We start from the raw sequence: 72,089 nt of genomic DNA, 5'->3' as shown, positions 1-72,089 counted from the left end.
AAGGCAATTGCACCAGTATTGTCACAAAAGATTTTCATTGGACCCGATGCACTAGGTATGACACCTAGATCAGATATGAACTCCTTCATCCAGACTCCTTCATTTGCTCCTTCACACGTAGATCCCGCCACGACGCTTTGTTTAGAACTGCACCAACTGACAGCTCCACCGTTCAATATAAACACGTATCCGGTTTGCGATTTAGAATCGTCCGGATCAGTGTCAAAGCTTGCATCGATGTAACCGTTTACGACAAGCTCTTTGTCACCTCCATAAACGAGAAACATATCCTTAGTCCTTTTCAGGTATTTCAGGATGTTCTTGACCGCTGTCCGGTGATCCACTCCTAGATTACTTTGGTACCTCCCTGCTAAACTAATAGCAAGGCACACATCAGGTCTGGTACACAGCATTGCATACATGATAGAGCCTATGGCTGAAGCATAGGGGACATTTTTCATTTTCTCTCTATCTTCTGCAGTGGTCGGGCATTGAGTCTGACTCAACTTCACACCTTGTAACACAGGCAAGAACCCTTTCTTTGCTTGATCCATTTTGAACTTTTTCAAAACTTTATCAAGGTATGTGCTTTGTGAAAGTCCAATTAAGCGTCTTGATCTATCTCTATAGATCTTGATACCCAATATGTAAGCAGCTTCACCGAGGTCTTTCGTTGAAAAACTCTTATTCAAGTATCCTTTTATGCTATCCAGAAATTCTATATCATTTCCAATCAACAATATGTCATCTAGCTACATACAGTATTAGAAATGCTACAGAGCTCCCACTCACTTTCTTGTAAATACAGGCTTCTCAAAAAGTCTGTATAAAACCATATGCTTTGATCACACTATCAAAACGTTTATTCCAACTCCGAGAGGCTTGCACCAGTCCATAAATGGATTGGTGGAGCTTGCATACTTTGTTAGCACCTTTCGGATCGACAAAACCTTCTGGTTGCATCATATACAACTCTTTTTCCAGAAATCCATTCAGGAATGCAGTTTTGACATGCATTTGCCAAATTTCATAATCATAAAATGCGGCAATTGCTAACATGATTCGGACAGACTTAAGCATCGCTACGGGTGAGAAAGTCTCATCGTAGTCAACCCCTTGAACTTGTCGAGAACCTTTCGCAACAAGTCGAGCTTTGTAGACAGTAACATTACCGTCAGCCTCAGTCTTGTTCTTGAAGATCCATTTATTCTCGATGGCTTGCCGATCATCGGGCAAGTCAACCAAAGTCCACACTTTGTTCTCATACATGGATCCCATCTCAGATTTCATGGCCTCAAGCCATTTTGCGGAATCTGGGCTCATCATCACTTCCTCATAGTTCGTAGGTTCGCCATGGTCAAGTAACATGACCTCCAGAATAGGATTACCGTACCACTCTCGCCTGGATCTTATTCTGGTTGACCTACGAGGTTCGGTTGTAACTTGATCTGAAGTTTCTTGATCAATATCATTAGCTTCCTCTCTAATTGGTGTAGGTGTCACAGAAACCGGTTTCTGTGATGAACTACTTTCCAATAAGGGACCAGGTACAGTTACCTCATCAAGTTCTACTTTCCTCCCACTCACTTCTTTTGAGAGAAATTCCTTCTCTAGAAAGGATCCATTTTTAGAAACAAATTTCTTGCCTTCGGATCTATGATAGAAGGTGTACCCAACAGTTTCCTTTGGGTATCCTATGAAGACACATTTCTCCGACTTGGGTTCGAGCTTATCAGGTTGAAGGTTTTTCACATAAGCATCGCAGCCCCAAACTTTAAGAAACGACAACTTTGGTTTCTTGCCAAACCACAGTTCATAAGGCGTCGTCTCAACGGATTTTGATGGTGCCCTATTTAACGTGAATGTAGCCGTCTCTAAAGCATAACCCCAAAACGATAGCGATAAATTATTAAGAGACATCATAGATCGCACCATATCTAGTAAAGTACGATTACGACGTTCGGACACACCATTACGCTGTGGTGTTCCGGGTGGCGTGAGTTGCGAAACTATTCCGCATTGTTTCAAATGTAGACCAAACTCGTAACTCAAATATTCTCCTCCACGATCAGATCTTAGAAACTTTATTTTGTTACGATGATTTTCCACTTCATTCTGAAATTCTTTGAACTTTTCAAATGTTTCAGACTTCTGTTTCATTAAGTAGATATACCCATATCTGCTCAAATCATCTGTGAAGGTGAGAAAATAACGATATCCGCCGCGAGCCTCAATATTCATTGGACCACACACATCAGTATGTATGATTTCCAACAAATCTGTTGCTCGCTCCATTGTTCCGGAGAACGGCGTTTTAGTCATCTTGCCCATGAGGCATGGTTCGCAAGTACCAAGTGATTCATAATCAAGTGATTCCATAAGTCCTTTAGTATGTAGTTTCTTCATGCGCTTTACACCAATATGACCCAAACGGCAGTGCCACAAATAAGTTGCACTATCATTATCAACTCTGCATCTTTTGGCTTCAACATTATGAATATGTGTATCACTACTACCGAGATTCAAGACAAATAGACCACTCTTTAAGGGTGCATGACCATAAAAGATATTACTCATATAAATAGAACAACCATTATTCTCAGATTTAAATGAATAACCGTCTCGCATCAAACAAGATCCAGATATAATGTTCATGCTTAACGTTGGCACCAAATAACAATTATTCGGGTCTAAAACTAATCCCGAAGGTAGATGTAGAGGTAGCGTGCCGACGGCGATCACATCGACTTTGGAACCATTTCCCACGCGCATCGTCACCTCGTCCTTAGCCAATCTTCGCTCAATCCGTAGTCCCTGTTTTGAGTTGCAAATATTAGCAACACAACCAGTATCAAATACCCAGGTGCTACTGCAAGCTCTAGTAAGGTACACATCAATAACATGTATATGACATATACCTTTGTTCACCTTGCCATCCTTCTTATCCGCCAAATACTTGGGGCAGTTCCGCTTCCAGTGGCCAGTCCCTTTGCAGTAGAAGCACTCAGTCTCAGGCTTAGGTCCAGACTTGGGTTTCTTCTCCTGAGCGGCAACTTGTTTGCCTTTCTTCTTGAAGTTCCCCTTCTTCTTCCCTTTACCCTTTTTCTTGAAACTGGTGGTCTTGTTGACCATCAACACTTGATGCTCCTTCTTGATTTCTACCTCCGCAGCCTTTAGCATCGGGAAGAGCTCGGGAATAGTCTTTTCCATCCCTTGCATATTATTGTTCATCACGAAGCTCTTGTAGCTTGGTGGCAGTGATTGAAGAATTCTATCGATGACACTATCATCAGGAAGATTAACTCCCAGTTGAATCAAGTGATTATTATACCCAGACATTTTGAGTATATGTTCACTGATAGAACTATTCTCCTCCATCTTGCAGCTATAGAACTTATTGGAGACTTCATATCTCTCAATCCGGGCATTTGCTTGAAATATTAACTTCAACTCCTGGAACATCTCATATGCTCCATGACGTTCAAAACATCGTTGAAGTCCCGGTTCTAAGCCGTAAAGCATGGCACACTGAACTATCGAGTAGTCATCAGCTTTGCTCAGCCAGACGTTCTTAACGTCGTCAGTTGCATCTGCAGCAGGCCTGGCACCCAGCGATGCTTCCAAGATGTAATTCTTCTGTGCAGCAATGAGGATAATCCTCAAATTACGTACCCAGTCCGTGTAATTGCTACCATCATCTTTCAACTTTGCTTTCTCAAGGAACGCATTAAAATTCAACGGAACAACAGCACGGGCCATCTATCTACAACAACATAGACAAGCAAAATACTATCAGGTACTAAGTTCATGATAAATTTAAGTTCAATTAATCATATTACTTAAGAACTCCCACTTAGATAGACATCCCTCTAATCATCTAAGTGATCACGTGATCCAAATCAACTAAACCAAAACCAATCATCACGTGAGATGGAGTAGTTTTCAATGGTGAACATCACTATGTTGATCATATCTACTATATGATTCACGTTCGACCTTTCGGTCTCAGTGTTCCGAGGCCATATCTGCATATGCTAGGCTCGTCAAGTTTAACCCGAGTATTTCTGTGTGTGCAAAACTGGCTTGCACCCGTTGTAGGTGAACGTTGAGCTTATCACACCCGATCATCACGTGGTGTCTCGGCACGATGAACTTTGGCAACGGTGCATACTCAGGGAGAACACTTATACCTTGAAATTTAGTGAGAGATCATCTTATAATGCTACCAATCAAAGCAGAATAAGATGCATAAAGCATAAACATCACATGCAATCAATATAAGTGATATGATATGGCCATCATCATCTTGTGACTTTGATCTCCATCTCCAAAGCTCCGTCATGATCACCGTCGTCACTGGCGCGACACCTTGATCTCCATCGTAGCATCGTTGTTGTCTCGCCAACTATTGTTTCTACGACTATCGCTACTGCTTAGTGATGAAGTAAAAACAATTACAGGGTGATTGCATTGCATACAATAAAGCGACAACCATATGGCTCCTACCAATTGCCGATAACTCTGTTACAAAACATGATCATCTCATACAATAAAATTTAGCATCATGTCTTGACCATATCACATCACAACATGCCCTGCAAAAACAAGTTAGACGTCCTCTACTTTGTTGTTGCATGTTTTACGTGGCTGCTACGGGCTGAGCAAGAACCGTTCTTACCTACGCATCAAAAACCACAACGATATTTCATCAAGTTAGTGATGTTTTAACCTTCAACAAGGACCGGGCGTAGTCACACTTGGTTCAACTAAAGTTGGAGAAACTGACACCCGCCAGCCACCTATGTGCAAAGCACGTCGGTAGAACCAGTCTCGCGTAAGCGTACGCGTAATGTCGGTCCGGGCCGCTTCATCCAACAATACCGCTGAACCAAAGTATGACATGCTGGTAAGCAGTATGACTTGTATCGCCCACAACTCACTTGTGTTCTACTCGTGCGTATAACTTCTACGCATAAGCCTGGCTCGGATGCCACTGTTGGGGAACGTAGTAATTTCAAAAAAATTCCTACGCACACGCAAGATCATGGTGATGCATAGCAACGAGAGGGGAGTGTCGTCCACGTACCCTCGTAGACCGTAAGCGGAAGCGTTATGAGAACGCGGTTGATGTAGTCGTACGTCTTCACAATCGACCGATCCAAGTACCGAACATACGGCACCTCCGCGATCTGCACACGTTCAGCTCGGTGACGTCCCACGAACTCACGATCCAGTAGAGCTTCGAGGGAGAGTTCCATCAGCACGACGGCATGATGACGGTGTTGATGAAGCTACCGATGCAGGGTTCGCCTAACCACCGCTACGATATGACCGAGGTGGATTATGGTAGAGGGGGGCACCGCACACGGCTAAAGAACAATGATCAACTTGTGTGTCTTGGGGTGCCCCCCGCCCCCGTATATAAAGGAGCTAGGGGGGAGGCGGCCGGCCAGGAGGAGGGCGCGCCAAGGGGGGAGTCCTACTCCCACTGGGAGTAGGACTCCTCCTTTCCTAGTAGGAGTAGGAGAAGGGGGAAGGAGGAGAGAGGGGGGAAGGAAAGGGGGGCGCCGCCCCCTCCTTGTCCAATTCGGACTAGAGGGGGAGGGGGCGTGCAGCCCTGCCTTGGCCGCCCCCACTAAGGCCCATAAGGCCCATTATACTCCCCGGGGGGTTCCGGTAACCCCCGGTACTCCGGTATATGCCCGAACTTGCCCGGAACACTTCCGAAGTCCAAATATAGTCATCCAATATATCGATCTTTATGTCTCGACCATTTCGAGACTCCTCGTCATGTCGTTGATCATATCCGGGACTCCAAACTACCTTCGGTACATCAAAACACATAAACTCATAATACCGAACTTCACCGAACGTTAAGCGTGCGGACCCTACGGGTTCGAGAACTATGTTGACATGACCGAGACACGTCTCCGGTCAATAACCAATAGCGGAACCTGGATGCTCATATTGGCTCCTACATATTCTACGAAGATCTTTATCGGTCACACCGCATAACAACATACGTTGTTCCCTTTGTCATCGGTATGTTACTTGCCCGAGATTCGATCTTCGGTATCTCAATACCTAGCTCAATCTCGTTACCGGCAAGTCTCTTTACTCGTTCCGTAATGCATCATCCCGCAACTAACTGATTAGTCACATTGCTTGCAAGGCTTATAGTGATGTGCATTACCGAGAAGGCCCAGAGATACCTCTCTGACAATCGGAGTGACAAATCCTAATCTTGATCTATGCCAACTCAGCAAGTACCATCGGAAACACCTGTAGAGCACCTTTATAATCACCTAGTTACGTTGTGACGTTTGGTAGCACACAAAGTGTTCCTCCGGTAATCGGGAGCTGCATAATCTCATAGTCATAGGAACATGTATAAGTTACGAAGAAAGCAATAGCAGTAAACTAAAACGATCAAGTGCTAAGCTAACGGAATGGGTCAAGTCAATCACATCATTCTCCTAATGATGTGATCCCGTTTATCAAATGACAACTCAGCTCTATGGTTAGGAAACCTTAACCATCTTTGATTAACGAGCTAGTCAAGTAGAGACATACTAGTGACACTATATTGTCTATGTATTCACACTTGTATTATGTTTCCGGTTAATACAATTCTAGCATGAATAATAAACATTTATCATGAAATAAGGAAATAAATAATAACTTTATTATTGCCTCTAGGGCATATTTCCTTCACGAGGGACGTCATCGAGCTGAACGTGTGCTAAACTCGGAGGTGCCGTACGTTTGGTACTTGGATGGGTTGGATTGTGAAGACGTTCGACTACATCAACCGCGTTAACTAACGCTTCCGCTTTCGGTCTCCGAGGGTACGTGGACACACTCTCCCCTTCTCGTTGATATGCATCTCCAAGATAGATCTTGCGTGATCGTAGGAATTTTTTTTGAAATTGCATGCTACGTTCCCCAACATGCTAATGTTGCCCTCAACTTCAATGCGTTCCTAGAGAAAACCAAGCTGAAAGACGATGGAAGCAACTATATGGACTGGGTCCGTAACTTGAGGATCATCCTTGTAGCTTCCAAGAAAGCAAATGTCTTTGAAGCACTGCGAGGTGACGCACCCATTTTCCCAGCAACTCAAGATGTTATCAACGCCTGGCAGTCCTGTAGTGATGATTACTCCCTAGTTCAGTGCGGCATGCTTTACAGCTTAGAATCGGGGCTCCAAAAGCGTTTTGAGCAACATGGAGCATATGAGATGTTCCAAGAGCTGAAAATGGTTTTCCATGCTCATGCCTGGGTCGAGAGATATGAAGTATCCGACAAGTTCTACAGTTGTAAGATGGAGGAAAACAGTTTTGTCAGCGAGCATATACTCAAAATGTCTGGGTTGCACAACCGCTTGTCTCAGGTGGGAGTTAATCTTCCAGATGACTCGGTCATTGACAGGATCCTCCAGTCGCTTCCACCTAGCTACAAGAGCTTTGTGATGAACTACAATATGCAAGGGATGGAGAAGTCCATTCCCGAGTTATATTCAATGCTGAAATCAGCGAAGGTGGAGATCAAAAGGAACATCAAGTGTTGATGGTGAATAAGACCACTAGTTTCAAGAAAGGCAAGGGTAAGAAGAACTTCAAGAAGGACGACAAGGGAGTTGCCGCGCCCTGTAAGTCAGTTGCCGGGAAGAAGCCAAAGAATGGACCCAAGATTGAGACTGAGTGCTTTTATTGCAAGGGAAATGGTCACTGGAAGCGGAATTGCCCCAAGTACTTAGCGGATAAGAAGGTCGGCAACGCCAAAGGTATATATGGTATACATGTTATTGATGTGTACCTTACCAGTGCTCGTAGTAGCTCCTGGGTATTTGATACCGGTACGGTTGCTCATATTTGTAACTCAAAACAGGAGCTGCAGAATAAGCGGAGACTGGCGAAGGACGTGGTGACAATGCGCGCCGGGAATGGTTCCAAGGTCAATGTGATCGCCGTCGGCACGCTACCTCTACATCTACCCTCGGGATTAGTTTTAAACCTCAATAATAGTTATTTAGTACCAGCTTTGAGCATGAACATTGTATCAGGATCTTGTTTGATGCAAGATGGCTACTCATTTAAATCCAAGAATAATGGTTGTTCTATTTATATGAGAGATATGTTTTATGGTCATGCCCCGCTGGTCAATGGTTTATTTTTATTGAATCTCGAACGTGATGTTACACATATTCATAGTGTGAATGCCAAGAGATGTAAAGTTGATAATGATAGTCCCACATATTTGTGGCACTGCCGTCTTGGTCATATTGGTGTCAAACGCATGAAGAAACTCCATGCGGATGGACTTTTGGAGTCTCTTGATTATGAATCATTTGACATGTGCGAACCATGCCTCATGGGCAAAATGACCAAGACTCCATTCTCCGGAACAATGGAGCGAGCAACCGACTTGTTGGAAATAATACATACTGATGTATGCGGTCCAATGATCGTTGAGGCTCGCGGTGGCTGTCGTTATGCTCTCACCCTCACTGATGACTTAAGTAGATATGGGTATGTCTAACTAATGAAACACAAGTCCTACCTTTGAAAAGTTCAAGGAATTTCAGAACGTGGTAGAGAATCAACGTGACAGGAAAATAAAGTTCTTACGATCAGATCGTGGAGGAGAATATTTGAGTCACGAGTTTGGCACACACTTAAGGAAATGTGTAATTGTTTCACAACTCACGCCGCCTGGAACACCACAGTGAAATGGTGTGTTCGAACGTCGTAATCGCACTCTATTGGATATGTTGTGATCTATGATGTCTCTTACCGATCTACCGCTATCATTTTCGGGTTTTGCTTTAGAGACTGCCACATTCACTTTAAATAGGGCACCGTCTAAATCCGTTGAGACAACACCGTATGAATTATGGTTTGGGAGGAAACCTAAGTTGTTGTTTCTGAAAGTTTGGGGATGCGATGCTTATGTCAAGAAACTTCAACCTGAAAAGCTCGAACCCAAATCGAAAAAGTGCATCTTCATATGATACCCTAAGGAAACTATTGGGTATACCTTCTACCTCAGATCCGAAGGCAAGATCTTTGTTTCCAAGAATGGATCCTTTCTGGAGAAAGAGTTTCTCTCGAAAGAAGTAAGTGGGAGGAAAGTAAAACTTGATGAGGTACCCCCTCTTGAGCCAGAGAGTAGCGCAGCACAGGAAAATGTTTTCGTGGTGCCTGCACCGACTGGAGAGGAAGTTAATGATGATGATCATGAAACTTTGGATCAAGTTGCTACTCAACTTCTTAGGTCCACGAGGACACGTTCCGCACCAGAGTGGTACGGCAACCCTATCCTGGAAATCATGTTGTTAGACAACGGTGAACCTTCGAACTATGAAGAAGCGATGGCGGGCCCAGTTTCCAATAAATGGCTTGAAGCCATGAAATCCGAGATATGATCCATGTATGAAAATAAAGTATGGATTTTGGAGGACTTGCCCGATGATCTGCAAGCCATAGAGAATAAGTGGATCTTTAAGAAGAAGACTAACGCAGATGGTAATGTGACCGCCTATAAGGCTCGGCTTGTCGCTAAGGGTTATCGACAAGTTCAAGGGGTTGACTACGATGAGACATTCTCACCCGTAGCGAAGCTGAAGTCCGTCCGAATCATGTTAGCAATTGCCGCATTCTATGATTATGAGATCTGGCAAATGGACGTCAAAACGGCATTCCTTATGGTTTTCTTAAGGAAGAATTGTATATGATGCAGTTGGAAGGTTTTGTCGATCCTAAGAATGCTGACAAGGTATGCAAGCTCCAGCGCTCCATCTATGGGCTGGTGCAAGCATCTTGGAGTTGGAACGTTCATTTTGATGAAATGATCAAAGCGTTTGGGTTTATACAGACTTATGGAGAAGCCTGTATTTACAAGAAAGTGAGTGGGAGCTCTGTAGCATTTCTCATATTATATGTGGATGACATACTATTGATGGGAAATGATATAGAACTTTTGGAAAGCATAAAGGCCTACTTGAATAAGTGTTTTTCAATGAAGGACCTTGGAGAAGCTGCTTATATATATATATTAGGCATCAAAACCTATAGAGATAGATCGAGACACCTCATTGGTCTTTCACAAAGCACATACCTTGACAAGATATTAAAGAAGTTCAATATGGATCAGTCCATGAAGGGGTTCTTGCCTGTATTGCAAGGTGTGAGTGCAGCGACCTGACCCAAATGGATCAAGTCTCTGTGCTTAAGTGTCATCCCTGGATCGGTATGCTGACACACACAGTACTCGAGGATTTATAAAAGAGTGCAATCACATGTAAAAAGTAACGTAAATACTATTACCTCAATCCATATAGCGTAAGTAACAACAAAGTTGTGGAGTCCCAACAACACCAACGACAAAGTTGAGTGTAGACATCGTAACCCTAACGTACCACTTACTCGTCGTATGATTCCTGCAACATGTGACGTTGCAGCCATGTAGGAATGTACTGGCAACTTCACACCATAGGATAATAATGAGAATATCTATCTCTATATGCATATTTGGCTGGTGGAGGCTCTCAGCTTAATTTTGCCTAAAGCTAATTTTTTCCTACAACAAAGGAATATATTTTATTTTTACTACCAAGTTTATGCCAATATTGAGAAGGTTCCTCCAACTCAATCCCAAAATTCCCAAATTAATAATAACCCAATACATTAATTAAATAGAGTGATGAGATCAACCAATAATCCACTTCTAGATACTCAAAGTTGTCCATAACCGGGGACACGGCTAATCATGATTAGTTTGTACACTTTGCAGAGATTTGCTCACTTTTCCCCACAAGACTCGACCTCCTCCGTTGAATTCCTCGCACTGCTTGCCGTTAGAGAAACGGATGATCGAGACATAGTCTTTGCGAAGAGGTCCCCTTAACCGATAGATAGACCGGTACACCTACAACCCCCTACATCTGCTAGTCTATCATGGAAAGGTTTCCCACAGCTTACTCAACTATGCCAGAGCCCATAATGGCTTGTGGCTGCACACGGAAGTTTCTAGGCATGAAATATCGTATGATCCCTTTGAGCCTGGGTGGCGGACCTAGGGTAATCACACGGGTACTCCGGGTTTCCATTGGGCAAGCACTGGTTTCTCCAGGTGCCCCAAACAATCCACCCAGATGTGTATTAAAGTTGCCACCTTAATTTTTCCCTTAGTTATTATTACTCTTGCAACTTTCATGAATCTCACATACCAATCCCCGTGTACGAGCATGGCTAAGCAATATATGACATACCGAGTAATCCTTGGGTGTTTCAAGGATCATAGGTTCCTACCTCATGAACTACATAGCAAAGCCCAATTCCCAATCCTACTCATGCAAATTTGTAAGGATGAACTAATGCATAGTAAAAACTGGGTATTGAAAAGTATGATCAAAGTGTGAAGTTGTCTTGTACTGTTGATGAAGATTCTTCGCACTCATAATTCTGGTAGTTCTACTCGTCACACTCCGATCAATCTATCGTAAGCAAGCAATTATTTTCACACATAAGCAATCACTCAAAGATCCAAAAGAACGAAGAAAAATACTTCGGAAAACTTCAAAACCATCAAATAAAGCTTCTAGACAGAAACATATTTTTAACAGTAGCAAAATTATGTGATTTTGATCTTAACAGAAAGCTTATGTCAAGAGCTTCGATTTGCAAAAAGAATCACTCAAATCGGAGTTACGAAACTCAAGTTACGATCAAAAGAAGTTCAAATTCAAATCTACTTGAAATAAAAAATTTAAAACTTTCAAAAAATATTTTTAAGTTGGTTCTCTGGACAGATGAGATCATGTTGAAGATTTTGGCGTTGGTTTCGTTGAATTTGGACAAACGGTTTAGAAACTGTGCTAGTTTGAAAAACAGGGACTGTTCTGCAAAGAAAATAAACTACAACTAAGTCCCTGGCCACGAGGCAGAAAACTATAGGACAAACGTTCGCTACAGAAGCTTAAGAAACAATAACGTTCGCTACAGAGGCTAAACTAGCAAACGTTCGCTAACTAAAGGAAAACGATTTGAGAAAAAACAAAAACCGATCTAATCCTAACCGTAGAAGTGAGATCGGACGGACGAGAGGCGGCCGTGGCTACGGCGGCGGCGGTCGACGTCGGCGGCGAGGAAGACGGCGGCAGCTGCTTCGGCTCGAACGGGGCAGTGTCTCCGGTGGTCGGCGGCAACGACGGAGTAGCTGGGGAGATGCGGCGCGTCGAGGCGGCGACGGTGGTGGCGGCGGCTGGCGGCGGTGTCTAGCGGCGGAGGATGCAACAATGTCGGCGGCGGCGGTGTAGATCGCGGCGGCGGCGGGCTGCGGCGGTTCCGGCACGGCGGCAGTGTTTGGGAGGAGAGGAGGGGGTCGGGGTCCTGCTTTTAAAGGCCAGGGGAGGGGGCGGCGGTGGCTTGGGTAAGGGGCAGCAAGGAGGAGGAGTCCTCCTCGGTCACGGCGGCAGCGGCGTACGTCGGCCAGACACCGGCTCGGTGTTGGGGCGAGGCGCGGGTGGGCTGCGCGGGTGGCCGCTGTTGGGCTGAGGCCTGGCTGGCGAGCTGGGTCGACCCAGTTCGGCGGGAAAAGATTTTTTTTAAAAGACAGACATGAAAACAAATGGGAAAAACAAAATAAACGAAAATTATATATAGTCATATTTTATATCAAAATGTTCAGAAAAAGAAATCCTAAAACATGAACTATTTCTCAGGTTCGAATAAAATCAACACAAATTCACCTAAAGCAAACAATGTTACTGTTGCAATAATACCCAATAAAAAATCATTTTTAAAATACCAAAATGATTTCAAATATATTTTTCTCCACTTTTCTTATGTAGGGAATCATGTTACCCTATTTTCCATATATTTTATTTTTGGAGAAAAATAATTTGAATAAAACACAAATAACTCCTAAGTGGTTTTGAATTTGAATTTCAAACCACTTCCATATCTTTTCTGTTTTTCCTCATTCAAATATATTTCAAATTTGCCCCTGGTTTGGAGTGTCATATTGCTCCTCTCTTTATTTTGAAACGGGTCAGAGGAATTTGAAACTATTCAAATGGGAAGGATTCCAAATGGAATTTCAAAAGTGGTTTAACTCCCCACTCTCTTTCATTTAAACTTTGGAGAAGTCATTTCATCTCCTCTCTTGAAAGTCCTTGAGTGGCATGAAGTTTGCATTACTTTCAAATGAAGTTTCAAATCATTTCAGATGGAAACACTTTTGGGAAAGTCCTTTTATCCCCTCTCATTCAACTTTCAGAAGTTTCAAATTGCACTCAATTTCACACAACAAATCACACGAGCAATCATTATTACTTAATTAATATAACATTCCAAAATTTAGAATTTTGGGATGTTACAAACCTACCACCCTTAAAATGAATCTCGCCCTCGAGATTTGGAGAGGTTAGCAAGAAATAGGTTAGGTTCGAGGGTCTCCTCAAAATCCATCGATTGTCCCGAAGGTTTTCTCTACCACCATTAGAAACATGGTTACGGTTCCATCAAAACTCATATACTCCATCCTTAGTGTTGACAGGGTCAGTCTTCTGAGATTCTCGGGAGAATTCCTACTCTGGGCTCTTCCGGTAGTGGCATAACCTTTTCCTCAATTCTTGAGTCCTTTCATCTAGGTAAGGTTCTTCCGAGACTGGGTCTTCTTAGCTGACAAGTCTGGCGCCAATACTAAACAACTATCGATATCTCATGCTGGACATCAATTTATGTTTTCTCCTACAGAAAATGGGTCTAGGCTTCATTCTCACCGTATGACCTACAGTTGGCAACAACTGCCTTGTATAAGGGAAAATGGTCATACCATTCTAAGGTTCAATCAAGGTTTAATATCGCTGTCTCTCTACTATAGGTAAGTCACTCAGATTGACCATCTCACATAGCAAGGCGAATAATAAGAGTAAGTCGGCATGGTGATCAATCCATTTCGCACCCAAATCATTACCTTGTATATGGTTTAGTGAATCTCGGATTCTAACACTCGGTCATCCTCACCAGCATTGCAGAATTTTTCTTGTCGACGAACTAAGTTAGGATAACTCCATTGATTCTGCAAGCCAAACAAACATCTATCGTTTCTTTCACAACTCTCAGGTTTTGCGTAACTCCTACAAGATTGTCTGTTGATAAAGTCATAACTTCTTCCAGGGTTTTTTCCTTCAGCAAGAATGTGCTTGCTTCTTGTCAGGTCCTGGAGCCTGTGGGTTATGTCCCATCTCATCACTTGTAAACCTTGAACTCATCATCGGGTTGCAACTGATCATTATTCCAACATCCAGCTTCCTAGCATTCTTAAATCCATCCAATTGTACTGTCTCCCTTCCTTCTATTGGTACCAAATTAAGACGTAATTACTCAGACTCATCATTGAGTGGTCCATTCCAATGTATGACGTAGCTAATTACTAGCTCTTTTATTTGAGTAATGGTGTTGGGTACTATCTCCCTTAAAACACTTGTTTCTTAAAAAAATCTTATTCCACGCACCATGATTTCACTCATTGCCTATATTGTAAAAACTCATAAAAGCCAAATCAATACCAATGATTCTAACTTTATTGATTCTCAATTATTACAATCTCCTATATTTCCATTACATGCCTCAACTCAACACCTCAATATACAAAGAAATGTTCTCACTACTATATTTCTTTTTATACTCAACTATTTAGCACAAGTCTCCTTCTCATTGGGACAATCTCTAGCAAAGTGCCCTGCTTCATTACAGCGGAAACATATTACTTCTAACAAGTCTCGAGGTTTCCTTGTGATTACATAGCCTCCTTGGGTCCTCGGCTTCCTTTTTGGGCAACCGCTAAAGTAGTGCCCTGGTTCTTTGCACCTGAAACATGTGACATGACTTAGGTCCTTCTTTGTAGAAATTGGGTTGTTTTGGGGATACATTCTGTTTCTCTTCCTGGACTGTTCCATACCAATTAGGGCTTCTATCTCTTGTGGGTCATACTCTACTTCCTCCGTCGGGAATTCTACTAGATCCTCCTTCGGACAATTCTGGGAGATGTGTCCTTCTTCTCGACATGAATTGCATGACTTGGTGCAGGTTTTAATTCGGTCTTCTTCAGGTGTGTCCTCAAAATCTTCCTTCATCGTGGGTTTGTCTAAAGTTTCCCTGATGGCTCCTTTCATTGCTTCTTTCTTCTGCTGGATAGTTCGTTGTACCACAGGGTAAATGTGATTCTTGTCCTCTACCAGCATCACATTCAACTTGCTGCTTTGTTCTGTGACTCCAGGACCAAACCCATTTGCGACAAAAATCAAGAAGAACCCTTCTTGGAAATTGATGTCAAAGGGGGAGAGAGAGATCACATCAAAGCTTAATCATTCTATAAGGGGAGAAAATACTCAGAGAGAGAGAGACCCCAGAAGCTTGGTGTTCAAGAGGAGAGAAGTCACATGTCTTTAAGAGGGGAAAGACATGTTCATATTTGATTGTTTTAACTCTGTTTCTTTGCTCTGATTTTCTGTCCCCTATCTTCTCCCAATATCCCATACCAGATTCAGGGGGAGCAAGACATCTAAGGGAAGGAAATCTTTGAATTCATTGCACATCTTTACCTTTGGGGACATGTCCATATCCAATGGAGTACTTAGTACTCACTCTCTACATGTCATCCAAGTCTTGGTACTCTTGTGGTTTCCTTTGTTTGCTCTGGCTAGTAGGTGTATCTGTGTTATCTAACCTTGTTTACGCAGGTTCATTCCTTCCTAAGCCAACTCAAGACCACAAGGTAAGTATATGCATCACAGTCATGTGTGTATGAGGATTTCTTGCTGATGTACATACTGTTTGCAAGAAGGGCTCATGAGCATGAAGGTACATTTCCCATATTCACATCATTTGCTCTGATGCATATAGCCAAGATACATGTAACACATTGCTTGCTCTGTCATGCTTATGCATTCACATGCTCCTATATTCAATATTTACCTGATTGCATACATGTAGGGGGAGCCTATGCATGTTACATGTGTTTCCAAAGCTTTACTTGTTATTCTCTATATCTTTATCTAAAGCTTGGATGTATGTTGTCATCAATTACCAAAAAGGGGGAGATTGAAAGCACAAGTGCTCCCTGGGTGATTTTGGTAATTTATGTCAACATATCTCTTGTTGGACTAATACTTTTACCTAGTATGTTTCAGGTAAGTTTAACAATGGAGTGGCATGGACTAGAGGATGTGGAACTCCTTCAAGATGCTAAGGACAAAGGATTGGCTCAAGCTCAAAGCATAAGACTCTACATTTTATATTTTAGTGATCCAAGATCACATTGAGTCTACAGGAAAAGCCAATACTATCAAGGAGGGATGAGGTGCTGCTTAATGGCTTGCTTGCTCAAAGTGCTTAGTGATATGCTCCAAAGCCCTCAACCACTTTCTGACATCCACATATGTCCCAAACCAAAAGTAAAACTCGGACCTACCGAATCTTTCCATCCGGCGCCACCGAGTTCAGATGTCATAGCCACTGCCACAAAACCCTAGTCTTTTCGGTCTCACCGATAGGGATCTCAGTCTCACCGAGATGGGGTTGCAATCTCTCTGTTTCCCTTCGTAACGTTTCGGTCACACCGAGATGAGCGATCGGTCCCACCGAGATTGCAATGCAAACTCCCTGTTTCCCCTTCGTAACATTTCGGTCTAACCGAGATGAGCGAATCGGTCCCACCGAGTTTGCCTGACCAACCCTCTGTGTCTCCATTACCAAAATCGGTCTCACCGAGTTTGTGTAATCGGTCCCACCAAGATTACGTTATGCCCTAACCCTAACCATATCGGTCCCACCGAGATGACATGTCGGTCCCACCAAAAATCCTAACGGTCACATTATTTCCTAAATCGGTCCGACCAAGTTTCATGATTCGGTCCCACTGAGTTTGGTAAGTTGTGTGTAACGGTTAGATTTTGTGTGGAGGCTATATATACCCCTCCACCCACTCTTCATTTGTGGAGAGAGCCATCAGAACGTACCTACACTTCCAGCATACATTTTCTGAGAGAGAACCACCTACACTTGTGTTGAGGTCAAGATCTTCCATTCCTACCACATAAATCTTGATCTCTAGCCTTCCCCAAGTTGCTTTCCACTCAAATCTTCTTTCCACCAAATCCAAATCCTGTGAGAGAGAGTTGAGTGTTGGGGAGACTATCATTTGAAGCACAAGAGCAAGGAGTTCATCATCAACACACCATTTGTTACTTCTTGGAGAGTGGTGTCTCCTAGATTGGCTAGGTGTCACTTGGGAGCCTCCGACAAGATTGTGGAGTTGAACCAAGGAGTTTGTAAGGGCAAGGAGATCGCCTACTACGTGAAGATCTACCCCTAGTGGGGCAAGTCCTTCGTGGGCGACGGCCATGGTGGGATAGACAAGGTTGCTTCTTCGTGGACCCTTCGTGGGTGGAGCCCTCCGTGGACTCGCGCAACCGTTACCCTTCGTGGGTTGAAGTCTCCATCAACGTGGATGTACGGTAGCACCACCTATCGGAACCACGGCTCAAAAATCTCCGTGTCTCCAAATTGCGTTTGCACACTCCAATCCCATCCCTTTACATTCTTACAAATTGCATGCTTTACTTTCCGCTGCTCATATACTCTTTGCATGCTTCCTTGATATGTATTGTGAATGTTAAACTTGTGCCAAAACTCCACTTCAACTTAAAGAATTTAAAATCTGCAACTTTTCTTGCTTAGAGTCTATTCACCCCCCTCTAGACACCTCTTCTCGATCCTTTCACCTATCTCTCCACAAATCCTGCAGGCACAAGGTTTCTTCTTCTGGTTATCACCACGCTTTCGATTGAGACGGGATTTTAACAGAGTCTTCTGGAATTCCTCCCAACTTTTTGCTCCATTACATCCTTGTATGGCTTGATGCATTTTCCACCATGTTGCAACACTTTTTGTAAGGTACTGAAGAGCATATTGGACCTCATACTTCCTTGTAATCAAATTTTTCCTGAAGTGATCCTCAGTGTTTTGTGTCCATAGCTCTGCCTCCGGCTGGGTCATCGGTCCAGAGAATACAAGTCCATCTTCATTCATCCTCTATTGGTTCCAAGGGTTTTGGGGTGAGATAAGAGAGATAGAGAGGGATACACACCATACAAACAATAATTTTGAAGAGAAGGGTTTTATTTTGTGGCCGTTGGAAAAACATCAAACAAATGACAGGTCACAATCGTCGCACCTAACGTAAGTATATAATAGGTGTTTGGTCTTCTAAAGGTCAATAAATCTTCAAAGTCGTCAAACTCTTCAAATCTTCGGAGTATCCACTGTTGTAGCTTCAACACTTCTAATGCATGGTGAAATCCTCTTTATTCTGGAGTGGTCTTTGTTGTCTGAATTCTTCTCGGATTGTGCTCATCAGTTGAATTTTCGTGTGGTAAAAAGGGGGAAAGAGTATAGTCTAACAGTTCTAGGTGAGATGAAATATTTGGTAAAGAAAAGAAAAGATGAGAGTTAAGGGATCTCTTTTGAAAATAAAGTTTTAGAGAAATCCTTTCCTACGGGCTTGCCAGTTTCTAGGGGTCACGTCCTACAGTCAACATGTGCTCTGATACCATCTTGTAGCGACCCGACCCAAATGGGTCAAGTCTCTGTGCTTAAGTGTCATCCCTGGATCGGTATGCTGACACACACAGTACTCGAGGATTTATAACAGAGTGTAATCACATGTAAAAAGTAACGTAATACTATTACCTCAATCCATATAGCGTAAGTAACAACAAAGTTGTGGAGTCCCAACAACTCCAATGGCAAAGTTGAGTGTAGACATCGTAACCCTAACGTATCACTTACTCATCGTATGATTCCTGCAACATGAGACATTGCAGCCATCTAGGTCAGTACATTGAATGTACTGGCAACTTCACACCATAGAATAATAATGAGAATATCTATCTCTATATGCATATTTGGCTGGTGGAGGCTCTAAGTTTAATTTTGCATAAAGCTAATTTTTTCCTACAACAAAGGAATAAATTTTATTTTTACTACCAAGTTTATGCCGATATTGAGAAGGTTCCTCCAACTCAATCCCAAAATTCCCAAATTAATAATAACCCAATACATTAATTAAATAGAGTGATGAGATAACCCAATAATCCACTTCTAGATACTCAAAGTTGTCCATAACCAGGGACACAACTAATCATGATTAGTTTGTACACTCTGCAGAGGTTTGCACACTTTTCCCCACAAGACTCGATCTTCTCCATTGAATTCCTCGCACTGCTTGCTGTTTGAGAAACGAATGATCGAGACATAGTCTTTTCGAAGAGGTCCCCTTAACCGATAGATAGACCGGTACACCTACAATCCCCCTACATCTACTAGTCTATCATGGAAAGGTTTTCCACAACTTACTCAACTATGCCAGAGCACATAATGGCTTGTGGCTGCACACGGAAGTTTCTAGGCATGAAATATCGTATGATCCCTTTGAGCCTGGGTGGCGGACCTAGGGTAATCACACGGTTACTCCGGAATTCCCTTGGGCAAGCACTGGTTTCTCCAGGTGCCCCAAACAATCCACCCAGATGTGTATTGAAGTTGCCACCTTAATTTTTCCCTTAGTTATTATTACTCTCGCACCTTTCATGAATCTCACATACCAATCCCCGTCTACGAGCATGGCTAAGCAATATATGACATAACGAATAATCCCGGGGTGTTTCAAGGATCATAGATTCCTACCTCATGAATGTGACGCCCGGATAATCATGCTACATTGATCTCCCCTTTTATGATGCCATGTCATCATGTTTTTCAGACTAATTTGCCACTTGATGAAAATCAAAACCAAATTCCATTTGAAATACAAGTCGAATATTTCCTTCTTTTGTCATGCAAACAAAAATGTTCGTGATGTTGCAAATAATCCCCAGGTATTTGTCATGATGAAAAAAACCTCTTTTGGTTTTCCAAAATCCCCCTAGGATTTAATGTAGTGGTCCAACAACATCTTAACGAACCTTTTAAATTCAAACACGATTCTAAAACTTTTCAAAATGACCTCAAATCTTTTGTGACAGTGTCAAAAATTGCAATACTAATTATGATCCAAGTTTCATATTTTGAAAAATCTTTTGATAGCTTAACTAAATAGAAGCGGTGTCATTTAAAAAAACAGAAAGCAGAGAAGGAGAAAAAGAAGGAGAAAGCCCCTAATGCACTTTGGCCCATTTAACAACAGAAGAAGACCCAACCCAACTGGGGTCATCCCCAACCCCGCTACAGGGGGCAGGGGGATCGTGGCCACCATCCACCGGCCATGGGTGCGCCATGCCGTGCGTGGCGGCCATCGGCGCGCCATGCCGTGCGTGGCGGCCATCGAGCACACCCTCGGCGCCCTACAAAACACCGCCGCACCCGTCGACCGAGCCCTAGCCCCCATTCGCCCCTCTCCTCGCTCCCTCTTCCCGTTCTGGATGTGCCCAACGCCGTGGTCCCCATGGCCCTTGTCGATCCCGTGGCCACTGCCCTCCCCGTCGCCTAGGATTGCACCAGGAGCTCCTCCCGCCTCTGCTGCTTCCTCTATGCTGAAGAACACGAGCCGAGTGCCTCTGCTTCGACCGGATCGAGTCATTCCCCTTCTCTACACCGCCAACACCATTGCCGGAATTCGTCGCCTCCGCGCCTTCCCCGAGCATGATATGCACACCTACAGGCTCATCGTGAGCTCCTCTTCCTCCCCCCTCACCTCTCTTGAACAAGCTCATCCTCTAGGCCATAGGACCGTCATGGCCGAAGCTTGATGCCGCACGGCTGGTCGCCTGCGTCACTTCGGTGGCCTATTGGTCACACGCGTGTGCCCATCATCTTTGCTACAACGCGTAGGTGCTCCTCTAGCCTTCTGCTCGTCGTGTGTGCGCCCGTGGCTTCGACCCCGTCGAGTCTGAGCCGACGCCACAGCTCAGCCCCGCGCTTCCTTGCCTCTGGTCGCATCCGGCCGCGACCTTGGCCGCCCTACGCGCGCTCGCCCGCGGCTGCGCTGCATCCTGCTTTGCCGCGCGCCGTGTCTTCTGCCGCCGCTGCCCCACCGTTGATGATGTTTGCTGCCCCACCCGCGCTGCTGCTGCTCTGGAACCGCTGCTGCCTGCCGCCCCTGCGCGCGCCTGGCCGCCGTGGTCGCGCCCCTGCGCCTGCAGCCGGCTGCCGCGCTGCCCTCGGCTCCTCTAGCCACTGTTCCTGCTCCATGCGGCTGCTTGTTGTTGCGTTACTTTGCTGCTGCTTGCTCTACCTGAAGCCGTTGTTGCTTGCTTTGCCTGATGTGCCGTTGTTGCCACAGACTCTGTCCAAGAGGCCGACCCTATTAGTGCTTCATTGGATTATGTTAGGGGCTAATCTAATTAGGTAGTCTAATTAGACATGACTGCTGGGCCCCTTTCTAATTAGTTAAACCAAATGACCTCTGGTTTAGTTACCATGTATGACATGTGGGTCCCCTGTCCAGTTTGACCAGTCAAACTGTTGACTGGGTAGACCCAGTCTATGACATGTGGGTCCTGTTTGACCTTGTTGACCAGTCAATAGTTGACTGGTCAACTATTGACTAGACTAGTTGACTGGGTCAACCTAGCCTTCTGGTCCCATTTGTAAGCCACTGTGGCTAGTTGCAGCTAGGTGTAGAAAGTATTTTACTATTTAAATTCGTAATATAAATAAATTCCAGAAAATGCTTCAAACTAAATTCATAGAAAATAAACCATAAGCCAGATGAAAAAGTTTTATATATGAAAGTTGCTCAGAAAAATATGACGAATCCGAATACGCGGTCCGTTCGTCCGCCACCCGTCTCTAGCATAGCCAACATGCAACCTTCCCCCTTCGAATCGTCTGTCCAAAAATGCCTAACGCCGGGAAAACTTTCCCGGATGTTATTCCCCTTCGCCGGTATCGTGTAGCACTACGTTAGAACACTCCCAGCATTGCGTATTGCCATGTTATGCTTTGTGATGCTTTGTCTGCTTATATTTATTGTTTCTTCCCTCTCTTCTCTCCGGTAGACCCCGAGACCGCCGTCGATGCCACTGTGAATGACTACGTCACCGACGACCCTTCTTCCTTTTCAGCAGAGCTTCCAGGCAAGCACCAACCCCCTTTGAGCATTCCGATATCGCCTATTCTCTTCTCTCTTATGCTTGCATTAGAAATTGCTGCTGCTACTGCTTTACCTATTCTGATGCATAGCCTGATCTTGCAACCTGCTATTGTTACCTACCAGTTTATCCTAAACTGCTTAGTATAGGCTGGGTAGAGACCCATCAGAGACCCACCACTTTGTCCCGACTGCCCTGCTAGATTATCAGAAGACCCGATCAACGGGATCGAAGACCAGGCCCCGGCACCGCAGATCACTTTCCCCTTAGTTGCTCGACACTACTGGGTTACTATCGAGTGCCGAGGGTGATACCTCATCAGCACTTCTGATGTTAACCTTGTAGGTTAGTTCATCAGTTATGGTCATCAAGGGTGATTCCTCCTTCTCCACTCCCGATAACGACACTGTCGTACAACTCCACCAGAGTGGACCTCGAGGGTGATTCCTCCTTCCTTCACCTTGACGATAACATCAGGTGGAATTCCATCGAGGGTGATTCATTAGGGTTCCCCATGGTGTAGACACACGGTTACTATGGTTACTATGACTTTACACCAAACCATGTCACTAAAGACGGGTCGGCCCCGAGGGGTACCCGCGCGAGCTTAATTGCGAGTGATGTGGAGTCAGGTTGACCTGGAAGGTGCCCACGAGTTAATGATGAGGCGTGGCCGGGCATTCTTAGCCCTTGCCGCAAGTCCTTGAGACGGGGCGACGGGGTCACATCGATCCTGGGCTCTGTTCGTTACTGCGCGCTCCTAATCCACTACGATTTGGATATTTGATCTAAGGGGCCTCTGGCCTGATAACACTAACCATCACGTGGGCATATTATGGGCATTCTGCGTCGTATGCATCAGCCGAAGCTTAATAGACATCAGCGACTGAGCGGTGCATGCCGGGTTGGACTGCGTAAGCACCTGCCTTTTTTAAGGAGGTAGCTAGGTCTGCTCACTGGCCACGTACGCAACATGCAAGAGTGCAAAGGGCGATGGGCCCGTGACCCCTACGCGCTTAGGATGTAGACCGGCGTGCTGTCCTATCTATTAAGCCTAGGTCGGGTTACGGTGTATTGTTTGGCCGAGGCCGGGCATGACCCAGTAAAGTGTGTCCGGCCAGAGTTAATCGAGCGTGGTGGGTAAGTTGGTGGACCCATGCAGGGAAGAAAACATCTATCGATAGCCTGTCCTATGGTAACAGACACTTGGAGTTGTATCCCGATCGATAGAACTAGAACTGGATACTTTGAGATAAGAAATGGATAGTATGGCTCTGGGATTGCTTTCTCGCAGGGAGTCGAGGAAGAATCTCTGGGCGAGGTTGATGACACTACTACCACTTTACTTTATGCTATGAACTCTTCTAATACTGCAAGACCACTGAAGATGCTGAAGATGCTAGTCTTCGATAGGACTAGGCTCTCCCCTCTATTCTAGCATTTATGCAGCCCAGTCCACATATACAGCCTTCCTTTGATAATGTTGCATATGTAGTGTAGACCCTTGCTTGCTGAGTACTTTGGATGAGTACTCACGTTTGCTTTGCTTTCTTTTTCCCCCATATCCGTTTGATGCAACCAGATGACGGAGCCCTGAGATCGCTGCCACCGCCAACAACTACTACTACCCCGAGGGTGCCTACTACCACGTGACGAACGCCGACGACCAGGAGTAGTTCAGAGGCTCCTAGGCAGGAGGCCTTGCCTTTTCAATCATTGTTACTTTTTGTGCTAGCCTTCTTAAGGCAGACCTGTTTTACTTATGTCTGTACTCATATATTGTTGCTTCTGGTGACTCTTGTGTATTCGAGCTTATGTATTCGATCCCTCGAGGCCCCTGGCTTGTAATATAAAGCTTGTATTATTTTAATTTGTGTCTAGAGTTGTGTTGTGATATATTCTCGTGAGTCCCTGATCTTGATCGTACACAGTTGCGTGTATGATTAGTGTATGATTGAATCGGGGGCGTCACAATGAACTACATAGCAAAGCCCAATTCCCAACACTACTCATGCAAATTTGTAAGGGCGAACTAATGCATAGTAAAAACTGGGTATTGAAAAGTTTGATCAAAGTGTGAACTTGCCTTGTACTGTTGATGAAGATTCTTTGCACTCATAATTCTGGTAGTTTTACTCGTCACACTCCGATCAATCTATCATAAGCAAGCAATTATATGCACACATAAGCAATCACTCAAAGATCCATAAGAACGAAGAAAAATACTTCAAAAAACTTCAAAACCATCAAATAAATCTTCTAGATGGAAACATATTTTTAACAATAGAAAAATTATGTGATTTTGATCTTTACAGAAAGCTTATGTCAAGGGCTTCGATTTGCAAAAAGAATCACTCAAATCAGAGTTACGAAACTCAAGTTACGATCAAAAGAAGTTCAAATTCAAATCTGATTGAATTCAAAGTTTTAAAACTTTCAAAAAATATTTTTAAGTTGGTTTTCTGGATAGATGAGATCATGCTGAAGATTTTGGTGTTGGTTTCATTGAATTTGGACAAACAGTTTAGAAACTGTGCTAGTTGAAAAACAGGGACTGATCTGCAAAGAAAATAAACTACAACTAAGTCCCTGGCCACGAGACAGAAAATTATAGGACAAACGTCCGCTACAGAAGCTTAAGAAGCGAAAACGTTCGCTACAGAGGCTAAACTAGCGAACATTCGCTAACTAAAGGAAAACGATTCGAGAGAAAAAAACAAAAACTGATCTAACCCTAACCGTAGAAGTGAGATCGAACGGACGAGAGGCGATGGCGGCTTACAGCGGCGGCGGTCGACGTCAGCGGCGAGGAAGACAACGGCGGCGGCTTCGGCTGGAACGGGGCGGCATCTCCGGTGGTCGGCGGGGACGGCGGAGTAGCTGTGGAGATGCGGCGCGTCGAGGCGGAGACGGTGGTGGCAGCGGCGGTGTCTAGCGGCGGAGGAGGCAACAGCGTCGGCGGCGGCGGCGTAGATCACGGCGGCGGCGGGCTGCGGCGGTTCCGACGGCGGCGGCGGTGTTTGGGAGGAAAGGAGGGGGTCGGGGTCCGGCTTTTAAAGGCCAGGGGAGGGGGCGGCGGTGGCTTGGGCAAGGGGCGGCAAGGAGGAGGAGTCCTCCTTGGTCACGGCGGTAGCGGCGTATGCCGGCCAGACACCGGCTCAGTGTCGGGGACGAGGCGCGTGTGGGCTGCATGGGTGGCCGCTGTTGGGCTGAGGCCTAGCTGGCGAGCTGGGCCGACCCAGTTCGGAGGGATAATTTTTTTTTTAAAGACACACAGGAAAACAAATGGGAAAAACAAAATAAACGAAAATTATATATAGTCATATTATATATCAAAATGTTCAGAAAAAGAAATCCTAAAACATGAACTATTTCTCAGGTTTGAATAAAATCAACACAAATTCACCTAAAGCAAAAAGTGTTACTGTTACAATAATACCCAATAAAAAATCATTTTTAAAATACCAAAATGATTTCAAATATATTTTTCTCCACTATTCTAATGTTGGGAATCATGTTACCCTATTTTCCATATATTTTATTTTTGGAGAAAAATAATTTGAATAAAACCCAAATAACTCCTAAGTGGTTTTGAATTTGAATTTCAAACCACTTCCATATCTTTTCTGTTTTTCCTCATTCAAATATATTTCAAATTTGCCCCTAGTTTGGAGTGTCATATTGCTCCTCTCTTTATTTTGAAACGGGTCTGAGGAATTTGAAACTATTCAGATGGGAAGGATTCCAAATGGAATTTCAAAAGTGGTTAACTCCCCACTCTCTTTCATTTAAACTTTGGAGAAATCATTCCATCTCCTCTCTTGAAAGTCCTTGAGTGGCATGAAGTTTGCATTACATTCAAATGAGGTTTCAAATCATTTCAGTTGGAAACACTTTTGGGAAAGTCCTTTTATTCCCTCTCATTCAACTTTCAAAAGTTTCAAATTGCACTCAATTTCACACAACAAATCACACAAGCAATCATTATTACTTAATTAATATAACATTCCAAAATTTGGATTTTTGGGGTGTTACAGTGAGATTGAGCACAGCTCAACGCCCGACCTCGGCAGCAGAAAGAGAAAAGATGAGGGTCATCCCCTATGCCTCGGCCATAGGCTCTATTATGTATGCCATGCTGTTTGCCAGACTTGATGTGAACCTTGCCATAAGTTAGGTAGGGAGGTACCAAAGTGATCCCGGTATGGAACACTGGACAACGGTCAAGAATATCCTGAAGTACCTGAAAAGGACTAAGGATATGTTTCTCGTTTATGGAGGTGCCGAAGAGCTCGTCGTAAAGGGTTACGTTGATGCTAGCTTCGACACAGATCCGGATGAATCCAAGTCACAAACCGGATACATGTATATATTGAATGGTGGGGTAGTCAGCTGGTGCAGTTGCAAGCAAAGCGTCGTGGCAGCATCTACATGTGATATTTGTAAAGTACATACAGATCTAAATGTCGCAGATCCGTTGACTAAACCACTTCCACGAGCAAAACATGACAGCACCAGAACTCTATAGGTGTTCGATTCATCACAATGTAACTAGATTATTGACTCTAGTGCAAGTGGGAGACTGTTGGAAATATGCCCTAGAGGCAATAATAAAATGGTTATTATTATATTTCCTTGTTCATGATAATTGGCTATTGTTCATGCTATACTTGTATTAACCGGAAACCGTAATACATGTGTGAATACATAGTCCACAACATGTCCCTAGTGAGCCTCTATTTGACTAGCTCGTTGATCAATAGATGGTTATGGTTTGCTGACCATGGACATTGGATGTCATTGATAACGGGATCACATCATTAGGAGAATGATGTGATGGATAAGACCCAATCCTAAGCATAGCACAAGATCATGTAGTTTGTTTGCTAGAGCTTTTCTAATGTCAAGTATCATTTCCTTAGACCATGAGATTGTGCAACTCCCGGATACTGTAGGAATGCTTTGGGTGTATCAAACATCACAACGTAACTGGTTGACTATAAAGGTGCACTACAGGTATCTCCGAAAGTATCTGTTGGGTGAGCATGAATCGAGACTAGGATTTGTCGCTCCGTATGACGGAGAGGTATCTCTGGGCCCACTCGGTAATGCATCATCATAATGAGCTCAATGTGACTAAGGAGTTAGTCACGAGATCATGTGTTACGGAACGAGTAAAGAGACTTGCCGGTAACGAGATTGAACAAGGTATGGGGATACCGACGATCGAATCTCGGGCAAGTAACATACCGATGGACAAAGGGAATTGTATACAGGATTGATTGAATCCCTGATATCGTGGTTCATCCGATGAGATCGTCGTGGAACATGTGGGAGCCAATATGGGTATCCAGATCCCGCTATTGGTTATTGGCCGGAGAGGCATCTCGGTCATGTCTGCATGGTTCCCGAACCCGTAGGGTCTACACACTTAAGGTTCGGTGACGCTAGAGTTGTAATGGGAATTGTATGTGATTACCGAAAGTTGTTCGTAGTCTCGGATGAGATCCCGGACGTCACGAGGAGTTCCGGAATGGTCCGGAGGTAAAGATTTATATATGGGAAGTCCTATTTTGGCCACAGGAAAATGTTCGGGATTTTTTGGTATTGTACCAGGAAGGTTCTAGAAGCTTCCGGAGTGGGGCCCACCTGCATGGGGGGACTGATGACCCACAAGTATAGGGGATCAATTGTAGCTCTTTTCGATAAGTAAGAGTGTCGAACCAAACGAGGAGCAGAAGGAAATGACAAGTAGTTTTCAGTAAGGTAATGTCTGCAAGTGCTGAAACTGTAAGTAGCGAGTAGTTTGATAGCAAGATAATTTGTAACAAGCAAGTAACGATAGTAACAATAAGTATGCAGCAAGGTATCCCAATCCTTTTTAGACAAAGGACATGCCAAAATGGTCACTTATAACAAGAAAAGCGTTCTTGAGGGTACACGGGAATTTCATCTAGTCACTTTCGTCATGTTGGTTTGATTTACTAGTCACCCACGGACACGAATCTGTAGTTTTGATACAAACATTGAACGCAAGAGATGAACTAGGGTTTGAGAGGAGTTGGTGCTGTGAAGATGTTGATGAAGATGGCCCTCCCCAAGATGGGATAGTTGTTGGTGATGATGATGACGATGATTCCCCCCCTCCGGGATGGAAGTTCCCCCGGCAGAATCGCTCCGCCGGAGAGCAAACGTGCTCCTGCCCAAGTTCCGCCTCGAGGCGGCGGCGCTTCGTCCCGAATGTCCTCCCCTCATTTTTCCTAGGTAGACTTATATACCAGAAGATGGGCACCAGAGGTGGGCCAAGGAGGGCACAACCCACCAGGGCGCGCCTGGGCTCCCTGGCATGCCTAGGTGGGTTGTGCCTACCTGGTGGGCCCCCTCTGGTAGTTATTGGCTCCAATATTCCTTAAATATTCCATAAAAATTCTCCGTGAAGGTTCAGCTTGTTTGGAGTTGTGCAGAACAGGTAGCCTAACGTAGCTTTTTCAGGTCCAGATTTCCCGCTGCCAGAATTCTCCCTCTTGGTGTGTACCTTGCAAATTATGAGGGAAAATGCATTAGAATTACCCCAAAAAGCATTATTATGGATAAAAACATTATAAATAACAGTAAGAAAACATGATGCAAAATGGACGTATCAACTCCCCCAAGCTTAGACCTCGCTTGTCCTCGAGCGAAAACCGAAATTGAAAAACATGTCCACATGCTTTGAGAGAGAGGTGTCGATAAAAACAAAAATACGGACATAGAAGCATCATGTTGATTATTATAACAGCAACAAAATTGAACTTGCATCATATACTTCCCATGAATAAGTAACAGTTCATCACATAATCGAAGTATAAAGCAAAAACTCTATTAAAAACCAACAAACTATGTTCTCAGTCAACTTTGCAACTACAATTCATCATCTTTTCAGGAAGAGTCACTTGTCGGAGCCTTTTAGCAAGTCCACATACTCAACCATCATATAGTCTTCCATGATTGCTAACACTCACCTCGTACCCATGAGCAAAACGTTTCAACCGGACACCTAGAAAGATAGGGGCTTATAGTTTCACCTCCCAACATACTCACCTCAAGGGTGATGTCAACAATAATAACTCATGCTATCTATATTCAACTGGACATATGTGCCTAGATCTTTCCTCACCACATGATGCTTGCCAAAAGAGAAAAGAAAAAGGAATAGAAGGAAAACTTTGACTCTTTGCATAAAAGTAAATACATAAAAGTAAAGGATGGGCCCTTCGCAGAGGGAAGCAGAGGTTGCCATGCGCTTATTTGTTTGTATGCTCAATCCCTTAGTGCAAGAGAATGTCACGTTGTATTGCCCCTTAAGATGACAACCTTTATTATGCAGTCTGTCACTTTTATTCTTTGTCAACCAAGTTTGCAACGCTCAATTTTCTCTTACACTAAATGATCTCACATATTTAGAAGCAATTTTTATTGCCTTTTTGCACCGATGACAACTTACTTGAGGGATCTTGCTCAATCCATAGGTAGGTATGGTGGTCACTTGAAAAAGATTTGGGTTTAAGGGTTTTGGATGCACAAGTAGTATCTCTACTTGGTGTGGAATTTTTGGCTAGCAAAGATAGGGGGCAAGCATCACATGTCCTAAATTCTTTGTTGATCTATCTCATGGGATGCCTTGATGTGCCTGTCACTATTAAAACCCAAGCCATCAAGTATTTGAGGCATTGCCTTTGGAGAGGCCCTGACCTGGAGGACCATAGGCCTGCCATGGTGGCATGGAGCACTGTTTGCAGACCAAAAAATCAGGGTGGTTTGGGGGTGATGGATATCTTTGTTCAAAATAAAGCCCTGCTTCTTAAGAACCTGCACAAGTTCTATAACAGACACAGTATTCCTTGGGTCAACTTGATATGGGAGGAAACTCTCCAGCATCTTTTCTGGACCTGTCCTTTTGCAGCTCAGTGTTGGGACATGATATGCCCTTCAAGACAGGCAAATGTTTCAGTTATGGAAGCTTTTCTTGATCTCAAGCAGAAACTTCATGTGCCATTTTTCATGGAAATAATCATCCTTGCTTCTTGGGCTATCTGGATCTCAAGGAACAACTTGATTTTCCAAACAATTAATCCTAGCATTCACAGATGGAAAGCTATCTTCTTGGAGGAGCTAAACCTACTCAGATTTAGAATTAAGAAGAGCTATGATGCTGCCTACTGTTCTTGGCTTGATAATCTTGTGTTGTAATTGTAATAGCTAGTTTTTTTCCCTGTTTTCCTTCTTCTTCTTTTTTGTTCTTTTGGCTTATCTCAAGCCTTTGCTACAGTGGAACTTTTTGTTTTTGTCCATTTTTATTATATAAAAATTGCAGTGGGGTTTTGCCCTACTGTGTTTATTCAAAAAAAATCATTAAGTTTTCTTTCTTGTCCAACGTCAACAATTTTGGCATATAATATTTTGATGAGGGCTCACAATCACAAAAAACTTCTACGATAGTATATTTATATGTGAATCTTCTCTTCCCTTATTAATTCTTTCATGAGTTGCATCATTGACTAATGCTCTATTTGTCAATCTCTAATAAAATTTCCTACTTATACTTTTCCTTATGTGGTGCTATCACCTACCATAGGATTAGTATATGATCTTATTGATTTATTTCCTTTTTTTTCTTCCTTTCTTATTTCTTTTCTTTATTTGCAACATGAAAGTAAAGAAAGCAAAACTCAGAATAACTTTATTATTAAACTTGCACACGATTACAAGGATAGATCGCTAAGCAGACTCTCAAATAAGAAAGGATCGAACTAACTTTATTTCATCTAAAGCAAAAAGATCGAACTAAGATAAGTAAAAGCAAAACGATAGTGGGATGATACGATACCGGGGCACCTCCCCCAAGCTTGGCGGAAGCCAAGGGGAGTGCCCATACCTGATACTCAGTTCTCCATTGGTGGTGAAGAAGCTTCTTCCTTCTCCTCGGCCAGCAGTGCTTGTGCTATCACCGGGAATGGATTTACGGTAGCTTCCTTGCTTGATAAATCTGACCAGGAACAGCAAGAAAAGAGAACAGAGGATTTCTTCGCGATACAGTGGTTAACATGTTCGGGAAGTATATATAGAATTTTTATCTTGCAGGACAAGTATACAGAAGAAAAAGAGAGTCCAGAAGGTGCACCAGGTGGGCACAACCCACCTGGGCGCGCCAGGCATGCCTGGCGTGCCCTGGTGTCTTATGCCCACCAGGCGATGTTTCCTGGGAGTTTCTTTATTTCCAAAATTCTAAAATATTCCAAAACTAACAAAAAATATTTTTGCTGATTTTTCGGATACCGTTTACTTACAGTAACACGTACCTCCTTATTTTGACGATTCTGGGGTGTTCCGGAAGGACTCTTTTATGTGTTCTTCCGGTGTCAAAGTTTGGATAATATTACTTTCAACATTGATAGGCGTACCTGAGATATAATGCTTTATTCGTTGCCCGTTGACAACCTTCGGGTTAGTGCCTTCGAAATTATTTATTTTGATGGCTCCAGACCGGTAAACCTCCTCGATGACATATGGGCCTTCCCATTTCGAGAGGAGCTTTCCTGCAAAAAATCTAAAATGAGAGTTGTACAAAAGAACATATTCTCCGACTTTGAACTCACGCTTTTGGATTCTTTTGTCATGCCATCTTTTAACTTTCTCTTTCAATAATTTTGCATTTTCATAAGCCTGGGTTCTCCATTCATCTAAAGAGCTAATATCAAATAACCTCTTTTCACCGGCAAGTTTGAAATCATAGTTGAGTTCTTTAACTGCCCAGTATGCTTTATGTTCTAACTCAAGAGGCAAATGACAAGCTTTTCCATAAACCATTTTATAAGGAGACATACCCATACGATTTTTATATGCTGTTCTATAAGCCCAAAGTGCATCATCTAATTTCTTAGACCAATTCTTCCTAGACCTATTGACAGGCTTTTGCAAAATTAATTTTATTTCCCTATTGCTAAGTTCAACCTGACCACTAGACTGAGGATGATAAGGTGATGCAATTATATGGTTAACATCATACTTGACAAGCATTTTACGAAAAGCACCATGAATAAAGTGTGAAGCAGCATCAGTCATTAAATATCTAGGGACTCCAAACCTTGGGAAAATAACTTCCTTAAGCATTTTAATAGAGGTGTTGTGATCAACACTACTAGTTGGAATAGCTTCTACCCATTTGGTAACATAATCAACAGCAACAAAAATATGTGTATACCCGTTAGAGGAAGGAAAAGGTCCCATGTAATCAAATCCCCAAACATCAATGGTTCAACAACAAGTGAATAACTCATAGGCATTTCTTGACGCTTACCAATATTACCTATTCTTTGGCATTCATCACAAGATGAGACAAACTTACGAGCATCCTTGAAGAGAGTAGGCCAATAAAATCCAGATTGCAATACCTTGTGAGCAGTTCTATCTCCAGCGTGATGGCCTCCATAAGCTTCGGAGTGACATTTCCGTAGGATTTGTCCCTGTTCATGCTCAGGTACACAATGTCTAATAATACCATCTACTCCTTCTTTATAAAGATGTGGGTCATCCCAAAAGTAATGTCTTAAATCATAGAAGAATTTTTTCTTTTGTTGGTATGTAAATCTAGGAGGTAAATATTTAGCAACAATATAATTAGCATAATCAACATACCAAGGAGTACTATTAGCAACATTTATTGCAGCTAACTTCTCATCAGGAAAACTATCATCAATAGGTAGTGGGTCATCAAGCACATTTTCAAGCCTAGACAACTTATCTGCTACAGGGTTGTCAACTCCTTTTCTATCAATAATATGTAAATCAAATTCTTGTAACAAGAGAACCCAACGAATAATTCTAGGTTTAGCATCTTTCTTTTCCATAAGATATTTAATAGCAGCATGGTCTGTGTGAACAGTTACTTTGGAATCAACAATATAAGGTCTAAATTTATCACAAGCAAACACCTTTGCTAAAAATTCTTTTTCAGTAGTAGCATAATTTCTTTGGGCATTGTCTAGAGTTTTACTAGCATAATGAATAACATTCAATTTCTTATCAACTCTTTGTCCTAGAACAGCACCAACAGCATAATCACTAGCATCACACATAATTTCAAAAGGCAAGTTCCAATCAGGTGGTTGAACAATAGGTGCAGAATTAAGGCTTTCTTGAGTGTATCAAAGGCTTCTAAACAATCATCATCAAAAACAAAAGGAACATCCTTTTGCAAAAGACTAGTGAGAGGCCTAGAAATTTTAGAGAAGTCCTTAATAAATCTCCTATAGAAACCAGCATGACCTAGGAAACTACGAATACCTATGATGTCCTTAGGACATGGCATTTTCTCAATTGCATCAACCTTTGTTTGGTCCACTTCAATACCTCTTTCAGAAATTTTATGACCCAAGACAATGCCCTCATTAACCATAAAGTGGCACTTCTCCCAATTCAAGACAAGATTTGTTTGTTCACATCTCTGCAAAACTCGCCTAAGATTGCTTAAACAGTCATCAAAGGACTTCCCATAAATAGAAAAGTCATCCATGAAACCCTCAACAATCTTTTCAAAAAGTCAGAGAATATAGCAGTCATACATCTTTGAAAGGTAGCAGGTGCATTACATAAACCGACAGGCATACGTCTATAAGCAAATGTTCCAAAAGGACAAGTAAAAGTGGTCTTTTGTTGATCAGATTGTAAAACAGGTATTTGTGAAAAGCCAGAGTATCCATCAAGGAAGCAAAAATGTGTGTGCTTAGATAGTCTTTCTAACAATTGATCAATAAAAGGCAGAGGGTAATGATCTTTTCTAGTAGCTTTATTTAATTTTCTATAATCAATTACCATTCTATAGCCCGTGACAATTCTTTGTGGAATAAGCTCATTCTTATCAATAAGAACAACAGTAATACCTCCCTTCTTAGGGACACAATGAACATGACTTACCCATTTAATATCAGCTATAGGATAGATTATACATGCTTCCAGAAGTTATAATATTTCCGTTCTTACCACTTCTTCCATCTTCGGATTAAACCGACGTTGATGATCAACAACTGGTTTAGCATCAGGTTCCACATCAATTTTGTGCTGACATAGAGTGGGACTAATGCCCTTTAAATCATCAAGAGTATATCCAATAGCAGCTCGGAGCTTCCTTAGAACTTTCAATAATCTTTCTTCTTCATGTTCTGAAAGGTTAGCACTGATAATAACAGGATATATCTTCTTTTCATCAAGATAAGCATATTTCAAAGTGTCTGGCAATTGTTTTAATTCAAACATAGGGTCACCCTTAGGTGGAGGAGGACCTCCAAGAGTTTCAATAGGCAAATTGTGTTTAAGCAGAGGACATTGTTCAAAGAAGATCCTATCTATTCCATTTCTTTCATGCATATGTAAATTATTCTCATGGTCTAGCAAGTATTGCTCTACAGGATCAATATGTGGCACCGCAATAGAAGCAAGACCAATTAATTAATCCTTACTAGGCAATCCTTTTTCATGATGATTTCTACTAAACTTGGAAAAATTGAACTCATGAGATTCATCACCAAAGCTGATAGAGGCAAAGGTGTCCCGTCTTTCGATGAGATGATGGATATCGCTTTGGTGGAAGTCGACTATGACGATCTGACCACGAACGTGCGATGACGTCGCGCCTTAGCAATCGCTAAACCAACTCCGAGAGGTTATTGACCATGCCGGAGCACGATCAACCTGACCACGAGGGTCTGTTTCCTGCGAGCAAACGAAGAACAAACAAGAAACTGAGATTGCAATCTGGATATTGCGAATATAAGATGAAAGCTTTATTGATAAAGGTGGGGTTCTGTGATGCCTTTGTCTGGTCGTTGAACACAAACGAAGTACGCGAAGTTGCAGCTATGGCGAACTTTTAATCTAAACAAAACCCAAAGTCTAAACGACGCCCTAAGGGCTGTATATATGGAGGAAGAGGGGAGAATTTCGTGGCCCTTGGGGAAGGGGTCCGAAACCAACCCTATCTCTTGTTTCCCCACACATACGGACTCTAAAAACAGCCTATACTCAAGTATTTCGAAATTACATGGGCCTGGCCCAATAATAAGGTGACGCAGCACCTAGAATAGCCTCTGGACGAAAGTTATGAAGTAGCATCTTGTATATTTCGTCCAAGGCTTCATGCACGCATTATGGTGGCTCCAACGTCCTGAAATCATCACTTGTAACTCCGTTCTTGTTCCCCATGCGCATGCCATCATCTCCATGCTTGTTCTTGCTCCAATGTTCATCCTTCTCAAAGCTAGGCCCTTCATTTGTAAGCAAAACAAATGTATCCAATTTAGGCAGCATCATATTCTCATGAACATTAGAATCATTACCAAGAAACGAAAGTACCTGGTAATTTAATTGGCGTGCGCGAGCTCTAGTAATTGGTCCAGTATGTATAGCAGCAGGGGCTGTGGGTGTAACAATGGTATTGATGTCCTCATCATCCTCCCCTTCTTGAAATGAAGTCGTCCTCGACGGAAGCTCATCTCCCTCACCCAAATAAGGCTTCAAATCTGCAATGTTAAAAGTGGGACTAACCCCAAAATCTGCAGGCAGCTCAAGTTTATATGCATTATCATTTATTTTCTCTAACACCTTAAAAGGACCATCAGCACGTGGCATTAGCTTTGATTTGCGCAAATCAGGAAATCTATCCTTACGCAAATGTAACCAAACAAGATCTCCAGGTGCAAACACAACATGTCTTCTACCCTTATCTCCAGCAAGTTTATATTTAGCATTCATACGCTCAATGTTTTCCTTAGTTAACTCATGCATTTTTAAGATCAATTCAGCACGTTGTTTAGCATCAAAAATTAACCTTCTCCGAAGATGGAAGAGGCAACAAATCAATAGGTGCACGAGGTAGGAAACCATACACAATTTCAAAAGGGCACATCTTAGTAGTAGAATGCAATGAACGATTATAAGCAAACTCAATATGAGGCAAGCATTCTTCCCACATTTTCTTATTATTCTTCAAAACAGCCCTAAGCATAGTAGACAATGTTCTATTGACTACTTCAGTTTGTCCATCAGTTTGGGGGTGACAAGTAGTACTAAAAAGCAGTTTAGTCCCCAACTTAGCCCATAAACATCTCCAAAAGTGGCTAAGAAATTTAGTATCATGATCTGAAACAATAGTATTTGGCACACCATGCAAACGAATAATTTCACGGAAGAACAAATCAGCAACATTAACAGCATCATCGATTTTATGACATGGTATAAAGTGTGCCATTTTTGAGAATCTATCCACGACAACAAATATGCTATCCCTCCCCTTCTTTGTTCGAGGTAAACCTAAAACAAAGTCCATAGATATATCCTCCCAAGGAACACTAGGTACAGGCAAAGGCATATATAAACCATGAGGATTGAGTCGTGACTTAGCTTTTTGACATGTAGTGCAGCGAGCAACAAAACGCTCAACAACCCGTCTCATCTTTGGCCAAAAGAAATGTGTAGCAAGTACGTCCTCCGTCTTCTTCACGCGAAAGTGTCCCATTAATCCTCCTCCATGCGCCTCCTGCAACAACAAAAGACGAAGAGAGCTAGCTGGAATGCATAGCTTGTTAGCACGGAACACAAATCCATCATTAACGACAAACTTGTTCCAGGTTCTTCCATCTTTACAATTCTGCAAAACATCTTTAAAATCAGCATCATGCACATATTGATCTTTGATGGTCTCCAAACCAAATATTTTGAAGTCAAGTTGTGAAAGCATAGTATAGCGACGAGACAATGCATCAGCAATAACATTTTCTTTACCCTTCTTGTGTTTAATGACATAAGGGAAAGCTTCAATGAATTCAACCCATTTAGCATGTCTACGATTCAGTTTAGCTTGACTTTTAATATGTTTCAAAGATTCATGATCAGAATGTATAACAAATTCTTTGGGCCATAAATAATGTTGCCATGTTTCTAAAGTCCCAACAAGAGCATATAGTTCTTTATCATAAGTAGAATAATTCAGACTAGGCCCACTCAAATTTTCAGAAAAGTATGCAACAGATTTACCATCTTGTAATAACACACCTCCTAATCCAATTCCACTAGCATCACATTCAAGCTCAAAAATCTTATTAAAATCAGGAAGTTGGAGTAAAGGAGCATGTGTCAACTTATCTTTCAATACCGTGAAGGCTTCTTCCTGTGCGGTACCCCAAACAAAAGGCACATCCTTCTTTGTAAGCTCGTTGAGAGGTGCATCAATGGTGCTGAAATCTCTCACAAAACGCTTATAGAAACCAGCGAGACCAAGGAATCACCTCACTTGTGTGACCGTTTTGGGCTGCGGCCAACTCTCAATAGCTTCAATCTTGGCTTTATCAACTTCAATTCCCTGTGGAGTAACAACATAGCCAAGAAAAGATACTCGGTCGGTGCAAAAGGTGCACTTCCCAAGGTTACCAAACAAACGTGCATCACGTAGAGCAATAAAAACAGCACGTAAATGCTCCAAATGTTCTTCTAAAGATTTGCTATAAATCAGTATATCATCAAAATAGACTACCACAAATCGTCCAATAAAAGCACGTAAAACTTCGTTCATTAGTCTCATGAAAGTACTAGGTGCATTAGTTAACCCAAAAGGCATGACTAACCAGTCATATAAACCAAACTTAGTTTTAAATGCTGTTTTCCATTCATCTCCCAGTTTCATACGAATTTGATGGTATCCACTACGCAAATCAACTTTGGAAAATATTGTAGAGCCACTCAATTCATCAAGCATATCATCTAGCCTAGGAATAGGATGACGATAACGAATAGTAATGTTATTAATGCCTCTACAATCAACACACATACGAGATGTACCATCCTTTTTAGGCACAAGTATAATAGGAACAGCACAAGGACTAAGAGATTCGCGTATATAACCTTTGTCGAGCAGCTCCTGTACTTGACGCATAATCTCCTTCGTCTCCTCTGGATTGGTACGGTATGGTGCATGGTTGGGTAGCGATGCACCGGGAATTAATTCAATTTGATGCTCAATCCCTCGAATAGGTGGTAATCCCGGTGGCACGTCTTGTGGAAAGACGTCAGCGAACTCCTGCAAAATTTTAGTGACAGCAGGGGGCAAAGAGGAAGGCACGTCCTCGAATGAAAATAATGCGTCTTTGCACACAAAAGCATAGCAAACATATTTGTTGAAATCTAGCTCATCAATATCAGATTTTGTGGCAAGTAAACATGCACTTTTCAATTTAATTTCAGAAACAACACTAGATGGTTTATTATTAGGTTTCATTTGTTGCTCAAATTCTTTTGCCACAATCTGATTTTCACTCTTATTTTTCTCCTGTTTTGCTTTATTAGCTCTATTAATGTCATCTTTCAAAATGGAATCAGGAGTCATAGGAAGCAAAGTAATATTTTTATCCTTATAAACAAGAGTATACTGATTGTTTCTACCATGGTGTACAGAGTTTTTATCAAATTGCCATGGTCTACCAAGTAATAAGGAACATGCTTGCATGGGTACCACATCACAATCAACATAATCAGCATATGTAGAGATACTAAAATGCACACGAACAGTACATGTTACCTTAACCTTGCCGCTGTTGTTGAACCATTGGATGTAGTAAGGATGTGGATGTGGTCTTGTGGTGAGAGATAGTTTCTCCACCATCTCCATGCTAGCCAAGTTGTTACAGCTCCCTCCATCTATGATGACGCGAACAGAACGTTCCTTTACAACTCCCTTTGTATGGAACAAATTATGCCTTTGATTTTGCTCTGCTTGTGTGACCTGCACACTCAAAACACGTTGAGCAACTAAACATTCATACCTGTCAGCGTCTTCAGGAGCCATGTATTTCGTCTCATTTTCAGAATCATCTCCACCATGTTCTTCACGTGTAATAAGAGCCAAAGTCTCCTCATCATAGTCACTAGCGGACTCATACCCACCATCCTCAGTAGCAATCATTACACGCTGAGATTTGCATTCTCGCGCATAATGTCCTCTTCCCTTACAACGACGACAAATAATATCACTTGTGTGCCCTGTTGATGCCATGGAAGAAGAAGAGCTCTGTGCAGGCCCGACAGGTGCGCTCTTGGCAGATAGTGGTGGTTGTGCCTGCTTTCTTGTATCACGGCTGTAGGTGGAACCTGATGGAGGTGCTGGTGCAGTGGAAGTAGAAGATGCACGTGGTGTCCATGATGAAGGTCAACCTGCAGAAAAGTTAGTTCGCGCCAATGCTTGTCGATCCTGCACTTCACGTTCAGCTTTACAAGCAAGATGGAATAAACGAGTGATATTAGTATACTCCTTATACTCTAGAATGGTCTGAATCTCTCTATTTAAACTACCCATAAAACGTGCAAGCATAGCTTCAGTCTCCTCAACAATACCACATCTAATCATGCCAGTTTGTAATTCCTGATAATATTCTTCTACAGAATTTTTCCCTTGTCGTAAACGCTGCAGTTTTTGAAGCAATTCACTTTGATAATATGGTGGAACCCAACGAGTACGCATAGCAGTTTTCAAAGCAGCCCAAGTAGCTGGAATAGGATATAATCTACAATGTTCAGACCACCATACACATGCAAAACTAGTGAAAGCACAAACAGCAGCAGCAACCCGTCTCTCCTCGGGATATTGTAAACATGTAAAACGTTGTTCAGTTTCTAACTCCCAAGTAAGATATACATCAGGAATGTATCTACCCTCAAACGGTGGAATATTCAATTTCAGTTTAGGAACATGGTCATGATCTCGTACCTGAGGTGGTGGTGCAGGCCTACCGTTGCGAATATATACCTGAGGTCGACCTGCTGGAGGTGGTGCTGGTGGCTGCACGTAGTTCTGATTTTGATCAACCTCATCCTCATAATCGCCCGCATAATCGTCATCCTCCGCAGCCGCCGCGGTAGCAGGAGCCAAAGAAGCATCAACAGTAGGTGCAGCGGCACCCGAATTTTGACCAGTCTCGCGCTGTGCTCGTCCCACTTGATTTGGAAGGCGGCGTTGGAGATGTGGTTGTTGTTGTTGTAGAGGTGCGACAGGTGCAGCCGGTGGTGGTTGGGGAAGACGCTTGAGCAATTCATTAAACCTGTTATCCAGCTTTGTCTCAAACGACTTCTCCACGGCATCTATCTTCTCCATAGCCTCTTCAAATCTGTTTAGCACATCTCCCACCTGGCCACTCATCATTTGCTAAAATTTATCATGCAACCCCTTGTTCGTCATGTTCTCCCAATCAGTCTCATCGGCTTGTGATCCTGCCATGGTTAGCAGCAATAGAAACACAAAAGAATATGATCCTACAGACTACTAGGAAGTGGTGGTGATGGTGGTGTGTCACAAATCCTTCAAGCGAATCTCAAATTCTTACCAGTTCTTACCCAGCAGCAGGTGGTGATCGGCAACCGTTGTAGTCAAAACTCTCAAAGAGCTTGGATAGAGCGATTACCAGGGAGAGTCAAACGCACGACGTAGATGTATGTGGAGCTGGGAAGGCTTATAATATGGTAGCAAAAAGGGTCAGCAATAATCAATTCAGATATGCAAAGTTGAATAAACGCTCAACGACAGTACTGTGCTGGTCCTAGGCTAGACCGTGCTAGAGACGCAAGCCTAGAACACTAACAAAATCACGGCGCTGCACGTAAACAAGGGAGGAGCTCGCTCTTAATTTTTTTTTGCACTTTTTTTTGCTCCGCAACAATTTTTTTTCGAAAAAGTCTACAAATGGTCTAAAAACAGCCCAGCTAGAATTTTCCGCTTAGTTTTTTTTAAATTGGAACTATTTTTCTACTGCGGGTAACACAAAAGTTTGGGAGTCCTTCTCTGTCACGACTCGGAGTATGGTGTGATCTGGAAATCCAAACAGAGTAACAAAATACTGGACTTGGACTAGGACTGGTGGCGGAGATGAATCTGGTGGAACTCGGACTGGTGGCGGAGATGAATCTGGTGGAACTCGGACTGGTGGCGGATATATGTTGCAGGTGTACTCGGATTGGCGTGATGGCGGCGGATATGAGGTGGCGTATATGGACTTGGATTGGCGGTGAATATGTGGTGGTGGTATATGGCAGCGGCGATGAAGTTGGTGCGGTGGTGGTATATGGCAGCAGCGATGATGATGATGCGGTGGTGATATATGGCAGCGGCGACGTGACAACCTGTGAACAGAACTCGAAACTCTAAAGGACTAGACGCTAAGACCAGCAACTTGACACGACGATGCAACCGCAAATTCAACAAAGCAAACACAGAAAAGATTATGCAAAGGCTTAGATTGGTTCGGATAGGATGAACTAACCCTAAAAATTTTTTTTGGCTTTTTCGTGGACTATAGGTATGAAGAACAAACTCGATCTAAACTACGAAAAACTGTAAAATCTCACCGAGCAACCTGGAAATCTGATACCACTTGATAGAGGCAAAGGTGTCCCGTCTTTCGATGAGATGATGGATATCGCTTTGGTGGAAGTCGACTTTGACGATCCGACTACGAACGTGCGATGACGTCGCGCCTTAGCAATCGCTAAACCAACTCCGAGAGGTTATTGACCACGCCGGAGCACGATCAACCTGACCACGAGGGTCTGTTTCCTGCGAGCAAACGAAGAACAGACAAGAAACTGAGATTGCAATCTGGATATTGCGAATATAAGATGAAATCTTTATTGATCAAGGTGGGGTTCTGTGACGCCTTTGTCTGGTCGTTGAACACAAACGAAGTACGCGAAGTTGCAGCTATGGCGAACTTTTAATCTAAACAAAACCCAAAGTCTAAACGACGCCCTAAGGGCTGTATATATGGAGGAAGAGGGGGGAATTTCATGGCCCTTGGGGAAGGGGTCCGAAACCAAACCTATCTCTTGTTTCCCCACACATACGGACTCTAAAAACAGCCTATACTCAAGTATTTTGAAATTACAGGGGCCTGGCCCAATAATAAGGTGACGCAGCACCTAGAATAGCCTCTGGACGAAAGTTATGAAGTAGCATCTTGTATATTTCGTCCAAGGCTTCATGCACGCATTATGGTGGCTCCAATGTCCTGAAATCATCACTTGTAACTCCGTTCTTGTTCCCCATGCGCATGCCATCATCTCCATGCGTGTTCTTGCTCCAATGTTCATCCTTCTCAAAGCTAGGCCCTTCATTTGTAAGCAAAACAAATGTATCCAATTTAGGCAGCATCATATTCTCATGAACATTAGAATCTTTACCAAGAAACGAAAGTACCTGGTAATTTAATTGGCGTGCGCGAGCTCTAGTAATTGGTCCAGTATGTATAGCAGCAGGGGCTGTGGGTGTAACAATGGTATTGATGTCCTCATCAAAAGCTAACACCGACAGTTTGTTTATTACAATCTATTTTACCATTGACGGTGTTCAAGAAAGGTCTACCAAATATAATGGGACAAAATTTATCTTGTGGGGTGGTAAGAACAAGAAAATCAGTAGGGTATTTTATCTTCCCACACAAGACTTCAATATCTCTAAGAATCCCAATTGGTGATATAGTATCTCTATTAGCAAGTTTAATAGTAACATCTAGGTCTTCTATTTTAGCAGGTGCTATTTCATCTTTAATTTCTTCATATAAGGAGTGGGGAATGGAACTCACACTAGCACCCATGTCACATAAACCATGATAATAGTGATCTCCTATTTTAACTGAAACAACAGGCATGCCAACAACTGGTCTATGTTTATCTTTCCCCTCAGGTTTAACAATTCCAGCAGCTTCTTCACAGAAGTAAATAACATGCCCATCCATATCTTCTTCCAAGAGATCTTTAACCATAGCAATGCTAGGTTCTACTTTAATTTGTTCATCAGGTTTAGGTGTTCTAACATAGCTTTTGTTAACCACAGTTGAAACTTTAGCATGTTCTTTTATCCTAACAAGGAAAGGTGGTTTCTCAATATAAGCAGAAGGAACAACTGGATCAACATTATAAAGTATAGTTTCTTCTTTAACTGGTACTAGTTCTTTAATTTCATCTTTAATAGGTGGGTGATATTTAACCCACTTATCTTTAGGAAGTTCAACATGAGTAGCAAAAGATTCACAAAAGGAGGCTACTATATCAGAGTCAAGTCCATATTTAGTGCTAAACTTTTGAAAAGCATCGGTATCCATAAAAATTTAACACAATCATACTTAAGCTTTATACCCGACTCTTTACCTTCGTCAAGTTCCCAATCTTCAGAGTTGCATTTAATTCTTTCGAAAAGATCCCACAGAATTCAATGTCTTATTCATAAAAGTACCAGTACATGAAGTATCGAGCTTGGTTTGATCATTACGAGAAAGCCGAGCATAAAAATTCTGAATAATAATTTCTCTTGAGAGCTCATGATTGGGGCATGAATATAACATCGACTTAAGCCTCCTCCAAGCTAGAGCGATACTTTCTCCTTCACAAGGCCAAAAATTATATATATAATTCCGATCACGATGAACTAGATGCATAGGATAATTTTTTTGATGGAACTCCAACTTCAAATGATTCTAGTTCCATGATCCAATATCATAGCATAGCCTATACCATGCCAATGCATTTCCCGTCAAAGATAAAGGGAAAACCTTTTTCATCACTTCATCCCTGGGTAAACCTGCAAGCTTAAACAATCCACAAATTTGTTCCACATGTATCAGGTGCATATCAGGATGTTCAGTTCCATCTCCTGCATAAGGATTAGCTAGCAGTTGTTCTATCATACCCGAAGGGATTTCATATTTAATATTTTCAGTAGGTGGAGTGGGTTGAGGGGTAACTAACTGCGGTTCCGGACGAGGTGAAGATACCCCGAACAAACCCCTCAAAGGATTGTTTTCCATAGTAACAAGTGACAATAAATTTCAGCACACTATATAAATGTTTCCTTACTGAATTCCACTTACCAAAGGTGCTTCACTCCCCGGCAACGGCGCCAGAAAATTGCCTTGATGACCCACAAGTATAGGGGATCAATTGTAGCTCTTTTTGATAAGTAAGAGTGTCAAACCCAACGAGGAGCAGAAGGAAATGACGAGTAGTTTTCAGTAAGGTAATGTCTGCAAGTGCTGAAACTGTAAGTCGCGAGTAGTTTGATAGCAAGATAATTTGTAACAAGCAAGTAACCATAGTAACAATAAGTATGCAACAAGGTAGCCCAATCCTTTTTAGACAAAGGACAGGCCAAAACAGTCTCTTATAACAAGCAAAGCGTTCTTGAGGGTACACGGGAATTTCATCTAGTCAGTTTCGTCATGTTGGTTTGATTTATGTTTGCCACTTTGATAATTTGATATGTGGGTGGACCGGTGCTTAGGTGTTGTTCTTACTTGAACAAACCTCCTACTTATGATTAACCCTCCCGCAAGCATCTGCAACTACGAGAAAAGTATTAAGAATAAATTCTAACCATAGCATTAAACTCTAGGATCCAATCGGCCCCTTACGGAATAGTGCATAAACTGGGGTTTAAGTTTCTGTCACCCTCGCAACCCACCATCTATTTACTACTCCACAATGCATTCCCTTAGGCCCAAATATGGTGAAGTGTCATGTAGTCGATGTTCACATGACACCACTAAGAGAATGGCAACATACATACCATCAAAATATCGAACACATATCAGGTTCACATGATTACTTGCAACATGATTTCTCCCGTGACCTCAAGAACGAAAGTAACTACTCACAAATGATAAATATGCTCAAGATCAGAGGGGTATTGAATAGCATAATGGATCTGAACATATAATATTCCACCAAATAAACCATATAGTAATCAATTACAAGATGTAATCAACACTACTAGTCACCCATGGACACCAATCTATAGTTTTGATACAAAGATTGAATGCAAGAGATGAACTAGGGTTTGAGAGGAGTTGGTGCTGTGAAGATGTTGATGAAGATGGCCCTCCCCAAGATGGGAGAGTTGTTGGTGATGATGATGACGATGATCCCCCCTCTGGGAGGGAAGTTCCCCCGACAGAATCGCTCCACCGGAGAGCAAAAGTGATCCTGCCCAAGTTCCGCCTCGAGGCGGCGGCGCTTCGTCCCGAATGTCCTCCCCTTATTTTTCCTAGGTCAAAATGACTTATATACCAGAAGATGGCATCGGAGGTGGGCTGAGGAGGGTACAACCCACCAGGGCGCACCTGGGCTCCCTAGCGCACCCAGGTGGGTTGTGCCCACCTGGTGGGCCCCCTCTGGTAGTTATTGGCTCCAATATTCCTTAAATATTCCATAAAAATTCTCCGTGAAGGTTCAAATTGTTTGGAGTTGTGCAGAATAGGTAGCCTGACGTAGCTTTTTCAAGTCCAGATTTCCAGCTGCCAGAATTCTCCCTCTTGGTGTGTACCTTGCAAATTATGAGAGAAAATGCATTAGAATTACCCCAAAAAGCATTATTATGTATAAAAACATTATAAATAACAGTAAGAAAACATGATGCAAAATGGACGTATCAGGGACCCACATGAACGTGGGTAGTGGGGGCAAGACCCCACACCCCTGGTCAAGGCGCACCAAGATCCCCCCTTAGAAGGAATAAGATCATATCCTGATGAGGACATCAATACCATTGTTACACCCACAGCCCCTGCTGCTATACATACTGGACCAATTATAGAGCTCGCGCACGCCAATTAAATTACCAGGTACTTTCGTTTCTTGGTAATGATTCTAATATTCATGAGAATATGATGCTGCCTAAATTGGATACATTTGTTTTGCTTACAAATGAAGGGCCTAGCTTTGAGAAGGATGAACATTGGAGCAAGAACAAGCATGGAGATGATGGCATGCGCATGCGGAACAAGAACGATGTTACAAGTGATGATTTCAAGACGTTGAAGCCACCATAATGCGTGCATGAAACCTTGGACGAAATATACAAGATGCTACTTCATAACTTTCGTCCAGAGGCTATTCTAGGTGCTGCGTCACCTTATTATTGGGCCAGGCCCATGTAATTTCGAAATACATCAGTATAGGCTGTTGTTTAGAGTCCGTATGTGTGGGGAAACAAGAGATAGGGTTGGTTTCGGACCCCTTCCTCAAGGGCCACGAAATTCCCCCCCTCTTCCTCCATATATACAGCCCTTAGGGCGTCGTTTAGACTTTGGGTTTTGTTTTGATTAAAAGTTCGCCATAGCTGCAACTTCGCGTACTTCGTTTGTGTTCAGCGACCAGACAAAGGCGTCACAGAACTCCACCTTGATCAATAAAGCTTTCATCTTATATTCGCAATATCCAGATTGCAATCTCAGTTTCTTGCTTGTTCTTCGTTTGCTCGCAGGAAACAGACCCTCGTGGTCAGGTTGATCGTGCTCCGGCGTGGTCGATAACCTCTCGGAGTTGGTTTAGCGATTGCTAAGGCGCGACGTCCTCGCACGTTCGTAGTCGGATCGTCAAAGTCGACTTCCACCAAAGCGATATCCATCATCTCATCGAAAGACGGGACACCTTTGCCTCTATCAAGTGGTATCAGATTTCCAGGTTGCTCGGTGGGATTTTACAGTTTTTCATAGTTTAGATCGAGTCTGTTCTTCATACCTACAGTCCACGAAAAAGCCACAAAAAAATTAGGGTTAGTTCATCATATCCGAACCAATCTGAGCCTTTGCATAATCTTTTTAGGGTTTTTGCTTTGTTGAATTTGCGGTTGCATCGTCGTGTCAAGTTGCTGGTCTTAGAGCCTAGTCTTTTAGAGTTTCGAGTTCTGGTCATAAGTTGTCACGCCGCCGCCGCACCATCATCATCGCCTTGCCATCTACCACCATTGCTTATCCGCCACCGCTTTGCATCCGTATCCATATACCACCACCAATCCGTATCCATATACCACCACCGATCTGTATCCATATACCACTACCGCTACCATATACCACCACCGCTGCCATATCCTACCGCCATATATCCACCACCAATCCGAGTTCTTTTCATATTCGGTTGGTTTTAGAGATCCATATATTTTCCGTTTCGTGTTTCCTTGCCTGAGTAGGTCTCGGAAAAAAAAATTCGACAACCAAAAATATTTTTTCCCTATCCTATTTTTAGGCCCCGGGTAGTGTTTTGAGACACTCGCCATCATAGTGATTTTTTGTCGCACTTTTTCGTCGTCGCTGCCCTGATTTCCGAAAAAAAAATAGTCAAAAAATTTTGTGCCCATCCTGTCAGTTTGACCTGGGAAGAGTTTTGAGACACTCGCCATTATAGTGATTTTTCGCAAAAAAAAAAAAGAGGAGCGCAAAAAAAAAGAGCGCAAAAAAAAGAGCGAAAAAAAAATTCCAGAGTGTGCTTTTCCCTTGTTTACGTGCAGCGCCGTGATTTTGTTAGTGTTCTAGGCTCGCGTCTCTAGCACGGTCTTGCCTAGGACCAGCACAGTACCGTCGTTGAGCGTTTATTCAACTTTGCATCTCTGAATTGATTATTGCTTACCATTTTGCTACCATATTATAAGCCTTCCCAGCTCCACATAAGTCTACATCATGCGTTTGACTCTTCCTGGTAATCGCTATATCCAAGCTTTGAGAGTTTTTGACTACAACGGTTGCCGATCACCACCTGCTGCTGGGTAAGAACTGGTAAGAATTTGAGATTCGCTTGAAGGTTTTGTGACACACCACCATCACCACCACTTCTAGTAGTCTGCAGGATCATATTCTTTTGTGTTTCTTTTGCTGCTAACCATGGCAGGTTCACAAGCCGATGAGACTGATTGGGAGAACATGACGAACAAGGAGTTGCATGATAAATTTCAGCAAATGATGAGTGGCCAGGTGGGAGATGTGCTAAACAGATTTGAAGAGGCTATGGAGAAGATAGATGCCGTGGAGAAGTCGTTCGAGACAAAGCTGGATAACAAGTTTACTGAATTACTCAAGCGTCTTCCCCAACCACCACCGGCTGCACATGTCGCACCTCTACAACAACAACAACCACATCTCCAACGCCGCCTTCCAAATCAAGTGGGACGGGCACAGCGCATTCCAATTGAGATTGGTCAAAATTCGGGTGCTGCTGCACCTACTGTTGATGCTTCTTTGGCTCCTGCTCCTGCGGCGGCTGAGGAGGATGACGATTATGCGGGCGATTATGAGGATGAGGTTGATCAAAATCAGAACTACGTGCAGCCACCAGCACCACCACCAGCAGGTCGACCTCAGGTATATATTCGCAACGGTAGGCCGGTACCACCACCTCAGGTACGAGATCATGACCATCTCCCTAAACTGAAATTGAATATTCCACCATTTGAGGGTAGATATGTTCCTGATATATATCTTACTTGGGAGTTAGAAACTGAACAACGATTTACATGTTTACAATATCCTGAGGAGAGACGTGTTCCTGCTGCTGTTTGTGCTTTCACTAGCTTTGCATGTGTTTGGTGGTCTGAACATTGTAGATTATATCCTGTTCCAACTACTTGGGCTGCTTTGAAAACTGCTATGCGTACTCGTTGGGTTCCACCATATTATCAACGTGAATTACTTCAAAAATTGCAGCGTTTAAGACAAGGGAAAAATTCTGTAGAAGAATATTATCAGGAATTACAAACTGGCATGATTAGATGTGGTATTGTTGAGGAGAATGAAGCTATGCTTGCACGTTTTATGGGTGGATTAAATAAAGAGATTCAGACCATTCTAGAGTATAAGGATTATAATAATATCACTCGTTTATTCCATCTTGCTTGTAAAGCTGAACGTGAAGTGCAGGATCGACAGCCATTGGCGCGAACTAACTTTTCTGCAGGTCGACCTTCATCATGGACACCGCGTGCATCTTCTACTTCCACTTCACCATCACCTCCATCAGGTGCCACCTCCAGCCGTGATACAAGAAAGCAGGCACAACCACCACTCTCTGCCAAGAGCACGCCTGCCGGGCCTGCGCAGAGCTCTTCTTCTTCCATGGCATCGACAGGGCACACAAGTGATATTATTTGTCGTCGTTGTAAGGGAAGAGGACATTTTGCGAGAGAATGCAAATCTCAGCGTGTCATGATTGCTACTGAGGATGGTGGGTATGAGTCTGCTAGTGACTATGATGAGGAGACTTTGGCTCTTATTACACGTGAAGAACATGGTGGAGATGATTCTGAAAATGAGACGCAATACATGGCTCCTGAAGACGCTGACAGGTATGAATGTTTAGTTGCTCAACGTGTTTTGAGTGTGCAGGTCACACAAGCAGAGCAAAATCAGAGGCATAATTTGTTCCATACAAAGGGAGTTGTGAAGGAACGTTCTGTTCGCGTCATCATCGATGGAGGGAGCTGTAACAACTTGGCTAGCATGGAGATGGTGGAGAAGCTATCTCTCACCACAAGACCACATCCACATCCTTACTACATCCAATGGTTCAACAACAGCGGCAAGGTTAAGGTAACACGTACCGTTCGTGTGCATTTTAGTATATCTACATATGCTGATTATGTTGATTGTGATGTGGTACCCATGCAAGCATGTTCCTTATTACTAGGTAGACCATGGCAATTTGATAAAAATTCTGTACACCATGGTAGAAACAATCAGTATACTCTTGTTCATAAGGATAAAAATATTACTTTGCTTCCTATGACTCCTGATTCCATTTTGAAAGATGACATTAATAGAGCTAATAAAGCAAAACAGGAGAAAAATAAGAGTGAAAATCAGATTGTGGCAAAGGAATTTGAGCAACAAATGAAACCTAATAATAAACCATCTAGTGTTGTTTCTGAAATTAAATTGAAAAGTGCATGTTTACTTGCCACAAAATCTGATATTGATGAACTAGATTTCCACAAATCTGTTTGCTATGCTTTTGTGTGCAAAGAGGCATTATTTTCATTCGAGGACGTGCCTTCCTCTTTGCCCCCTGCTGTCACTAACATTTTGCAGGAGTTCGCTGACGTCTTCCCACAAGACGTGCCACCGGGATTACCACCTATTCGAGGGATTGAGCATCAAATTGACTTAATTCCCGGTGCATCGCTACCCAACCGTGCACCATACCGTACCAATCCAGAGGAGACGAAGGAGATTATGCGTCAAGTACAGGAGCTGCTTGACAAAGGTTATATACGCGAATCTCTTAGTCCTTGTGCTGTTCCTATTATACTCGTGCCTAAAAAGGATGGTACGTCGTGTATGTGTGTTGATTGTAGAGGCATTAATAATATTACTATTCGTTATCGTCATCCTATTCCTAGGCTAGATGATATGCTTGATGAATTGAGTGGCTCTACAATATTCTCCAAAGTTGATTTGCGTAGTGGATACCATCAAATTCGTATGAAATTGGGAGATGAATGGAAAACTGCCTTTAAAACTAAGTTTGGTTTATATGAGTGGTTAGTCATGCCTTTTGGGTTAACTAATGCACCTAGTACTTTCATGAGACTAATGAACGAAGTTTTACGAGCTTTCATTGGACGATTTGTGGTAGTCTATTTTGATGATATACTGATTTATAGCAAATCTTTGGAAGAACATTTGGAACATTTACGTGCTGTTTTTATTGCTCTACGTGATGCACGTTTGTTTGGTAACCTTGGGAAGTGCACCTTTTGCACCGACCGAGTATCTTTTCTTGGCTATGTTGTTACTCCACAGGGAATTGAAGTTGATAAAGCCAAGATTGAAGCTATTGAGAGTTGGCCGCAGCCCAAAACGGTCACACAAGTGCGGAGTTTTCTTGGACTCGCTGGTTTCTATAGGCGTTTTATGAGAGATTTTAGCACCATTGCTGCACCTCTCAACGAGCTTACAAAGAAGGATGTGCCTTTTGTTTGGGGTACCGCACAGGAAGAAGCCTTCACGGTATTGAAAGATAAGTTGACACATGCTCCTTTACTCCAACTTCCTGATTTTAATAAGACTTTTGAGCTTGAATGTGATGCTAGTGGCATTGGATTAGGAGGTGTGTTATTACAAGATGGCAAACCTGTTGCATACTTTTCTGAAAAATTGAGTGGGCCTAGTCTGAATTATTCTACTTATGATAAAGAACTATATGCTCTTGTTCGGACTTTAGAAACATGGCAACATTATTTATGGCCCAAAGAATTTGTTATACATTCTGATCATGAATCTTTGAAACATATTAAAAGTCAAGCTAAACTGAATCGTAGACATGCTAAATGGGTTGAATTCATTGAAACTTTCCCTTATGTCATTAAACACAAGAAGGGTAAAGAAAATGTTATTGCTGATGCATTGTCTCGTCGCTATACTATGCTTTCACAACTTGACTTCAAAATATTTGGTTTGGAGACCATCAAAGATCAATATGTGCATGATGCTGATTTTAAAGATGTATTGCAGAATTGTAAAGAAGGAAGAACCTGGAACAAGTTTGTCGTTAATGATGGATTTGTGTTCCGTGCTAACAAGCTATGCATTCCAGCTAGCTCTCTTCGTCTTTTGTTGTTGCAGGAGGCGCATGGCGGAGGATTAATGGGACACTTTGGCGTGAAGAAGACAGAGGACGTACTTGCTACACATTTCTTTTGGCCAAAGATGAGACGGGATGTTGAGCGTTTTGTTGCTCGCTGCACTACATGTCAAAAAGCTAAGTCACGACTCAATCCTCATGGTTTATATATGCCTTTGCCTGTACCTAGTGTTCCTTGGGAGGATATATCTATGGACTTTGTTTTAGGTTTACCTCGAACAAAGAAGGGGAGGGATAGCATATTTGTTGTCGTGGATAGATTCTCAAAAATGGCACACTTTATACCATGTCATAAAAGCGATGATGCTGTTAATGTTGCTGATTTGTTCTTCCGTGAAATTATTCGTTTGCATGGCGTGCCAAATACTATTGTTTCAGATCGTGATACTAAATTTCTTAGCCACTTTTGGAGATGTTTATGGGCTAAGTTGGGGACTAAACTGCTTTTTAGTACTACTTGTCACCCCCAAACTGATGGACAAACTGAAGTAGTCAATAGAACATTGTCTACTATGCTTAGGGCTGTTTTGAAGAATAATAAGAAAATGTGGGAAGAATGCTTGCCTCATATTGAGTTTGCTTATAATCGTTCATTGCATTCTACTACTAAGATGTGCCCTTTTGAAATTGTGTATGGTTTCCTACCTCGTGCACCTATTGATTTGTTGCCTCTTCCATCTTCGGAGAAGGTTAATTTTGATGCTAAACAACGTGCTGAATTGATCTTAAAAATGCATGAGTTAACTAAGGAAAACATTGAGCGTATGAATGCTAAATATAAACTTGCTGGAGATAAGGGTAGAAAACATGTTGTGTTTGCACCTGGAGATCTTGTTTGGTTACATTTGCGTAAGGATAGATTTCCTGATTTGCGCAAATCAAAGCTAATGCCACGTGCTGATGGTCCTTTTAAGGTGTTAGAGAAAATAAATGATAATGCATATAAACTTGAGCTGCCTGCAGATTTTGGGGTTAGTCCCACTTTTAACATTGCAGATTTGAAGCCTTATTTGGGTGAGGAAGATGAGCTTCCGTCGAGGACGACTTCATTTCAAGAAGGGGGGGATGATGAGGACATCAATACCACCCACAGCCCCTGCTGCTATACATACTGGACCAATTACTAGAGCTCGCGCACGCCAATTAAATTACCAGGTACTTTTGTTTCTTGGTAATGATTCTAATGTTCATGAGAATATGATGCTGCCTAAATTGGATACATTTGTTTTGCTTACAAATGAAGGGCCTAGCTTTGAGAAGGATGAACATTGGAGCAAGAACAAGCATGGAGATGATGGCATGCGCATGGGGAACAAGAACGGAGTTACAAGTGATGATTTCAAGACGTTGAAGCCACCATAATGCGTGCATGAAACCTTGGACGAAATATACAAGATGCTACTTCATAACTTTCGTCCAGAGGCTATTCTAGGTGCTGCGTCACCTTATTATTGGGCCAGGCCCATGTAATTTCGAAATACATCAGTATAGGCTGTTTTTAGAGTCCGTATGTGTGGGGAAACAAGAGATAGGGTTGGTTTCGGACCCCTTCCTCAAGGGCCACGAAATTCCCCCCCTCTTCCTCCATATATACAGCCCTTAGGGCGTCGTTTAGACTTTGGGTTTTGTTTTGATTAAAAGTTCGCCATAGCTGCAACTTCGCGTACTTCGTTTGTGTTCAGCGACCAGACAAAGGCGTCACAGAACTCCACCTTGATCAATAAAGCTTTCATCTTATATTCGCAATATCCAGATTGCAATCTCAGTTTCTTGCTTGTTCTTCGTTTGCTCGCAGGAAACAGACCCTCGTGGTCAGGTTGATCGTGCTCCGGCGTGGTCGATAACCTCTCGGAGTTGGTTTAGCGATTGCTAAGGCGCGACGTCCTCGCACGTTCGTAGTCGGATCGTCAAAGTCGACTTCCACCAAAGCGATATCCATCATCTCATCGAAAGACGGGACACCTTTGCCTCTATCATATCCCGAAGGGATAAGATCAAGATCCGTAAAAAGGGGGGAGAAAAATCGGTGGGGAAGAGAAAGGATGGGATTTCTTTCCTCCCACCTTTGCCAACGCCCCAATGGATTTGGAGGGCAAGAAACCAGCCCCCTCCACCCGTATATATAGTGGGGAGGTGCAAGGGAGCTGCACCCCTTGCCCCTGGCGCAGCCCTCCCCCTTCTCCTCCTCCTCCTCTGTAGTGCTTAGCGAAGCTCTGCCGGAGAACCACGAGATCCACCACCACGCCGTCGTGCTGCCAGAGTTCTCCCTCAACTTCTCTCCCCTTGCTGGATCAAGAGGAAGGATACGTCCCCGGGCTGTACGTGTGTTGAACGCGGAGGCGCCATTCGTTCAACGCTTGGACTGGATCTTCCGTGATTTGAATCGTCGTGAGTACGACTCCATCAACCGCGTAATTGTAACGCTTCTGCTTAGCGATCTTCAAGGGTATGAAGATGCACTCCTTCTCTCTCGTTACTAGCATATCCTAGATTGATCTTGGTGACACGTAGGCAATTTTTTGATTTATTACTACGTTCCAACAACACATGTATCAAATTTCCGGTTAATACAATTCTAGCATGAATAATTAACATTATCATGATATAAGGAAATATAAAATAACAACTTTATTATTGCCTCTAGGGCATATTTTCTTCAGTCTCCCACTTGCACTAGAGTCAGTAATATAGATTACATTGTAATGATTCTAACACCCATGGAGTCTTGGTGCTGATCATGTTTTGCTCATGGAAGAGGCTTAGTCAACGGGTCTGCCACATTCAAATCCGTATGTATTTTGCAAATCTCTATGTCTCCCTCCTTGACTTGATCACAGATGGAGTTGAAGCATCTCTTGATGTGTTTGGTTCTTTTGTGAAATCTGGATTCCTTCGCTAAGGTAATTGCTCCAGTATTGTCACAAAAGATTTTCATTGGACCCAATGCACTAGGTATTACACCTAGATCGGATATGAACTCCTTCATCCAGACTCCTTCATGTGCTGCTTCCAAAGCAGCTATGTACTCCGCTTCACACGTAGATCCCACCATGACGCTCTACTTGGAACTGCACCGACTAACAGCTCCACCTACGTAGAGTCATCTGGATCAGTGTGAAAGCTAGCATCAACGTAACCATTTACGACAAGCTCTTTGTGACCTCCATAAACAAGAAACATATTGATGAGGACATCAATACCATTGTTACACCCACAGCCCCTGCTGCTATACATACTGGACCAATTACTAGAGCTCGCGCACGCCAATTAAATTACCAGGTACTTTCGTTTCTTGGTAATGATTCTAATGTTCATGAGAATATGATGCTGCCTAAATTGGATACATTTGTTTTGCTTACAAATGAAGGGCCTAGCTTTGAGAAGGATCAACATTGGAGCAAGAACAAGCATGGAGATGATGGCATGCGCATGGGGAACAAGAACGGAGTTACAAGTGATGATTTCAGGACGTTGAAGCCACCATAATGCGTGCATGAAGCCTTGGACGAAATATACAAGATGCTACTTCATAACTTTCGTCCAGAGGCTATTCTAGGTGCTGTGTCACCTTATTATTGGGCCAGTGATAGAGGCAAAGGTGTCCCGTCTTTCGATGAGATGATGAATATCGCTTTGATGGAAGTCGACTTTGACGATCCGACTACGAACGTGCGAGGACGTCGCGCCTTAGCAATCGCTAAACCAACTCCGAGAGGTTATCGACCACGCCGGAGCACGATCAACCTGACCACGAGGGTCTGTTTCCTGCGAGCAACGAAGAACAGGCAAGAAACTGAGATTGCAATCTGGATATTGCGAATATAAGATGAAAGCTTTATTGATCAAGGTGGGGTTCTGTGACGCCTTTGTCTGGTCGCTGAACACAAACGAAGTACGCGAAGTTGCAGCTATGGCGAACTTTTAATCTAAACAAAACCCAAAGTCTAAACGACGCCCTAAGGGCTGTATATATGGAGGAAGAGGGGGGGGGGGGGAATTTCGTGGCCCTTGAGGAAGGGGTCCGAAACCAACCCTATCTCTTGTTTCCCCACACATACGGACTCTAAAAACAGCCTATACATATGTATTTCGAAATTACATGGGCCTGGCCCAATAATAAGGTGACGCAGCACCTAGAATAGCCTCTGGACGAAAGTTATGAAGTAGCATCTTGTATATTTCGTCCAAGGCTTCATGCACGCATTATGGTGGCTTCAACGTCCTGAAATCATCACTTGTAACTCCGTTCTTGTTCCCCATGCGCATGCCATCATCTCCATGCTTGTTCTTGCTCCAATGTTCATCCTTCTCAAAGCTAGGCCCTTCATTTGTAAGCAAAACAAATGTATCCAATTTAGGCAGCATCATATTCTCATGAACATTAGAATCATTAGCAAGAAACGAAAGTACCTGGTAATTTAATTGGCGTGCGCGAGCTCTAGTAATTGGTCCAGTATGTATAGCAGCAGGGCCTGTGGGTGTAATAATTGTATTGATGTCCTCATCATCCTCCCCTTCTTGAAATGAAGTCGTCCTCGACGGAAGCTCATCTTCCTCACCCAAATAAGGCTTCAAATCTGCAATATTAAAAGTGGGACTAACCCCAAAATCTGCAGGCAGCTCAAGTTTATATGCATTATCATTTATTTTCTCTAACACCTTAAAAGGACCATCAGCACGTGGCATTAGCTTTGATTTGCGCAAATCAGGAAATCTATCCTTACGCAAATGTAACCAAACAAGATCTCCAGGTGCAAACACAACATGTTTTCTACCCTTATCTCCAGCAAGTTTATATTTAGCATTCATACGCTCAATGTTTTCCTTAGTTAACTCATGCATTTTTAAGATCAATTCAGCACGTTGTTTAGCATCAAAATTAACCTTCTCCGAAGATGGAAGAGGCAACAAATCAATAGGTGCACGAGGTAGGAAACCATACACAATTTCAAAAGGGCACATCTTAGTAGTAGAATGCAATGAACGATTATAAGCAAACTCAATATGAGGCAAGCAGTCTTCCCACATTTTCTTATTATTCTTCAAAACAGCCCTAAGCATAGTAGACAATGTTCTATTGACTACTTCAGTTTGTCCATCAGTTTGGGGGTGACAAGTAGTACTAAAAAGCAGTTTAGTCCCCAACTTAGCCCATAAACATCTCCAAAAGTGGCTAAGAAATTTAGTATCACGATCTGAAACAATAGTATTTGGCACACCATGCAAGCGAATAATTTCACGAAAGAACAAATCAGCAACATTAACAGCATCATCGCTTTTATGACATGGTATAAAGTGCGCCATTTTCGAGAATCTATCCACGACAACAAATATGCTATCCCTCCCCTTCTTTGTTCGAGGTAAACCTAAAACAAAGTCCATAGATATATCCTCCCAAGGAACACTAGGTACAGGCAAAGGCATATATAAACCATGAGGATTGAGTCGTGACTTAGCTTTTTGACATGTAGTGCAGCGAGCAACAAAACGCTCAACATCCCGTCTCATCTTTGGCCAAAAGAAATGTGTAGCAAGTACGTCCTCCGTCTTCTTCACGCCAAAGTGTCCCATTAATCCTCCTCCATGCGCCTCCTGCAACAACAAAAGACGAAGAGAGCTAGCTGGAATGCATAGCTTGTTAGCACGGAACACAAATCCATCATTAACGACAAACTTGTTCCAGGTTCTTCCTTCTTTACAATTCTGCAATACATCTTTAAAATCAGCACCATGCACATATTGATCTTTGATGGTCTCCAAACCAAATATTTTGAAGTCAAGTTGTGAAAGCATAGTATAGCGACGAGACAATGCATCAGCAATAACATTTTCTTTACCCTTCTTGTGTTTAATGACATAAGGGAAAGTTTCAATGAATTCAACCCATTTAGCATGTCTACGATTCAGTTTAGCTTGACTTTTAATATGTTTCAAAGATTCATGATCAGAATGTATAACAAATTCTTTGGGCCATAAATAATGTTGCCATGTTTCTAAAGTCCGAACAAGAGCATATAGTTCTTTATCATAAGTAGAATAATTCAGACTAGGCCCACTCAATTTTTCAGAAAAGTATGCAACAGGTTTGCCATCTTGTAATAACACACCTCCTAATCCAATGCCACTAGCATCACATTCAAGCTCAAAAGTCTTATTAAAATCAGGAAGTTGGAGTAAAGGAGCATGTGTCAACTTATCTTTCAATACCGTGAAGGCTTCTTCCTGTGCGGTACCCCAAACAAAAGGCACATCCTTCTTTGTAAGCTCGTTGAGAGGTGCAGCAATGGTGCTAAAATCTCTCACAAAACGCCTATAGAAACCAGCGAGTCCAAGAAAACTCCGCACTTGTGTGACCGTTTTGGGCTGCGGCCAACTCTCAATAGCTTCAATCTTAGCTTTATCAACTTCAATTCCCTGTGGAGTAACAACATAGCCAAGAAAAGATACTCGGTCGGTGCAAAAGGTGCACTTCCCAAGGTTACCAAACAAACGTGCATCACGTAGAGCAATAAAAACAGCACGTAAATGTTCCAAATGTTCTTCCAAAGATTTGCTATAAATCAGTATATCATCAAAATAGACCACCACAAATCGTCCAATGAAAGCACGTAAAACTTCGTTCATTAGTCTCATGAAAGTACTAGGTGCATTAGTTAACCCAAAAGGCATGACTAACCACTCATATAAACCAAACTTAGTTTTAAATGCAGTTTTCCATTCATCTCCCAATTTCATACGAATTTGATGGTATCCACTACGCAAATCAACTTTGGAGAATATTGTAGAGCCACTCAATTCATCAAGCATATCATCGAGCCTAGGAATAGGATGACGATAACGAATAGTAATATTATTAATGCCTCTACAATCAACACACATACGCGACGTACCATCCTTTTTCGGCACGAGTATAATAGGAACAGCACAAGGACTAAGAGATTCGCGTATATAACCTTTGTCGAGCAGCTCCTGTACTTGACGCATAATCTCCTTCGTCTCCTCTGGATTGGTACGGTATGGTGCACGGTTGGGTAGCGATGCACCGGGAATTAAGTCAATTTGATGGTCAATCCCTCGAATAGGTGGTAATCCCGGTGGCACGTCTTGTGGGAAGACGTCAGCGAACTCCTGCAAAATGTGAGTGACAGCAGGGGGCAAAGAGGAAGGCACGTCCTCGAATGAAAATAATGCCTCTTTGCACACAAAAGCATAGCAAACAGATTTGCTGAAATCTAGTTCATCAATATCAGATTTTGTGGCAAGTAAACATGCACTTTTCAATTTAATTTCAGAAACAACACTAGATGGTTTATTATTAGGTTTCATTTGTTGCTCAAATTCCTTTGCCACAATCTGATTTTCACTCTTAGTTTTCTCCTGTTTTGCTTTATTAGCTCTATTAATGTCATCTTTCAAAATGGAATCAGGAGTCATAGGAAGCAAAGTAATATTTTTATCCTTATGAACAAGAGTATACTGATTGTTTCTACCATGGTGTACAGAATTTTTATCAAATTGCCATGGTCTACCTAGTAATAAGGAACATGCTTGCATGGGTACCACATCACAATCAACATAATCAGCATATGTAGAGATACTAAAATGCACACGAACAGTACGTGTTACCTTAACCTTGCCGCTGTTGTTGAACCATTGGATGTAGTAAGGATGTGGATGTGGTCTTGTGGTGAGAGATAGCTTCTCCACCATCTCCATGCTAGCCAAGTTGTTACAGCTCCCTCCATCTATGATGACGCGAACAGAACGTTCCTTCACAACTCCCTTTGTATGGAACAAATTATGCCTCTGATTTTGCTCTGCTTGTGTGACCTGCACACTCAAAACACGTTGAGCAACTAAACATTCATACCGGTCAGCGGCTTCAGGAGCCATGTATTGCGTCTCATTTTCAGAATCATCTCCACCATGTTCTTCACGTGTAATAAGAGCCAAAGTCTCCTCATCATAGTCACTAGCGGACTCATACCCACCATCCTCAGTAGCAATCATGACACGCTGAGATTTGCATTCTCTCGCAAAATGTCCTCTTCCCTTACAACGACGACAAATAATATCACTTGTGTGCCCTGTCGATGCCATGGAAGAAGAAGAGCTCTGCACAGGCCCGGCAGGTGTGCTCTTGGCAGAGAGTGGTGGTTGTGCATGCTTTCTTGTATCACGGCTGGAGGTGGCACCTGATGGAGGTGATGGTGAAGTGGAAGTAGAAGATGCACGCGGTGTCCATGATGAAGGTCGACCTGCAGAAAAGTTAGTTCGCGCCAATGGCTGTCGATCCTGCACTTCACGTTCAGCTTTACAAGCAAGATGGAATAAACGAGTGATATTATTATAATCCTTATACTCTAGAATGGTCTGAATCTCTTTATTTAATCCACCCATAAAACGTGCAAGCATAGCTTCATTCTCCTCAACAATACCACATCTAATCATGCCAGTTTGTAATTCCTGATAATATTCTTCTATAGAATTTTTTCCTTGTCTTAAACGCTGCAATTTTTTAAGTAATTCACGTTGATAATATGCTGGAACCCAACGAGTACGCATAGCAGTTTTCAAAGCAGCCCAAGTAGCTGGAACAGGATATAATCTACAATGTTCAGACCACCAAACACATGCAAAGCTAGTGAAAGCACAAACAGCAGCAGGAACACGTCTCTCCTCAGGATATTGTAAACATGTAAATCGTTGTTCAGTTTCTAACTCCCAAGTAAGATATATATCAGGAACATATCTACCCTCAAATGGTGGAATATTCAATTTCAGTTTAGGGAGATGGTCATGATCTCGTACCTGAGGTGGTGGTGCCGGCCTACCGTTGCGAATATATACCTGAGGTCGACCTGCTGGTGGTGGTGCTGGTGGCTGCACGTAGTTCTGATTTTGATCAACCTCATCCTCATAATCGCCCGCATAATCGTCATCCTCCTCAGCCGCCGCAGGAGCAGGAGCCAAAGAAGCATCAACAGTAGGGACAACAGCACCCGAATTTTGACCAATCTCAATTGGAACGCGTTGTGCCCGTCCCACTTGATTTGGAAGGCGGCGTTGGAGATGTGGTTGTTGTTGTTGTTGTAGAGGTGCGACATGTGCAGCCGGTGGTGGTTGGGGAAGACGCTTTAGTAATTCAGTAAACTTGTTATCCAGCTTTGTCTCAAACGACTTCTCCACGGCATCTATCTTCTCCATAGCCTCTTCAAATCTGTTTAGCACATCTCCCACCTGGCCACTCATCATTTGCTGAAATTTATCATGCAACTCCTTGTTCGTCATGTTCGCCCAATCAGTCTCATCGGCTTGTGAACCTGCCATGGTTAGCAGTAATAGAAACACAAAAGAATATGATCCTGCAGACTACTAGAAGTGGTGGGATGGTGGTGTGTCACAAAACCTTCAAGCGAATCTCAAATTCTTACCAGTTCTTACCCAGCAGCAGGTGGTGATCGGCAACCGTTGTAGTCAAAAACTCTCAAAGCTTGGATATAGCGATTACCAGGGAGAGTCAAACGCACGATGTAGACTTAGGTGGAGCTGGGAAGGCTTATAATATGGTAGCAAAATGGTAAGCAATAATCAATTCAGAGATGCAAAGTTGAATAAACGCTCAACGACGGTACTGTGCTGGTCCTAGGCTAGACCGTGCTAGAGACGCGAGCCTAGAACACTAACAAAATCACGGCGCTGCACGTAAACAAGGGAAAAGCACACTCAGGAATTTTTTTTTTCGCTCTTTTTTTTTTTTTGCGCTCTTTTTTTTTTTTTTTTGCGCTCCTCCTTTTTTTTTTTTTTGCGAAAAAAATCACTATAATGGCGAGTGTCTCAAAACTCTTCCCAGGTCAAACTGACAGGATGGGCACAAAATTTTTTGACTATTTTTTTTTCGAAAATCAGGGCAGCGACGACGAAAAAGTGCGACAAAAAATCACTATGATGGCGAGTGTCTCAAAACACTACCCGGGGCCTAAAAATAGGATAGGGAAAAAATATTTTTGGTTGCCGAAATTTTGGCCTAAAAACTGCCCGGGGGTCTCCAGACTCTTTTTTTTTTCCGAGACCTACTCAGGCAAGGAAACACGAAACGGAAAATATATGGATCTCTAAAACAAACCGACTATGAAAAGAACTCGGATTGGTGGTGGATATATGGCGGTAGTATATGGCAGCGGTGGTGGTATATGGATACGGATTCAAAGCGGTGGCGGATAAGCAATGGTGGTAGATGGCAAGGCGATGATGATGGTGCGGCGGCGGCGTGACAACTTATGACCAGAACTCGAAACTCTAAAAGACTAGACTCTAAGACCAGCAACTTGACACGACGATGCAACCGCAAATTCAACAAAGCAAAAACCCTAAAAAGATTATGCAAAGGCTCAGATTGGTTCGGATATGATGAACTAACCCTAATTTTTTTTTGTGGCTTTTTCGTGGACTGTAGGTATGAAGAACAGACTCGATCTAACCTACGAAAAACTGTAAAATCTCACCGAGCAACCTGGAAATCTGATACCACTTGATAGAGGCAAAGGTGTCCCGTCTTTCGATGAGATGATGAATATCGCTTTGATGGAAGTCGACTTTGACGATCCGACTACGAACGTGCGAGGACGTCGCGCCTTAGCAATCGCTAAACCAACTCCGAGAGGTTATCGACCACGCCGGAGCACGATCAACCTGACCACGAGGGTCTGTTTCCTGCGAGCAACGAAGAACAGGCAAGAAACTGAGATTGCAATCTGGATATTGCGAATATAAGATGAAAGCTTTATTGATCAAGGTGGGGTTCTGTGACGCCTTTGTCTGGTCGCTGAACACAAACGAAGTACGCGAAGTTGCAGCTATGGCGAACTTTTAATCTAAACAAAACCCAAAGTCTAAACGACGCCCTAAGGGCTGTATATATGGAGGAAGAGGGGGGGGAATTTCGTGGCCCTTGAGGAAGGGGTCCGAAACCAAACCTATCTCTTGTTTCCCCACACATACGGACTCTAAAAACAGCCTATACATATGTATTTCGAAATTACATGGGCCTGGCCCAATAATAAGGTGACGCAGCACCTAGAATAGCCTCTGGACGAAAGTTATGAAGTAGCATCTTGTATATTTCGTCCAAGGCTTCATGCACGCATTATGGTGGCTTCAACGTCCTGAAATCATCACTTGTAACTCCGTTCTTGTTCCCCATGCGCATGCCATCATCTCCATGCTTGTTCTTGCTCCAATGTTCATCCTTCTCAAAGCTAGGCCCTTCATTTGTAAGCAAAACAAATGTATCCAATTTAGGCAGCATCATATTCTCATGAACATTAGAATCATTAGCAAGAAACGAAAGTACCTGGTAATTTAATTGGCGTGCGCGAGCTCTAGTAATTGGTCCAGTATGTATAGCAGCAGGGCCTGTGGGTGTAATAATTGTATTGATGTCCTCATCAGCCAGGCCCATGTAATTTCGAAATACTTGAGTATAGGCTGTTTTTAGAGTCCGTACGTGTGGGGAAACAAGAGATAGGGTTGGTTTCGGACCCCTTCCCCAAGGGCCACGAAATTCCCCCCTCTTCCTCCATATATACAGCCCTTAGGGCGTCGTTTAGACTTTGGGTTTTGTTTAGATTAAAAGTTCGCCATAGCTGCAACTTCGCGTACTTCGTTTGTGTTCAACGACCAGACAAAGGCGTCACAGAACCCCACCTTGATCAATAAAGCTTTCATCTTATATTCGCAATATCCAGATTGCAATCTCAGTTTCTTGCTTGTTCTTCGTTTTCTCGCAGGAAACAAACCCTCGTGGTCAGGTTGATCGTGCTCCGGCGTGGTCAATGACCTCTCGGAGTTGGTTTAGCGATTGCTAAGGCGCGATGTCATCGCACGTTCGTAGTCGTATCGTCAAAAGTCGACTTCCACCAAAGCGATATCCATCATCTCATCGAAAGACGGGACACCTTTGCCTCTATCAAGTGGTTTTCCAGGTTGCTCGGTGAGATTTTACGGTTTTTCGTAGTTTAGATCGAGTTTGTTCTTCATACCTATAGTCCACGAAAAAGCCAAAAAAAAAAAATTTAGGGTTAGTTCATCCTATCCGAACCAATCTGAGCCTTTGCATAATCTTTTCTGTGTTTGCTTTGTTGAATTTGCGGTTGCATCGTCGTGTCAAGTTGCTGGTCTTAGCGTCTAGTCCTTTAGAGTTTCGAGTTCTGTTCACAGGTTGTCACGTCGCCGCTGCCATATATCACTACCGCATCATCATCATCGCTGCTGCCATATACCACCACCGCACCAACTTCATCGCCGTTGCCATATACCACCACCACATATTCACCGCCAATCCGAGTCCATATACGCCACCACATATCCGCTGCCATCACGCCAATCCGAGTACACCTGCAACATATATCCGCCACCAGTCCGAGTTCCACCAAATTCATCTCCGCCACCAGTCCAAGTCCAGTATTTTGTTACTTTGTTTTGGATTTCCAGATCACGCCATACTCCGAGTCGGGACAGAGAAGGACTCCCAAACTTTTGTGTTACCCGCAGTAGAAAAATAGTTCCAGTTTCAAAAAAAAAACTAAGTCTGGAAAATTCTGGCTAGGCAGTTTTTAGACCATTTGTAGACTTTTTCGAAAAAAAATTGTTGCCGAGCAAAAAAAAGAAAAAAAAGAGGGAAAAAAGTGCAAAAAAATATAAGTGAAAAAAATTCAGAGTGTGCTCCTCCCTTGTTTACGTGCAGCACCGTGATTTTGTTAGTGTTCTAGGCTCGCGTCTCTAGCACGGTCTAGCCTAGGACCAGCACAGTACCGTCGTTGAGCGTTTATTCAACTTTGCATATCTGAATTGATTATTGCTGACCCTTTTTGCTACCATATTATAAGCCTTCCCAGCTCCACACACATCTACGTCATGCGTTTGACTCTCCCTGGTAATCGCGCTATCCAAGCACTTTGAGAGTTTTGACTACAACGGTTGCCGATCACCACCTGCTGCTGGGTAAGAACTGGTAAGAATTTGAGATTCGCTTGAAGGATTTGTGACACACCACCATCACCACCACTTCCTAGTAGTCTGTAGGATCATATTCTTTTGTGTTTCTATTGCTGCTAACCATGGCAGGATCACAAGCCGATGAGACTGATTGGGAGAACATGACGAACAAGGGGTTGCATGATAAATTTCAGCAAATGATGAGTGGCCAGGTGGGAGATGTGCTAAACAGATTTGAAGAGGCTATGGAGAAGATAGATGCCGTGGAGAAGTCGTTTGAGACAAAGCTGGATAACAGGTTTAATGAATTGCTCAAGCGTCTTCCCCAACCACCACCGGCTGCACCTGTCGCACCTCTACAACAACAACAACCACATCTCCAACGCCGCCTTCCAAATCAAGTGGGACGAGCACAGCGCGTTCCAATTGAGACTGGTCAAAATTCGGGTGCCGCTGCACCTACTGTTGATGCTTCTTTGGCTCCTGCTACCGCGGCGGCTGAGGAGGATGACGATTATGCGGGCGATTATGAGAATGAGGTTGATCAAAATTAGAACTACGTGCAGCCACCAGCACCACCTCCCGCAGGTCGACCTCAGGTATATATTCGCAACGGTAGGCCTGCACCACCACCTCAGGTACGAGATCATGACCATGTTCCTAAACATAAACTGAATATTCCACCGTTTGAGGGTAGATACATTCCTGATGTATATCTTACTTGGGAGTTAGAAACTGAACAACGTTTTACATGTTTACAATATCCCGAGGAGAGACGGGTTGCTGCTGCTGTTTGTGCTTTCACTAGTTTTGCATGTGTATGGTGGTCTGAACATTGTAGATTATATCCTATTCCAGCTACTTGGGCTGCTTTGAAAACTGCTATGCGTACTCGTTGGGTTCCACCATATTATCAACGTGAATTGCTTCAAAAACTGATAGAGGCAAAGGTGTCCCGTCTTTCGATGAGATGATGAATATCGCTTTGATGGAAGTCGACTTTGACGATCCGACTACGAACGTGCGAGGACGTCGCGCCTTAGCAATCGCTAAACCAACTCCGAGAGGTTATCGACCACGCCGGAGCACGATCAACCTGACCACGAGGGTCTATTTCCTGCGAGCAAACGAAGAACAAGCAAGGAACTGAGATTGCAATCTGGATATTGCGAATATAAGATGAAAGCTTTATTGATCAAGGTGGAGTTCTGTGACGCCTTTGTCTGGTCGCTGAACACAAACGAAGTACGCGAAGTTGCAGCTATGGCGAACTTTTAATCTAAACAAAACCCAAAGTCTAAACGACGCCCTAAGGGCTGTATATATGGAGGAAGAGGGGGGAATTTCGTGGCCCTTGAGGAAGGGGTCCGAAACCAACCCTATCTCTTGTTTCCCCACACATACGGACTCTAAAAACAGCCTATACTTATGTATTTCGAAATTACATGGGCCTGGCCCAATAATAAGGTGACGCAGCACCTAGAATAGCCTCTGGACGAAAGTTATGAAGTAGCATCTTGTATATTTCGTCCAAGGCTTCATGCACGCATTATGGTGGCTTCAACGTCCTGAAATCATCACTTGTAACTCCGTTCTTGTTCCCCATGCGCATGCCATCATCTCCATGCTTGTTCTTGCTCCAATGTTCATCCTTCTCAAAGCTAGGCCCTTCATTTGTAAGCAAAACAAATGTATCCAATTTAGGCAGCATCATATTCTCATGAACATTAGAATCATTACCAAGAAACGAAAGTACCTGGTAATTTAATTGGCGTGCGCGAGCTCTAGTAATTGGTCCAGTATGTATAGCAGCAGGGCCTGTGGGTGTAACAATGGTATTGATGTCCTCATCATCCTCCCCTTCTTGAAATGAAGTCGTCCTCGACGGAAGCTCATCTTCCTCACCCAAATACGGCTTCAAATCTGCAATGTTAAAAGTGGGACTAACCCCAAAATCTGCAGGCAGCTCAAGTTTATATGCATTATCATTTATTTTCTCTAACACCTTAAAAGGACCATCAGCACGTGGCATTAGCTTTGATTTGCGCAAATCAGGAAATCTATCCTTACGCAAATGTAACCAAACAAGATCTCCAGGTGCAAACACAACATGTTTTCTACCCTTATCTCCAGCAAGTTTATATTTAGCATTCATACGCTCAATGTTTTCCTTAGTTAACTCATGCATTTTTAAGATCAATTCAGCACGTTGTTTAGCATCAAAATTAACCTTCTCCGAAGATGGAAGAGGCAACAAATCAATAGGTGCACGAGGTAGGAAACCATACACAATTTCAAAAGGGCACATCTTAGTAGTAGAATGCAATGAACGATTATAAGCAAACTCAATATGAGGCAAGCATTCTTCCCACATTTTCTTATTATTCTTCAAAACAGCCCTAAGCATAGTAGACAATGTTCTATTGACTACTTCAGTTTGTCCATCAGTTTGGGGGTGACAAGTAGTACTAAAAAGCAGTTTAGTCCCCAACTTAGCCCATAAACATCTCCAAAAGTGGCTAAGAAATTTAGTATCACGATCTGAAACAATAGTATTTGGCACACCATGCAAGCGAATAATTTCACGAAAAAACAAATCAGCAACATTAACAGCATCATCGCTTTTATGACATGGTATAAAGTGTGCCATTTTCGAGAATCTATCCACGACAACAAATATGCTATCCCTCCCCTTCTTTGTTCGAGGTAAACCTAAAACAAAGTCCATAGATATATCCTCCCAAGGAACACTAGGTACAGGCAAAGGCATATATAAACCATGAGGATTGAGTCGTGACTTAGCTTTTTGACATGTAGTGCAGCGAGCAACAAAACGCTCAACATCCCGTCTCATCTTTGGCCAAAAGAAATGTGTAGCAAGTACGTCCGCCGTCTTCTTCACGCCAAAGTGTCCCATTAATCCTCCTCCATGCGCCTCCTGCAACAACAAAAGACGAAGAGAGCTAGCTGGAATGCATAGCTTGTTAGCACGGAACACAAATCCATCATTAATGACAAACTTGTTCCAGGTTCTTCCTTCTTTACAATTCTGCAATACATCTTTAAAATCAGCATCATGCACATATTGATCTTTGATGGTCTCCAAACCAAATATTTTGAAGTCAAGTTGTGAAAGCATAGTATAGCGACGAGACAATGCATCAGCAATAACATTTTCTTTACCCTTCTTGTGTTTAATGACATAAGGGAAAGTTTCAATGAATTCAACCCATTTAGCATGTCTACGATTCAGTTTAGCTTGACTTTTAATATGTTTCAAAGATTCATGATCAGAATGTATAACAAATTCTTTGGGCCATAAATAATGTTGCCATGTTTCTAAAGTCCGAACAAGAGCATATAGTTCTTTATCATAAGTAGAATAATTCAGACTAGGCCCACTCAATTTTTCAGAAAAGTATGCAACAGGTTTGCCATCTTGTAATAACACACCTCCTAATCCAATTCCACTAGCATCACATTCAAGCTCAAAAGTCTTATTAAAATCAGGAAGTTGGAGTAAAGGAGCATGTGTCAACTTATCTTTCAATACCGTGAAGGCTTCTTCCTGTGCGGTACCCCAAACAAAAGGCACATCCTTCTTTGTAAGCTCGTTGAGAGGTGCAGCAATGGTGCTAAAATCTCTCACAAAACGCCTATAGAAACCAGCGAGTCCAAGAAAACTCCGCACTTGTGTGACCGTTTTGGGTGCGGCCAACTCTCAATAGCTTCAATCTTGGCTTTATCAACTTCAATTCCCTGTGGAGTAACAACATAGCCAAGAAAAGATACTCGGCCGGTGCAAAAGGTGCACTTCCCAAGGTTACCAAACAAACGTGCATCACGTAGAGCAATAAAAACAGCACGTAAATGTTCCAAATGTTCTTCCAAAGATTTGCTATAAATCAGTATATCATCAAAATAGACTACCACAAATCGTCCAATGAAAGCACGTAAAACATCGTTCATTAGTCTCATGAAAGTACTAGGTGCATTAGTTAACCCAAAAGGCATGACTAACCACTCATATAAACCAAACTTAGTTTTAAATGCAGTTTTCCATTCATCTCCCAATTTCATACGAATTTGATGGTATCCACTACGCAAATCAACTTTGGAGAATATTGTAGAGCCACTCAATTCATCAAGCATATCATCTAGCCTAGGAAAAGGATGACGATAACGAATAGTAATATTATTAATGTCTCTACAATCAACACACATACGCGACGTACCATCCTTTTTAGGCACTAGTATAATAGGAACAGCACAAGGACTAATAGATTCGCGTATATAACCTTTGTCGAGCAGCTCCTGTACTTAACGCATAATCTCCATCGTCTCCTCTGGATTGGTACGGTATGGTGCACGGTTGGGTAGCGATGCACCGGGAATTAAGTCAATTTGATGCTCAATCCCTCGAATAGGTGGTAATCCCGGTGGCACGTCTTGTGGGAAGACGTCAGCGAACTCCTGCAAAATGTTAGTGACAGCAGGGGCAAAGAGGAAGGCACGTCCTCGAATGAAAATAATGCCTCTTTGCACACAAAAGCATAGCAAACAGATTTGCTGAAATCTAGCTCATCAATATCAGATTTTGTGGCAAGTAAACATGCACTTTTCAATTTAATTTCAGAAACAACACTAGATGGTTTATTATTAGGTTTCATTTGTTGCGCAAATTCATTTGCCACAATCTGATTTTCACTCTTATTTTTCTCCTGTTTTGCTTTATTAGCTCTATTAATGTCATCTTTCAAAATGGAATCAGGAGTCATAGGAAGCAAAGTAATATTTTATCCTTATGAACAAGAGTATACTGATTGTTTCTACCATGGTGTACATAATTTTTATCAAATTGCCATGGTCTACCTAGTAATAAGGAACATGCTTGCATGGGTACCACATTACAATCAACATAATCAGCATATGTAGAGATACTAAAATGCACACGAACAGTACGTGTTACCTTAACCTTGCCGCTGTTGTTGAACCATTGGATGTAGTAAGGATGTGGATGTGGTCTTGTGGTGAGAGATAGCTTCTCCACCATCTCCATGCTAGCCAAGTTGTTACAGCTCCCTCCATCTATGATGACGCGAACAGAACGTTCCTTCACAACTCCCTTTGTATGGAACAAATTATGCCTCTGATTTTGCTCTGCTTGTGTGACCTGCACACTCAAAACACGTTGAGCAACTAAACATTCATACCTGTCAGCGTCTTCAGGAGCCATGTATTGCGTCTCATTTTCAGAATCATCTCCACCATGTTCTTCACGGGTAATAAGAGCCAAAGTCTCCTCATCATAGTCACTAGCGGACTCATACCCACCATCCTCAGTAGCAATCATTACACGCTGAGATTTGCATTCTCTCGCAAAATGTCCTCTTCCCTTACAACGACGACAAATAATATCACTTGTGTGCCCTGTCGATGCCATGGAAGAAGAAGAGCTCTGCGCAGGCCCGGCAGGTGTGCTCTTGGCAGAGAGTGGTGGTGGTTGTGCCTGCTTTCTTGTATCACGGCTGGAGGTGGCACCTGATGGAGGTGATGGTGAAGTGGAAGTAGAAAATGCACGCGGTGTCCATGATGAAGGTCAACCTGCAGAAAAGTTAGTTCGTGCCAATGGCTGTCGATCCTGCACTTCACGTTCAGCTTTACAAGCAAGATGGAATAAACGAGTGATATTATTATAATCCTTATACTCTAGAATGGTCTGAATCTCTTTATTTAATCCACCCATAAAACGTGCAAGCATAGCTTCATTCTCCTCAACAATACCACATCTAATCATGCCAGTTTGTAATTCTTGATAATATTCTTCTACAAAATTTTTCCCTTGTCTTAAACGCTGCAATTTTTGAAGTAATTCACGTTGATAATATGGTGGAACCCAACGAGTACGCATAGCAGTTTTCAAAGCAGCCCAAGTAGCTGGAACAGGATATAATCTACAATGTTCAGACCACCAAACACATGCAAAGCTAGTGAAAGTGATAGAGGCAAAGGTGTCCCGTCTTTCGATGAGATGATGGATATCGCTTTGGTGGAAGTCGACTTTGACGATCCGACTACGAACGTGCGAGGACGTCGCGCCTTAGCAATTGCTAAACCAACTCCGAGAGGTTATCGACCACGCCGGAGCACGATCAACCTGACCACGAGGGTCTGTTTCCTGCGAGCAAACGAAGAACAAGCAAGAAACTGAGATTGCAATCTGGATATTGCGAATATAAGATGAAAGCTTTATTGATCAAGGTGGAGTTCTGTGACGCCTTTGTCTGGTCGCTGAACACAACCGAAGTACGCGAAGTTGCAGCTATGGCGAACTTTTAATCTAAACAAAACCCAAAGTCTAAACGACGCCCTAAGGGCTGTATATATGGAGGAAGAGGGGGGAATTTCGTGGCCCTTGAGGAAGGGGTCCGAAACCAACCCTATCTCTTGTTTCCCCACACATACGGACTCTAAAAACAGCCTATACTTATGTATTTCGAAATTACATGGGCCTGGCCCAATAATAAGGTGACGCAGCACCTAGAATAGCCTCTGGACGATAGTTATGAAGTAGCATCTTGTATATTTCGTCCAAGGCTTCATGCACGCATTATGGTGGCTTCAACGTCCTGGAATCATCACTTGTAACTCCGTTCTTGTCCCCCATGCGCATGCTATCATCTCCATGCTTGTTCTTGCTCCAATGTTCATCCTTCTCAAAGCTAGGCCCTTCATTTGTAAGCAAAACAAATGTATCCAATTTAGGCAGCATCATATTCTCATGAACATTAGAATCATTACCAAGAAACAAAAGTACCTGGTAATTTAATTGGCGTGCGCGAGCTCTATAATTGGTCCAGTATGTATAGCAGCAGGGGCTGTGGGTGTAACAATGGTATTGATGTCCTCATCATCCTCCCCTTCTTGAAATGAAGTCGTCCTCGACGGAAGCTCATCTTCCTCACCCAAATAAGGCTTCAAATCTGCAATGTTAAAAGTGGGACTAACCCCAAAATCTGCAGGCAGCTCAAGTTTATATGCATTATCATTTATTTTCTCTAACACCTTAAAAGGACCATCAGCACGTGGCATTAGCTTTGATTTGCGCAAATCAGGAAATATATCCTTACGCAAATGTAACCAAACAAGATCTCCAGGTGCAAACACAACATGTTTTCTACCCTTATCTCCAGCAAGTTTATATTTAGCATTCATACGCTCAATGTTTTCCTTAGTTAACTCATGCATTTTTAACATTGATTCAGCACATTGTATAGCATCAAAATTAACCTTCTCCGAAGATGGAAGAGGCAACAAATCAATAGGTGCACGAGGTAGGAAACCATACACAATTTCAAAAGGGCACATCTTAGTAGTAGAATGCAATGAACGATTATAAGCAAACTCAATATGAGGCAAGCATTCTTCCCACATTTTCTTATTATTCTTCAAAACAGCCCTA

At 42.7% G+C, this 72,089-nt stretch overlaps 1 pseudogene; it reads right to left on the bottom strand.

Moving 5' to 3' along the window:
* Nucleotides 1-31,080: 31,080 nt before the first annotated feature.
* Nucleotides 31,081-68,965, bottom strand: LOC141042875 (uncharacterized; annotated as a pseudogene).
* Nucleotides 68,966-72,089: the final 3,124 nt, after the last annotated feature.

Source organism: Aegilops tauschii, chromosome 3 (assembly GCF_002575655.3).
Source record: "Aegilops tauschii subsp. strangulata cultivar AL8/78 chromosome 3, Aet v6.0, whole genome shotgun sequence".
NCBI classification, from domain to species: Eukaryota; Viridiplantae; Streptophyta; class Magnoliopsida; order Poales; family Poaceae; genus Aegilops; species Aegilops tauschii.
This window is presented reverse-complemented; position numbering and strand designations above follow the sequence as displayed.